We start from the raw sequence: 72,089 nt of genomic DNA, 5'->3' as shown, positions 1-72,089 counted from the left end.
CATTATGCAATGAAGCCTACTCATCCTTGACTTTTTCAATGCTTATCCATAGGTAAAATACAATTTTTCCCCTAAGCCTCTCTATGGATAATTGATTCATACCGTCCAATGAATTGATTATTTTGCCCTTAGTTAGATTTTATGCTTTTAACATAAAATTAACATCTAAAGGACTATTTGAGTTAGGAACATACCTTTGATATCTTGGGTTTTACATAAAAAGGCTCAAGGAAGAAGAAAAAGTTCTTCAAACCGGAAAAGAAAGCATCCTGCCAGAAAGAGGAATATGGCAAAGGTGAAATCTATAATTGTGTAACAAGGGACATTTTGCTCGCGATTGTAGCAAGCCGAAGAAGGTAAATTACTTGTTTGCACAAGCAAGCTATATAAATGTTTCCAGTTCTGTTTTTCTAACTGAGTGCTCATCCTTTGTGGACTGTAGATTCAGCAGCAACAGACCACATAGCGAAAGACAGGAGTGCTTTCGTGGAATTTCGACGAATACCACAGGAAACAAAATGGATATATGTAGGTAACAATTCAAAAGTGGAAGTTAAAGGGATCGGCACATGCAAATTGATCATGGCTGAGGTCAATCATATACCTACATGACGTGTTATATGCACCTGATATTCGTCAAAATTTGATTTCCGTGTTAGAACTTTGTTAACTTGGTTTTAATTTAAATTTTTCCAGTACTGTGTCCATTTATTTTTGGACACAACACACTATGGTTGGGTTATTCTTCCGATGGTTTATAGTACTTGATGTTACTTATATATAGTAATGTTTGTTTTTCCTTTTTACTCTCTAATAATGATGATGTGATGTATGGCGTCAGGCTTGGCCATATTGGCCAACAACGAATGAATATACAGCAAGAGAGGCTTGTTAGGATCCTTAACAAAATAGACTTGACTACTTGTGAACATTGCCTAGCTGGAAAAACAGCAAGAAAAACCATTTGGAAAAGCGATAAGAGCTGAGTTCCATTGCAACATTCATTCTGACATATTGGTCCAATGATGTGAGGGCTAGACATGGGGCTTGTTATTTCATCACATTTATAGATGATTTCACTCGATATGGTTATGTTTTCTTGATTTCTCAAAAATCAGAAGCTTTAGAATGCTTTCAAAAGTTTAAAAACTTAGTTGAGAATCAATTAGATAAAAAATAAAAGTTCTACGAACCGATCGAGGACATGAATATTTATCTGATCAGTTCAGAAATTTTTGTATGAATGGGAATAGAACGTCAATTAACTATTCCCAGAACTCCCCAACAAATGGTGTTGCAGAAGAAGAAACAAACCCTACTTGAGATGGTGAGGTCTATGATGGCACAAGCAAACTTGCCCTCACCTTTTAGGGAGAAATTTTTCTAGTTACTCCACAAGATGACGAAGAGCCAAGGAATGTAAAGAGGCTCTCAATTGCCCTTCTAAGGAAAAATGGTGAAAGCAATGGAAAGAATTGAAGTCTAGAAATCAACCAAGTATGGGAATTGGTTGATTTCCGAAAGGACGCAAGCCATTGGGAACAAGTGGGTTCTCAAATCAAGCGTAAACTGATGGCAGTATTGAAAGATACAAAGCTCGCTTAGTCGCGAAGGTATACACAACAAGAAGGAAAGATTATGAAGAAACTTTTTCACCTGTTGTACGGTTACCTCAATTTGACTTATTCTAGCTATAGTTGCTAGCATGGATCTTGAATTGCATCAAATGGATGTAAAGACTGCTTTTCTCAATGGAGAATTCAGAAGAAATCTATATGGATCAACCAATAGGTTTTATTAGAGAAGGTCAGAACACAAAGGTGTGTAGACTTTTAAAGTCAATTTATGGCCTCAAGCAGTCCTCAGACAGTGGTATATTCGATTTCATATGCGATAATGTCATATGATTTCAAAATGATAAATGAAGATCATTGTATATACAAAGAGATCCAATACAAATTTGTTATATTATCGTTATATGTTATGATTACTAAGCTGGAAATGTAGGGATTTGTCAATGAAATCAAGGATGGTTATCATCTCATTTTGAGATGAAGATATGGGTGAAGCTGCATATATTCTTGGAGTCAAGATTACAAGAGATCGCTCAAGAAAATTAGTATCTCTTTCACAAAAACCATACATTAAGAAAATTCTTAAATATTTCATATGCAAGATTGTAAACCCATAGACAACCCTATCGCGAAAGGCGAGACTTTAAGTCATAAAATGTGTCCGAAGACTCCACAAAAAAGGAACAAATGAAGAATGTTCCTTATACAAGTGTTGTTGGAAGTCTCATGTATGCCATGTGTGCACTAGAGCCAACATCTATTATGCCGTTGGGTTGGTAAGTAGATACCAGTCCGACCCGGACAAGCACATTGGAAAGCAGTGAAGAGAATCTTAAGGTATCTAAAAGGGACAGCTGATTTCTCATTATGTTATCAAGGAAATGATTTGCACTTGAGAGGCTACCCGATGCTGATTGGGGAGGAGATTTAGATGAGAGGAAATCTACTTCCGGATATGTTTTCTTACTAAATGGCGGGCCATATCTTGGGCAGTAAAAACAATCATGCATAGCCTTATCTACAATGGAGGCAGAGTTTGTACATTTTCAGCTGCAGTGCAAGAAGCCGTTTGATTGAGACGGTTCATGAATCATCTGGGAATAATTAAGGTTGCTATTGAACCAGTAAGAAAAACGTGATAGTCAAGCAGCAATAGCATACACTAAGGATCCCAAATATCATGGTAAAACGAAACACATAGATATCAAATTAATTTTGTGCGAGACTTGGTGGCACAAAAGGAGATGAACATGAGTACATATCTACGCATGACATGTTGCGGACCATTCACAAAGCCTATACCGAGAGATACTTTCAATAGACATGTTAGATCCTAGGCTTACGTAGGTGTTGAATGTACTCATACTTTGAGATTTCCCAAAATTGTTCACATTTGTCTTATCATATTAAATAACAATATTGTCAATGCTCAATTTCGATTATTATGGAACTACATGAAGGAGCTATATATACTATTAGTTATGTAAATATTATATATGCTATTTTGAAAAGCATGTCGACAGCTAAAAGATTGGCCTTCTCACACACAATCGCCTCCATTACTTCGTAAGAATGAGATGAGACGATTTTAACTTATTATCTAGGTGATAATAGAGAGCACGCTTAATGTGTTAACGTCACCTAGAAAAAGAATTAAAATAATGTCATAATGAAATGTGACCACAAGTGATAATGACACTTTATCTGTCTAATTGCCAGATTAGAGTTCTGATGAATTAAAGTATGTAAAGTGAACTCAAGTTAGACATTAGGTATGTCTAAACTAAAATCTGTACAGCATTTACAAGAAAGAGACATGCACTCCATGGGAAAGGAGGAAATGTTGTAACATGTGATTCATACCACATGTGCAAAACATTGACCAAGGGGTAATGAAAGTCAAAATCTCAACTTTAACATTATGTGAGACCCTGAGTTTTTTTTAAGAATAAAATCTCAAAGAATACCCTTTTACTCTATTCGTTTCTTGAAAACTTCATTTTGATTGCTATCTTAGAGTGTTACCAAAGGATTAAGATAAATTCAATATGTTGGGACATTTCTAGAAAAGCAAGTTAATAAAAGTTGCAAGAATCGAGAAAAGAGGAAAGTATGATTTTGAATTATCACATTATAACACGTGTATCATTGGTCGACCATTTGTTTTACTTTTATGTAAAGATAGAACTAATTTGAATACAACGGATATTTTTTTGTAAATGAGATTGTTAGAAAAATGTGATAAGTAATCTAGGGTATTGCATACAAAACAACCTAAGTTTCACAATTCGAGAAGTTTATATTCCTAACAGATATATGACTAACGTGCTCTCGAAGTATGCATGGTCACACGGCATATTTACTAAGGTAGAACCTTAAAGAAGCATAGAGAGAGATAGTCTCATCATGTGTGAGTGGAGATATTGGATAAGGGTACACCCATGATGGGTTACCCCAGCACGTGTATGAAATGAAACTGCCAAATGCAGTTTCTCTGTAACCGCTACATATAAAAGAAAAATTTCTTTCTTTTACATGAACATTGCACCTCAAAAACGCAAAAGAAATACGCTCTCTCTCTCTCTCTAGAATTTGGAAAACAGAAATACGATTTGTGGTTTTTCTTCCAGATACTTTGTTGCTTCGAATAAGGAAATGAGATATTATGCTGTGCTAATTCATTGGTTCATTTATGTACAAATGTGATTACAATGGTGACTATGATCTTGATAATGTTAGGATATATGTTTCTATGTTATTGTTTTCCAACAGTTATGTAAGACCAGCTCCATATAACAAAATATTTCAAGTTCTTTTTCGTTTTCTTCTGTAAGATAGAACTCAGATCTGAATCATTCATTTCATGGGAAAAATAAACCAATTGTTATGGAATATAATAAACAAGAGAGTAGGTAGCAAGCAAAATAGTATGCATACACATAGGAACTAAATAATATTTTCAATATGCAATCGCCAGCATCAACTTCTTTTATTTATTTTTTCTGTAACTAGCTCAGTAAAAAGCTAACTAGTCTCAAAACATAAAACAACTAAAACATTTCTCACGATAGCGCAAAATTGATCCAAAGGCTATCCAAGAAATGAAAATGGATAACCCTCCACCTCCTGCTGATAAGTAAAGGACTTATTCCACCCAGAAACCCACCATAACCAAGTGCCATGCCTACATAGAACCAGTCAACTTCATGTTCATTACCATCATCTTTCCTCCTCCACTATCATGGTCCGACGTTGGAATAGTTGCTGCAGTTCTTGATAAGTGGCGGTCCACAAAGTTCATTGCCTGTGAAGAAGATGCCTCAAGGGATTGTAACTGAGTGGACAAAGGAATTTTCCAACTAAGTTATTGTGGATAATCAAGGAGCTCAAGAAGACATACTTGAAATGCCTTGTGGAATTTTACCAACAACTATTTCCAGAAAAATCAACACACTCCAACGATAGCATAACACCGATATTCTCAGGAATTCTACCGGTAAAATGTTATGTACAAATTCAATAATTTCAGTGCTCCAAGATTTGTCAATCTACCGGAATCTCTCCTGAGAAATTATTATTGGAAAGATCTATAGCTCTTACCAAGTTAAGAATTGTGCTATACTCGAATATCCTCCCTTTCATCACAAGTGACGCATCCTCAAGAAAATCCTCGGGAAAAAATACGCATCTGACGAATAGTCAATATGTTTCATCCACCTGTACAGAATGATTCTGAGTAGTCATGGCACTGAAATTCCCGATACACCTTGGTAGATTCCCCAAAAATTGTTATTCGCAAGGTCTACGATTTGTAGAGAGTGAGCAAAGTTCCACCGGTAAAAGTCAATAAACTTATTTGAATGAAGGTTGAGAAATTTCATTCTTGAAAAGCTTTCACCTTCCCCGCTGGAATGTTTCCAGTAAACTCATTTTACTTGCGTCAAAGGCTTGTAACTCTGTACAATTTTTAATTGCACACGATGGTCCAGAGAGCTTGTTGTTGCGAAGGTGTAGTGATTGAAGAAAACTTAAGTTCCAATGGTGGTTGGAAGATTACCAGTAAATTTGTTGTAATTCTAATTTCAGCACAATTAAGTTTTGCCAATTCCCAAACAATCTGGTAATTCTCCGTGGAAGAAGTTTTTGCTAAGGATGAGAATTTGCATCAATCTCTTTGCCTCATTCATCTTGTAACACAAGAAGTGAGAAATTGATCCTGACAAACTGTTGTTGGAAAGGTTGAGTTCATGCATGTTGAAGGGTGTGAGAGGCAATGGACCTGATAAATTATTTGAGCTTAAGTCCAGTGACTCAAGTTTTGATGACTCCATTAGATTTGGAATCTTTCCATATATTTGGTTGTGAGAGAGATTCAGGTAAACAATTTGGAAAGGGGCTTTAAATAAATAAGCAGGAAGAGTATCTAAAATACTTGAGTTGGATATATCTAGAACAAGTAAATGCTTTTGTGAATGAAGCCAGGATGGAAATTGAGACCCCAAATGATACGACCTCAATAGCAAAATTTGAAGTTTAAAAGGCGGGATCCACTCAGCAGTGTTTTTGAACATTAGAGAACTTCCAGATGCACCAAAATATATCAATTTTGTGAGACCGGAAAAGTGCACTTCAGAAAGAGTTCCATTCAATTTGTTTCCTGAAAGCACTAGAACTCGCAATGAGGAAAGCTCTCCCAAAGATGATGGAAAAGGACCAGAAATAGAGTTGTTAAAAAGATTAAGAAATTCTAAATTTTTAAATTGTCCGAGTTGATTTGTCAAATGACCAAAAAGATTACTGCTAGCCAAATCCAGAGACTCTAATCCTGCCGAAACACATTTTGAGAAAATCTCTAAGACTTCAGATATGTCTTGATTCAAATTCATCGATGACATAGAGATTGACCGTACGTTGCAAAATCTTCTAAAAGATGTCGGGATTCCCCCTTCAAGATTACTAGATGAGAGATCAAGTGTTTTGAGAAAACTCAAGTTTCGTACAGCACTAGAAATCGTTCCTTGCCAGTGGTTGCCACCAAGGGAAAGGTCTTCCAGACGGCTAAGTTTGTACAACCAGTTTGGTACTGATGAATTGAAATCATTGAAACCTAAATCAAGATACTTAAGAGATGTCAAGTTTTGAAGTCCATCAGGTATTGTACCTTGAAAATTATTACTACTCAAATCAAGGAAGGTTAAAGATGAAAAATTCACAAAAGACAACGGAGGAAAGCGATGAAGACCACAAAATGACAAACGTAAAAACTGTAAAGAAGGAAGTGCATTTATCACCAGACGCTCTTTTGAGGCTTTACTTATGTTGACGTTGCTCAAATCAAGCTTCTTTAACAAAGAAAGACCGGACAACCAAGAAAAATTCTCAACATATAATGACTGGAAATCATTATTACGACCGAGATCAAGATATTGCAGATTAGATAAATTTCCAAGTTGGTGAGGAATCATACCCTGGAATCTATTTGAAGAGAGATTAAGGTATCTTAGACTACCCATAGAACCAAGAAATTCAGGAATTTGAATTTCTTCAAAATTATTAGCGCTTAAGTCCAAGTAAGTCAAATGCTTTAAATTAAGCAAAGAGGGATTTATCTTACCACCAAACCTTGACCTTTGCCCATCTATTTGAGCAGACAAATCAAATGTTATTAAAAAGAACGCTGCCTGTGAAGGTGTAAGGTGGAGCACAAGGACGTTGCCTGTGAAGTTGTTGCAGACAACGCCATGCCATGTACAACAATCTCCATCACCATTCCAAGATGCAAGTCGGTTGGAAGGATCTTCAAGATCTTGCTTGAACCTTAAAAGTGCTTCTCTCTCACTTTGAATACAACCCATGTAAGAGCTTCCATTGCAGAAGCTAATATTGATGGCTGTTATTGCAAGTAACTCAAGCCAAAGAAATGCAACAACGGTCATGATTGTGGTTTTGAAGGCTTAAGATGTGCACGACATAATTTATCAATAGGTTAGTATTTATAGGCTTGTTCCACCATCAAGACTTTCATTTGATGTGATGTAAATGTCAGTGTGAAATCAATTTATGGTCAATTACCCAAGAATCCAATTTAAAGAATTTGTAAATAATTTAATTCCACGCGATAACTGAAGAATAAAGAAAGTTTATGGTGTCTCACCGGTATTGTTGCTGAAAATTGAAATACCACAAATTCATACATGTGTAAAGGGGTTTTTTCTTGACCTCCTTGAGGTTTAATTAAATAACAAAAGTTCCCCTAGCATTAAATTAATAGATATTTACCTAATTACCCATTTACCATTTATTTTATTATTGAAAAATTAACGGTGAAGAATTTCTATGTCAAGTGATATTTTAAATTTTTTTCTAACAAAGAACATCTAGTTTGGAAAAGTAACAAATGGTCTAATCGACATCTCATTAAGTATTAATTTAGGATACGAAGATTTGGATCTTGAGATGCTCTGATTCTATTCTCTTTTACATTTTAGTTTTATTTTACGTGTATTAATTATTCCACACTCAAGTTTTTCTCTACTAAAAGAATAAAAATTTCCAAAACACTTTAACTAGTTATCAACTCATCATGTCATCCAAAATTTTCAAGAGCAATCAATATGTTTTGAAGTCAAGAAAAGAATTTGCACTAACACATGAAGCATGCAATAGACTACTCCGCACTTTCGCACCCAAATAATGGCTTAATGGCGCTTTCGTACCCACAGACTTTTAAAATACCATTTTCTAACCAAATTTATATTTCATTTTTTATTCTGACATCGTTGTGACCACACACCACTATCATTCTCTTCTCCGATCATCACTTACCAAAACCCCAAACCCTACTCCCACCGACCATGTCAATCGTCGGCAATCGAGTAATTAGGGTCTGCATAACTGCCTTCCCTAGTCAAATTCTAATCAATCCTAACCACTAAAATTCTCATTGGCCTCCCTTCTTCAAAAGTCCTAATAGCCTAGAATGGGTTTGCTCTATATTCGCTGCCGGAATATAAATTTGAATAATAAAGTGATATTTTAAAAGACTGTGAGTAGAAAAGTGTCATTAAGCTATTATTTGTGTGGGAAAAAGTCTTTAACTCTGTTCTATATCAAATAAATTCTAGTGTGTTTCCAAGAAATCATGGTAGACTTTTCTTCTTCCAAGTCATTAGAGGATATTATCAATCAATGTATGATAATGTTTTATAAAATTATAAGAGAAATAATTATAAATTACAAAATAACTTAAAAAGGAACAAAATATTAATGGAGATGATCAGATCTAATATTTTTGAGGATAAAAATGGTATTTGAGAAGGGAACGATTTATATAATTGTAAATATTTTAAGTTAAAAAGAAAATTCATATTTAAATAATAATAACTTGAAAAGTGTTTTAGGGTTTTTATAATAATTTAAAAAAAAAAAAAAGTTGTTCTACTCCTGAAAATGAAACTTGTTTGGATATGCAGATTTTTGTAAAGTCACTTGACAAATGCGCGTTGGAAATTAAGTTTGATAGTGAAATGACCCAATATGTGTACATAGACTTTACATGTCGAATGAATATGGAAATATTATACACGTTATGTCTCTTTCTCTAATGTGGCAAATTAATGCCTCATTTGACATTTATAAATTACATCTTCATTGGAAGAGTAAGGGGTGAAGCGGTAGCGAACCTCAATCCTAGTCCTAAGACTTTACTATACGAACAATGATTGATTAGTTTTAAAAATGAATGAATGTAGGACGTGATATTGCTATAAGAATGCATTAATTATGGTGTTGATTTTTTCCTTCCACCTAAGACTTTCTCAATTTCTTAAAACCATTTTTCTTCATATATGTTCTTAATAAGGCGTTGAAGTCAATTAAAAGAGAGTATGCCGTGTGTATAGCTCTGGTTCCCCTTTCAACATTTCACATCATGATGTTGATGTTCTTCTTTCACCTAAGACTTTCTCAATTTCTTAAAACCATTTTTCTTCATATATGTTCTTAATAAGGCGTTGAAGTCAATTAAAAGAGAGTATGTTGTGTGTGTAGCTTTGCATAGTCTAGAGCTTTCTAATTGGGTCTCAAACTTAATTTCTAACAAATGCGTGCTGGAAATTAAGTTTGATAATGAAATGACCCAATGTGTACAAAGACTTTACGCGTCAAATAAATATTCTTAGATGGTTAATGCCTCGTTTGATCTAATTGTGGAAATTTAATTCCTCATTTGATCAAGTCAAGCCATGCACTAGTGACTTTATTTTTTAGCTTTTTAATTTTTATCTAAGGGTTTTGGTTTTTTATATTTTAAGGCTTTACAATTTTTTTTTTTTTTTTTTTAATTTTACTTGATTTGATTCTTGGTATCTTTTTTGGACAAAGATCTTTTCCATTGTTTTTTCCATCCTTGTTTCTCCTCAGTTTTTAGTGTTGGGCAAGGCCCAATCCCAGTTGGTCTCAAATTGGGACCGGTCCCAATTTGGCTGGGACCTGTCTTAAACCCATGACAAATATCAGGGTTCACACTGGTTCCTAGGCCCACAAGACCGGTCCTGAGACCAATCCTATGGGCCTGAAAAATTTCCAATACCTCTCTAATTTTGTATATAATTGGGGTTAAATTGAAAATTATGTAGAGAGGTTTATGTAATTTTTTTACTTTTTAGGGGGTGATTTGTAAATTTTTTAATTATTTAGTAAATAAATATAAATTAATGGTTAATTGGTTATAAATTTTGGGTAAATTTAATGAAGAGACTTGAAACAAGTAACATTAGGCTTTCCAAAAAGCGATATTTGCCCCCCTCTAAATTTGTATATATGAACGATTATTCATCTATATTTACTTAAACTATCAATATTTGCTCGTCTTATGAAAAAGAAGTAGTAAAGAATTATTACATAACCCTTCATTTTCTTTAGTAGTTCGAAAACAATTGGATTACTTGCTTTATCTCATTAAGTATTAATTTATGCTACGATGATTTGACTCTTGAGATGCCCTGATTCTATGTTCTTTTACCCTTTAGTTTTATTTTACATGTATTAATTAGTCCATATTCAAGATTTGTCCTACAGGAAGAATCAAAATTTCCAAGGCTTTAATTAGTTATCAACTCATCATGTCATCCAAAATTTTCAAGAGCAATCAATATGTTTTGAAGTCAAGAAAAGAATTTGCACTAACACATGAAGCATGCAATAGACTACTATACAAGTGATAATTGAATGATAGGTGAAAATAGTAAAGATTGTTATTATTTAGTTGGTTTAAATTTTAGTCTTTCTACTTCAAAGTTATTAAGTTTAGTATTCCAAATTAAATTTCAATTATTTATTCATTAAAAAAATCGCACACCTCTTCTAATATATTTATCTGTCATCAGGGCGAACCCAGTCCCCTTAAGGGTAGGCCCTCACATTTAAAAAAAAAAAAAAATTGTTTTATATAGGCCCCATAATTTTTTTATTATATATATATATATATATATATATATCTAAAAGCTCCCTTCAAATTTTAAAAAAAATGAAAATATTATACATTACCCAGACTCATAAAAAACTCACTATTAATATATATTTCATCACCTATATCATATTAAAATTTAAAACCCTCTCCATTCTTTTCTACGTCACCTATTTTTTATGATTTTATTCCTAAAATTCTTTATCTCTCATTCTCTCTTTCACTTTCTCTATGTTATTCTTCTTAAACTTTAAGACTAAATTGTTGAAGCTTTCACTAATCAGGTGCCACAATTAGATTTGTTTTTGTTTTATCATTTTTTAGGTATGTGTATTGCTCATTTCATTTTAGTTGATTTTAGGTTGAATCATGCTTATTTTTTGGAGGTTTTTATTCTAATTTGATGAAAAAGGCATATTCTTGTGAGTTTGTTTTGTGTTTGAGAATGTTATGCTTTCCCAATTAAACATTAACTATATTTTACTGAACGTTATTCTTCACCTTCACCCACCACTTTCCTAATTTCAAACTCACCGTTTAGCTCTCAAATTATTAAAGAAGTTAGTTATTATCTATGTTTATACTAAGAAAATTCCCTATTTTTTATTAATTCATATTAAAAGTCAACGTAACTTGACTAATTTAGTTTTTGATTTACTTTAGCTTAGGCTAGGCCTCATCAAAGTCATGAAAATTTATTATAATATTTGAAAGCCAAAAAAAAAAAAAAAAAAAGAGAGAAATAGAAAATTTGTGTAAACATTTTTGGTATTGTGATTTTGTAAACTTTTTAATTATATTGATTTAAATGATCTTGGATTCTCGTGGTTTTTGCTCTCTTTAATTAAGAGTTTTTTCAACGTAAATTTTCTTGTGTTTCCTTGAATTGGATGTTTTTTCAACATAATTTGCTAGGTTTTGCTTCTCATAGATTTATTCAAGTGGTAAATTGTGTTTTATTATTTTTTTCAAATTATTGATTGTTATTATTTTTTTTTAAGGTTTTGATTTTTTTTTAAGTTTTCATTAGTTTTTTGTCAAACATGACGGAGCCACGGAGCCCCCCCTTGGAAAAATCTTGGTCTGCCATTGTCTGTAATATAATAATAATATCATACACTCATATTAAACTTTTGTAAGACCACCATATTAAAAAAAAAAACAATGAAAGAAAAAAAAGATCAACTTAATGAATAAAATTGAATAATATGATAATAATAAAGAAAAAACAATATTTCATCCAATTATATATTAATCTTTTGTTAGCATGATAACTCAATTGATGTAACATTAAAATTTTCGGACCAATGCTTAAAGTAAAAAACCAAGACTAAGACAATCGAAAAAGAGAGGAGTTTATGTATGACTTTTAAGCTTACCTTTGTGGGACGGCTTGGGGGTTTCATATAGCGTTTGCCCTTGCCATGATTAGGGTGGCATGATGGTGTCAAATGACTGATGGCCATGTTTCGGCTGGAAACGTTTCGAAGTAGGGAGAAGTTGAACGCCGAAATATAGGCAGTAGAAAGTTGACTTGGAGTGGAAGACAAGTACATCGTTGTTGGTTGGAGATTTTATCTCCTTGAGTGTCACTTGTCTAACACTTGTTCACATGTTTGGGCCGCAAGTGGCCCAAATCGCTAACTCAGCCCATTTTCAATATAAAAATATTTTGGATCCTTTTTCATATATTTATTATGCGCTCCTTCTATGGGCTTAATCAAATTGGCTAGGCTAAAATTTCCAATCAACATATATCATGAATCAATATTTGGTGACATGTTATATGTTTTTTTATACCTATATTTACCTTAACATTATTAATAAAGATAAGTTGACAAACAAATCTCATAAACCTCGACGTGATAATTGAGTTGGCAGCTCCACCACACCCAAGACACAAAATGATTTTAACTAGACCCAAGAAACGTCATTCATAAAAGCAATGGTTATTCCTCACGCAAAAAATAGTTGTTCATTCCTTATGAAACGGATTGTTCCTTGAAGGAACGGTCATATATGAATGAAGAATGGTCATGGAACGGTTGTTCTTTGTAAAGGAATTATTGTTCCTTCATCAAAAATGGACATCCCGTATGGAATGATCATTCCTTCATAAGGAATGCATTCTATATGAAGGAACATTCATTCATTCACAAGGATCGACCATTCATATTTAGTCAAAATCATCAATTGACGTGTTAATGTCAACTCAGATGTTACACCGGTTTATGAGATACGTTTGTCAACGTAGTATTATCCTAACATTATATAGTGAGGCCTTGTTGTATTTATAAACTTGTAACAACTCCTTTATATTTACGGTCCATTTGGTGACTCTTCTTCAAGTATATAAGAGCTTATAAAAATATAGTTTATCATAATAGAGTTTATGACGGAAATATAGATCCTAATATGTTCGTTTGCATTTTTTTCCTTATTTTTGAATTTTTTATTTTGTAAACCGTGACAAAGTTGTTTACTTACAAACTACATTATCTGATTTCACAAATTGCAAAAAACAATCTGCTTGATCACGAGAAAAAGGCACAAGTTATGATTAGGGATAGGTGCAGGCCGAGTTGGGTTCGAGAACCCCATTCCTCGTCCCCAATATCTGCTCCCATGACTATCCTCGGTGGTAGGGACAATTCTCGTGACCGTCCCTAGCCTGTGGGGATGGAATCACCCCTGCCCCGTCCCGGCCCGGTCCAATGAACGGGGCATCGCAGGAAAATTTTCCCACAGGGATTTATCCCTGGACGGGGAATTTTTCAATTAATTAATTACAAGGATGATTGAATTTGTGTGATTTGTAATTCATTAAGCAATTGTGTATATTCTTATATTGGTTTGGTAAATTGTAATAATCTAATCAAATTTATTTTTGAGGCATGTATTATTATTTTGTGAATTTCACAAAGTAATAATACATATATTTAATTATTATACTCCCTCGTTTAAATTATTTTTTTCTATAAATTTAATACAAACATTAAAAAGTATTATAAAAGTAAATATCATAAATTTAGATACATTACTTAAAAGTTAAAACCATGATTTAAACTCTAACTTTATATGCAATCTCGCAAAGGAAAAAAAAACATAAAATTCTCAATAAAAGAAGGTGGGGGGAGGGGGGGTTGACTGGTCGGGGCGGGAATTTTTTTGAGGACCATCGTCGACCCTATTCCTGATATTTTTGGGAATTCCCGCCCCATTCTAGCTAGCTCAGGCAGGATCCCCGTGGGCCCGGGGTAAACGCCCTAGTTATGATGGATTGAGAAAAGAAATTCCTCATTTTTAATGTCCCCTTATCAAGATTTTCTCTCTCTTAAACAATCTTCAAATCTCGTATACTTTTTTTATACAAGAATTTTAATTTAATTTATACCATATTGAAATCCTGCAACAACTAGAAAAGTTATTACGATTTTCATTTTTGCCTCAATATTTTTTTTTCATTTTTTGAATCCGGGGTGTCCGAACCAGCTTGCGTGCACCTCAACTAGTTTCTTGGGACCTTGAAATTCATGGTCAGGTAAGCCTCTAGTGGTTACCCCTTATTAATAGTCGTAGGGATTCAAACTCAGGACCTCTTGAGTAATATACCCAAGAGTCTCAAGCGAACCACCAAACTATTTAGAGGTATTTTTTTTTTTGCCTCAAATTTGTTTCCACAAAGTTTTTTCCCAAATTTTTAGAATGCCTTAATCCCAGTACTTGTGACATCATTAGTATAAATAAAACAACACGTAAAAATTGTGAAGACAAATTCTCGTATATGAATTGACGTGGTACAATTATACAAAATGAATACATGAAGAGTAATACTACACTCACAAACATTTCTCACTAACTTTCTCTCACAAACATGATGTGTCAGCTCACAATTGGTCAGCTCACATGGGTTCTGCCTGCCCAATAATGGGTCCCATCTGACCAAACTAATTGTGAACTGCCACATGGGGATAGTGAGAGGTGTTAGTGAGAGATGTTTGTAAGGCTAGTATTATTGATATATGAATGTATTTTTGTATTTGAAAAGTCTATTCAATAAATATGGATAAAATGGTATGTCAATTAAAGAAAATATATCTCAATAGTTTGTAAGAGTCAATAATCAAAACATGAATCAATGCAATCCAAGAAACGGTGTATTTCTATCTCTTGCTGATCAGTAAAGGACCTATTATATTACAGAAAAAGGTCAACAACAGATCTAAGTGCCAAGCTCACAAATGTGGCAGATACAAAATTTGAGGGATTGAAGCCAAAAATTAAAAAAAGTAGTGAACGAGGTGAAAACAAGAAGATATGGTGATATTAATGAGAAGCCAAAGATTTATATGAAATCTAATGGTAACATCTTATCTGTTAACCATCATTGGATGACTTGATGGTAAAAGCTTAAAAGGAGGTTCTATGAGCTCTTGAGTTTGAGTCTTCCCCAGCCTTTATGACCACTGAGACTCTTACCTGGCCGACAGTTCCAAGAGAGCTGTTTATATGAACACCAGTAAATTTGTTGTTATCTAATCTTAGGATAATTAAGTTTTGCCAATTATTCACCATACAATCTGGTAATTCTCCGTGGAAGAAGTTTTTGCTAAGGATGAGAATTTGCCTCAATCATCTCATAACACAACAAGTGAGAAATTGATTCTGACAGACTGTTGTTGGAAAGGTCGAGTTCATGGATGTTGAAGGGTTTGAGAGGCAATATTATTTGAACTAAAGTCCAGTGAATCAAACTATTTTTGAAGGGTGTGAAGGGGATTACAATGAAAAAGTCATTATNGCTGGGTCGAGCAGGATCCCCGTGGGCCCGTGGCAAACGCCCTAGTTATGATGGATTGAGAAAAGAAATTCCTCATTTTTAATGTCCCCTTATCAAGATTTTCTCTCTCTTAAACAATCTTCAAATCTCGTATACTTTTTTTATACAAGAATTTTAATTTAATTTATACCATATTGAAATCCTGCAACAACTAGAAAAGTTATTATGATTTTCTTTTTTGTCTTAATTTTTTTTTTTTCATTTTTTGAATCCGGGTTGCTCGGGCTAGCTTGCGTGCACCTCAACTAGTTTCTTGAGACCTTGAAATTAATGTTCAGGTAAACCTTTAGTGGTTAGCTCTTATTAATAGTCGTGGGGATTCAAACTTATGACCTCTTAAGTAATACACCCAAGAGTCTCAAGCGAACAGCCAAACTATTTAGAGGTAGTTTTTTTTGCCTCAAATTTGTTTCCACAAAGTTTTTTCCCAAATTTTTAGAATGCCTTAATCTCAGTACTTGTGACATCATTAGTATAAATAACACAACACGTAAAAATTGTGAAGACAAATTCTCGTATATGAATTGACATGGTACAATTGTACAAAATTAATAAATGAAGGGTAATACTACACTCACAAGTACTTTTTACTAACTTTTTTTCACAAATATGACGTATCAGCTCACAATTGGTCAACTCACATAGGTCCTGCCTGCCCAATAATGGGTCTCACCTTATCAAACCAATTGCGAACTATCACATGGGGATAGTGAGAGATGTTTGTGAGGCTGGTATTATTGATAAATGAATGTGTTTTTGCATTTGAAAAGTCTATTCAATAAATATGGATGAATGGTATGTCAGTTAAAGAAAATATATCTCAACAGTTTGTAAGAGTCAATAATCAAAACATGAATCAATGCAATCCAAGAAACAATGTATTTCTATCTCTTGCTGATCAATAAAGGACCTACTATATTACAGAAACATGTCGACAACAGATCTAAGTGCCAAGCTCACAAATGTGGCGGATACAAAATTTGAGGGATTGAAGCCAAAAATTAAAAAAAGTAGTGAACGAGGTGAAAACCAGAAGATATGGTGATATTAATGAAGCCAAAGATTTATGTGAAATATAATGGTAACATCTTATCTGTTAACCATCATTGGATGACCTGATGGTAAAAGAGTAAAAGGAGATGCTATGAGTTCTTGAGTTTGAGTCTTCCCAAGCCTTGATGACCACTGAGACTCTTATCTGGCCGATAGTTCTAAGAGAGTCGTTTATATGAATACTAGTAAATTTGTTGTTATCTAATTTTAGGACAATTAAGTTTTGCCAATTATTCACCAAACAATCTAGTAATTGTCCGTGGAAGAAGTTTTTGCTAAGGATGAGAATTTGCCTCAATCATCTCATAACACAAGTGAGAAATTGATCTTGACAAACTGTTATTGGAAAGGTCGAGTTTATGGATGTTGAAGGCCAAGGGTGTGAGAGGCAATAGACCTGATAAATTATTTGAGTGTCAAGTCCAGTGAATCACACTATTTTTGAAGGGTGTGAAGGGGATTACAATGAAAAAGTCATTATGATTCCTATCCCATCCCATCCCTAAATTTTTTGTTAAACTAATCCCCTTCGCAAACGGGCAGATGAGGACAAACAAAAAATTGTAGGGATGGGTGCCGGCCGAGTTGGGGTCGAAACCCCATTCCTCGTCCCAATATCTGCGCCATGATTGTCCCAAGTTTAATTATTAGACTCCCTCGTTTAATTTTTTTTTTTTATAAATTTAATACAAATATTAGAAAGTATATAAAAGTAAATATCATAAATTTAGAACATTACTTAAAGTTAAAATCATGATTTAAACTTTAACTTTATATGCATCTTGCAAAGGAAAAAAAAACATAAAATTCTCAATAAAGAAAGGTGGGGGGAGGGGGGTTGACTTGTCAGGACGGGATTTTTTAGGACCATCCTCAACCCTATTCCTGACATTTTTGGGAATTCCTGCCCATTCTTGCTGGGTCGAGCAGGATCCCCGTGGGCCCGTGGCAAACACCCTAGTTTGATGGATTGAGAAAAGAAATTCCTCATTTTTAATGTCCCCTATCAAGATTTTCTCTCTCTAAACAATCTTCAAATCTCGTATACTTTTTTTATACAAGAATTTTAATTAATTATACCATACTGAAATCCTGCAACAACTAGAAAAGTTATTATGATTTTCTTTTTTGCCTTAATTTTTTTTTTTTTTTTGATCAACGGTGCTCGGGCCAGCTGCGTGCACCTCAACTAGTTTTTGAGACTTGAAATTAATGTTCAAGTAAACTTTAGTGGTTAGCTCTTATAATAGTCGTGGGATTCAAACTCATGACTCTTAAGTAATACACCCAAGAGTCTCAAGCAACACCCAAACTATTTAGAGGTAGTTTTTTTTTTGCCTCAAATTTGTTTCCACAAAGTTTTTTCCCAAATTTTTAGAATGCCTTAATCTCAGTACTTGTGACATCATTAGTATAAATAACACAACACGTAAAAATTGTGAAGACAAATTCTCGTATATGAATTGACATGGTACAATTGTACAAAATTAATAAATGAAGGGTAATACTACACTCACAAATACTTTTTACTAACTTTCTTTCACAAATATGACGTGTCAGCTCATAATTGGTCAACTCACATAGGTCCCGCTTACCCAATAATGGGTCTCACCTTATCAAACCAATTGCGAACTACCACATAGGGATAGTGAGAGATGTTTGTGAGGCTGGTATTATTGATAAATGAATGTGTTTTTGTATTTGAAAAGTCTATTCAATAAATATGGATGAATGGTATGTCAGTTAAAGAAAATATATCTCAACAGTTTATAAGAGTCAATAATCAAAACATGAATCAATGCAATCCAAGAAACGATGTATTTCTAACTCTTCCTGATAAGTAAAGGACCTACTATATTACAGAAACCGATCGACAACAGATCTAAGTGCCAAGCTCACAAATGTGGCAGATACAAAATTTGAGGGATTGAAGCCAAAAATTAAAAAAAGTAGTGAACGAGGTGAAAACCAGAAGACATGGTGATATTAATGAAGCTAAAGATTTATATGAAATATAATAGTAACATATCATCTATTAAGTATTAACTACCATTAGGTGACTTGATAGCAAAAGAGTAAAATGAGATTTTATGTGTTCTTGAGTTCTAGTCTTCCCAAGCAAGGATGACCATTGAGACTCTTACCTTGGCCGACAGGTCCAAGAGAGCTGTTTATATGAACACCAGTAACTTTGTTGTTATCTAATTTTAGGACAATTAAGTTTTGCCAACTATTCGCCAAACAATCTGGCAATTGTCTGTGGAAGAAGTTTTTCCTAAGGATGAGCATTTGCCTCAATCATCTCATAACACAACAAGTGAGAAATTGATCTGACAAACTGTTGTTGGAAAGGTCGAGTTTATGGATGTTAAAGGCCAAGGGTGTGAGAGGCAATGGACCTGACAAATTATTTGAGATTCAAGTCCAGTGAATCAAACTATTTTTGAAGGGTGTGAAGCGGATTACAATGAAAAAAGTCATTATAATTCCTTTCCCACCCCATCCCTAAATTTTTTGTTAAACTAATCCCCTTCGTTATATAAGTGGTGAAAGTTGTTATCCTTGTACATCATTATGGTATTTTTTATATTCAGTTTCTACAGATAGAAGAGCTTTTATAATCTTATCTAGTAATTAGGATTATGGTTGTATTCCTTTGCTAATTATATCACTATAAATAAAGGTTATCGAAGTAGTAGAGTGCACATCGTGTTTCAGTACAAGCTCCTTTTATACAACTTAATTTACATAGAAGAAAATGGAGAAGATTTCACCTAAATTGGCATTCTTGATTGTCCTCTTTGTCACAACCTCATGTAATTGGTCCATTCATTTTTCCTCTTCTTTTTTCACATGCTATTAATTAATGTCTATGATTTTAATTTCATGTGTTTAATTAGTTTTAATTAATTTAATTACAGGTATATTATTGGTTGACTTACCAATAATTGAAGCTGGGTTTGTTCGACCAGATTATTGCTATCATGATGATGATTGCCATCGAGATTGCCCAGGAGGAAAAGGCTTTTGTTGTCAAGATCCAAACGATACAAAATGTCCAAAAGGCTCCTGCTATTGTTCATAAATTCACCAAGAAGTTCAGACAAAATTATGTTTTTCATCCTAACTTTATATATACATATGTTTATATAAAGTTAGGATGAAAAATATAATTTTGTCTAATATGATGTATTATAGAATAAAGTTCTCTAATTAAAGAACTTAATTATATTTAAATAAATAAATATAATAAATACTAATGTTGTCTTTTGATTGATACCATTCCAATAAAACTCTAATCTACTTTATTTTTCTTTTCTCTAACCAATTTGATGTCAATTTGTAATCAATAAAACTCAATATAATCCCTTGCACATTACCTACCAACTACTGGGGTTGGTGTCTTTTCATTAATGTTTTAAATATAATTGTTACACGTATTTTGAATGAAGAAGACTTTCATGAAGTCCGAGTCAAGAACTTCATGAGAAATAAAAATTACAAGTGTAAAACTTACGTTACATTACGTGACTCAAGTAACGTAAATAATCTTTTGATTTTCATCAGTTTTAAACCTTGATGGTCTACATTAGTTGTTCAGTTTTCAAATGCTTCAGTTTTCAAACGTTTGGGATTTATGACAACCATTAAGCATGTCATTAAGAGCTTGATGGAAGCTTGGCTATGTATATTATTTTGGTCCCTAAACTCAAGAACTCGATTATACTAAATTATACACCATCAATATTATAGTGTCTTGAGAGCTTAGAAGAGCCAACATACACCTGCATGAGTTTGTTTCAATGACTGGAGGTAATTCTTGATTCCTGGTTTATAGTTTAAGAATATTATATTCTTTGTATTTCTGTTTAGATTACAGATAAATGTTTTACAACGAGATCATATGAACCTGTCATCCTAGTCAATTGGAATATGTAAGCATAAAAACTCAATTCACATAGCATTAAAACTCTGGATCATAAGTCACTAGACATANTTTTTTTATATTTTAAGAGCGAAATGAAATTCTGTTGCGGGGTTCATGTAATTTTCAGGGGTAGATTAGTAATTTTCAAGGCCCATAGCCAACGGTTATTAAATGATTTTTTTTTTTAATTTTGTACAATTTTTTTTAATCCCTACAATTTCTGTCTATTTCAAAATTTACAAGGGTTTTATGCAATTGTCCAGAGGGCTAAAAAAATAAACCAAAAGGGTTTGGGCCCAAGTCTAGGCCTTGGAGGAGGGCCCAATGGAGGGACTGAGCCCTCCTCCTTAGGCCTGTTCCGGTTTTGGGACCACATTTACTAGGATTAGTCATCTCAAGGACCGGTCCTAAGATTGAGTTTTTGGGCTGGGTTTTTGGACCAAGTCCCAAATGCCCAGCTCTAGTCACTAGACATATATCATGAATCAATATACAGTAAAATGTTATATGCTTCTTTGCACCTATATGTAAAGGCCTTGTTATATGTAAACTTATAACGGCCTCTTATACTTTTTATTAATCAAACAACTAACAAATTCTTTATAAATTTAAAGGTTGTTATGGGCTACCAATTTTCAAACTAGGGGCCAAACTAAAATTTATGGAAGGGGAAAAATGTAAACTATTTTATAAAAAGGGTTCCAAAAAATATAACAAATTCTAGGATAAAATATAAATATAAGATTTTCTAAGGGTCGGCTTGGTAGTTTTTTTTCCATTGGTTTTGAAGGGTTTTTAATTACACTGGTTTTGACGTATTCTACAACCATTACTTTCCAGATTTTTTATGCACTGGTTTTGACTGGCTCAAAAATCCTAAGAAACCAATGTAGTGTATTTTTTAGGGGTTTATAAAACACCCCAAATCAAGATGTTTTGGTTGGTTTTAAAATTTTATTCCACAAATACTCTAAATACTACAAAATTATCCCAATTATGTCCAAAAAAATTACTATATTATCCGCATCTCTAACCATATTAAATATAAAATAATTTTAAGCAATCATAAAAAAAGAAAAATATTAAAATCTCATTTCTAGCTGCTTTCTTGGAGAAGTGGAGTTACAATTTTTCAATCATTCCAGATTCTGCAAAGAATGGGGAAAAATGATAACAAGACTTTGCACATTTAAAGTTATAAAATATTAATAAGTACAAAATTAATAAAGAACTCTTACTTTGTAATTAAAAAATATTAAACTCCCAAATACTGGTTGAAGTTGAGGTATTTTTATGAATATATATGTAAATTTATCATTTTAAAAAGCTATCAGAACCGTTGGAATATAAACTCCTAAGCATAGATTGAGTGTTTTAAAAACCGCTACTAAAAACCCTCAAAACTGTTACAATGGTTTATCCTTATAACCGTTACCATGAAACTCTCAAGCGGACTCTAAGGTTCGTAAGAGTTCTGAGAGGAGTTTCTTCTTTCTTCTCAATATTGTTAGGGTTTCGATTGCTTGTAATTTCTAGCAGCCACTCGCCATGATAGCAAAACTTTTGCACAAAATCGACCCATTTAACAAATGGGATTATGATTACTCTTCAAGGAATGATACTAGTGAGTCGCTCTCAGCTTTTCCAAGTTTGGATGTTCTGAAATCTTTTTTCTCCTCTCCTATATTATCTCCTGGTAAGTTGTTTCGTTTCTATTTCTTTTAAGTTCTTGTTTTAGCGCTTGCTATGTCTCATAACATAACATTTATTTATATAAGCAGGTTCGGAGTCGAAACATACGAGAGAATGTGTATCTTGAGTGCTTGAGGGTAAGCCTCGGAAAATTGAACCAGTATTTCCGTTGTTTGTGTGTATTTACAAGTGGTGGTATGGTATGGGGCTATGATAGATTTTTGTCTTTATTTTACTGTGGATATAGTTTACGACAATAAAATATTCGGCTCTCCTATGCACAGCATACTCATCTATCAGTTCTTTCGTATTTACAGCAGGACCGATCAGTTTCTCTGTTCACAAGAATCCTCCGGGTCCACCGCTACCGCATCATGATGAAGCTAAATTATTTTGATATATTTGGTTTCGTGCATGCAATAAGGTTGCTATCGACTATAATAGCGCTAGGTGTTTTTGAATCTCTTTATGCACGGTCGCGTGCAGGAAAGAAGTTCTTCATGTCATTGCATGATGACGGGGTTGTTGATGTGAATATTTCCATGGTTTGCATGATGATGGCATATTCCTCAATCTCTTACCTGTCTCATTATAGAGATGTAGAGATGTGAACAGAGTCGCTTTGGTCATTAGTAGGTTTGCTTTCGTAACCTACCTTTTCTTTATTGCGTTGCAATTTACTATTTTGAGAGACCTATTCAAGCTATCATTTTTTCCTGTAGAACATCAAAGTGATACTCTTCGAAGTGGTTTAAGAAATTACATTAGGTTAAAGAAAAACTATGGTTATGTAAGACCAGCTCCATATAACAAAATATAATATGCAATATAATTTCAAGTTTTTTTTCGTTTTCTTCTGTAAGATAGAAACTCAGATCTTGAATCATTCATTTCATGGAAAAAATAAAAGCAGGTGTTATGGGGATATAATAAACAAGAGAGTATGTATCAAGCAAAATAGTATGCATACACGCAGGAACTAAATAATATTTTCAATAATGCAATCGCCAACATCAACTTCTTTTATTTATTTTTCTGTAACACTTGATTAGTAAAAAGCTAGCTATAGCTCTAAAACTAAAACAACTGGAAACATTTTCTGGCAACAGTGCAAAATTTGATCCAAAGGCTCTCTAAGAAATGAAAATGCATAACCCTCACCTCCTGTTGATAAGTAAAGGACTTATTACACCCCAGAAACCCACCATAAATCCAAGTGCCATGCCTACGTAGAACCAGTCAACTTCATGTTCACTACCATCATCATTTCCTCCTCCACTATCATGGTCTGATATCAGAATAGTTACAGTACTGTTCTCGGTAAGTGGCGGTCCACAAAGCTCATTGTCTGTGAAACAAGATGCCTCAAGGGACTGTAACTGAGTGGACAGAGGAACTTTTCCAATGAAGTTGTTGGAGAAGTTCAAGGAACATAAAAAAGACAGATTTGAAATGCTTTGTGGAATTTTACCAGACAACTTATTTCCAGAAAAATCAATGGACTTCAGCGATTCTATAACATCAGTACTCTCTGGAATTCTACCAGTAAAATGATTGTGTGATAAATTCAATGATGTCAATGCTCCAAGATTTTTCAATTCTTCTGGAATCTCTCCTTAGAAATTATTGTTGGAAAAATCAATAACTCTTACTAAGTTAAGAATTGTGTTATACCCAAATGTCCTCCCTTTCATCACTAGCAACCACTACAAGAAAAACTTCCTTTCTTGACAAAATGAGTTGACAGATTTTCTTGATTTTTGACAGTTTATAAATGGTTAAGAATTTAAAATAATCATTAACCGTTTTAGCTGATTCTTGACAATTATTAACTGTCAACAATTAGTCCAAGAAAAAAAAAATTTGCCTTAAACTTTTCCCGCCTATTTTTCATTAACTATTCCCACTATTTTTTCTCAAAAACTTATGCATATCCGCTATTTCACTCATTTGTGCAAACTCTCGTAGTTGACCAATTTTCGGCACTGGAAAAAAGTTCTCATTTCTGCCACTCTCGTTCAGTAGATGACAACTCACTCACCGACTATGGCGCTTACACCGTGCCTCTTCCGAAAAAATTGTTAACTTCGGTAAGTTCTGAAGAGGCGTATCCTCAACACTCAAATGTAGAGGTGTTAAGAAAAATGTCGAAATCGAACCGAATTGGTTTTCTGGATATCCGGTAAATTGGTTCAATTTTGGTTCATAGAAATACAAAGAACCAAATTTCTGATTTTATTAAAAAAAAAAAAAAAAAAAAACTAAACAATTTTTCCTTAAAATTTTAAAGTCAAACAATTTAAATTTAAAAGTCCCTAAGTCAAAAATTAAAGACACAAAACTCCAAACCCGGTTTTATTAAAAATAAAAATTAAACAATTTTGCTCAAAAAATTAAACTTAAATTGAACCCTTAAAAATTAGAAAAAGTAAAATTTAAAAAAATTAACTTCTCCACTTCTTGTCGCCACTATCCATACAAAATCCCCAAACCACTAAAACCCCCCGGCCGACGACGCACTCTACTTCTCCATTCCGTCCTCCTCCTCTTCTCCAATTTTCTCTGAAATCATTGACTTCTCCACTCCATTCGCCTCGTCTTCATCATTTGACGGCTGAAATCTGGACTTCTCCATCCGTTCGCCTCTTCTTCTCCATATATTACTTCTTGCTTTCACAGTGAACTCAAGGGAGAAAAATACTCAATTGGTAGGCATTCACCATCACTTTCTTTCAATTTCCTTAATAGCATTGTTGTGAAACCCTAAAAATGTGTGTAAATTTATTATTCACAACTGATTTTCATCGTTTCTTTGCTTGAAATCCTTGATTTATTTGTTTATGTGTTTATTGATTGAGTTGCTGAACTCCCCTTTTTTTTTTTTTTTGCTTTGTGGAAGTGCTTTCATTTCTCTGGTTTGTGAATCTTCTTTGGCTATTTCGTACCGTATTGTAAAAGTACCCCTTTTCCAAAGTAAAAGTCCTGTTAGAATGATGAATCTTCTTCGCATCCTTTGTGTTCCTACTTCTGCTGACTTTTTGTGAATTTTCTTTGTTATGTCATGTAAGTACTTAGGACTACTTTAACGAGACGGTGCCTCTTACACTTCAACAAAAGGACTACTTAATGTTGAAATGTTTATACACAGTCATATATTTACCAATCACATTTCAACTTCAAACTTAAAACGCCTATTGTATTATGCTGTGGACCTATCTATCTAACACTCCACACCCACTTGCTTTTATTCGTACATTCTCACATTTATTATCTAGGAATTTCTCTTATTACCTGTTGTGACCTTTCTTACCTTAAATATTTAAACTAGAATTTTCGCATTACCCCATTTTTAAGGACAAATAGAAAGAATTTCAGATTGTAATTTTCGAAAAAAAGAAACAATATAGTAGGAGATAGTGTGTGGGTGAAGGCTGCGTTTTGGGCTGAGGCTGTGGCTGAGCAAGGCTGAGAGACAGAGCAGTCGTGGGGCCTTGAAGGGGTTTTGACAGGGAAGGACCAGGCTAATATTATTGAGGTATAGATTCATAAATCTGGAGAAATTTAGGTGATTGAGGTATATGTACATAGGCCATTCAATTGTGTAAATAAATGGGCTGGACTGGACTGTCCAATATTTGACCCGATAGGATCTGAAAATCTTTAAACAAATGAGTTGTATGGTGGTAGGCATGTGAAGTTAATAATGGTAGCATGTATAGAATAGGACAAAGGAGAATGTGGAGAATTAAAACAAATGTGAAATATGTACATAAATCATTGAAAATGAATGTGAAACACATTTGAAGATTAGGATTTAATCTTAATTGGGTGTTATATTGCGTATGATTATTATTTTGGTATTTTTTGAATTGGGGCAGGGCCTTATATGAGAAGCTGAAGGGTAATGGTGGCGATGGAAATGGATTTGGTTTCATGAGCTCTAGCGCATTGTCTATAGCAGGCAGCAGTAATGCCATGGGAACAAGAACTCAAAGGGCACAATTGCTTGCCAATCGGTTGACAATTGTTAAAAACGAGAATTTAATTATAGTTCCATACAACCTAGGGTTAGTAATTCATTGATTTCCTTACACTGGGTTCTTGCTTGGTGATTATTTTATTGCTTCTTTGTGGTTGTTCTGTTGGGTACTTATTAGATTTCTTAATAGGTTTCATTTTCTTGTTGGTATTAACATGAAGACTTTAACTGTGTACTATCTTGATCCCTTGAAGGGAGATATGGGACATGATTTACAAGAAGTGGTGCAAAAGTTGGTAGCCCTACTTATGTCATTTTTTATGCTTTATATAATATAAATTTCTACTCATAAATTTAGAAGTTGTTTTAACTTTCACAATGGTATCTTCATTCATTCTACCCGTAAGATGTCCAAAAAAAGGGCTACTATCACTTGACAAAAAGGATTGGTGCATAGAATTGTTATTATCAATAGCAATTAATTTTCCATTATAATAGTTTTTAACCTTTTGAATAATGCTTACTTTCAAATTAATATTGTGTAAGGACCAATCTAATCGGGAAGCGTTGAATGTGGGTTTTATGTAATGAGATACATGAGAGATATAGTTGACAATGGGTTGGCAGTACTAAAAAACCATGTAAGTTTACTTTCCATTTGGATTTGAATAAGTAACGTTGATTAGGATGTATAGTTAATGCAGATGTTATTCTATGATGTTGGTATAGTACACTATTGAGTATGGTCACAACTCACAAGTATACTGCAGACTTTTCGTTCTATGATTATTAGTTGAAGTGATTGTTAGTTGAATTTTTATGATTATTAGTTGTAGAAAATGTTTCTTGTTTATTGTTTCATAAGGAAATTAGCCTAAATTAAAATAATCATAAGTTGAGGTGCTTGAGATTTCTGACTAGCAATAAGGTTTCCGCTTAGATTATTGTTCGAATTCTCTCTTGTTTATTATTCTAGAGACAATTCAATCTTAGCTCTAATGAATCTGAAATATTATCATATCATGAATTCGCGAATTTTAAATGTAAGATAATCTCTTATAAAGTAAATTTGAATTGGATTTTGAATACATGATAAAGGATTAGAAGTCTGAACATTTTATAAAAGAAAGACAACAGTGTTGGTTTATTGTATAATGATTAAGGGGTTTTGAGAATATTAAACATGAATGTTGAATGGTGTTGATAATCTTAGGTTGTGTTAAACTGGTGTATTGGTTGAATTACTACCAATATTGATATACATATTGAAGAGTATTTGTTTGATTGTTCTATGTTGCTTATTGTGTTTATCTTAAATTGTTATCTGTGTTGGTTGTGGAATTCTGGAATTTGTGTTTTCCTAGGATCTGAGTGAGTTGTGATTGAAGGTGAGAATTGGGTTTTCATCAATGTTTTGTAGTTGTATATATATTGAATTTATCTACATTTAATCTTTTGCCATTTCTAGGGAAAGAAATATACACAGCTGCGGAGATCGATGAAGTTAAAGGAGAATGTACATCTTGCAGTTTCTAGGGAACGAAATATACACAGCTGCAGAGATCGATGAAATTAAAGGAGAATGGGCGATGTACGTATTGAACCTTTTTTAGTTATTGATATTTCATTGATGTCAAGGCAATAACAAGGGAAAAAAATATGAATTAAACTTTTGTTGAATGATATACTGCTATTGTTGAGTTGAGTTTACTTAATTAGTATGCTTAAAAGATTGTTGAATGTTTACATTTATTTTGTTGGTTGAGGAATATTATGAAGAATTTCATTGCATTATTCTATTATTTAATAGGTAATAAATTACAAAAAAATTAATTAATTACAAAATAAAAATATTTAAAAAAATATATTTACAAAAAAAATCCTTGACAGTTTTAAGACTATCAAGGATGGAATATCATTATTAATAAAATTTGATTATTATTATTACTAAATTTTTTTTTGGTTAAAATCTCTTTGACAATTTGAAAACTGTAAGGATTTGTTAAAATTCGGTCAAATCCTTGATAGGTTATAATTGTCAAGAGATTTGTCAAGAAATTTTTAACTGTTCAAAATCAATTATCACCCTTTGTTGACATGGTTTCATTGACAGGTAAAGAACTGTCAAGAACAGTTATTATCCATCAAGAATGGGGTTTTTTCTAGTAATCCATGCATTTTCTTGAATTATTGATTGAGAAATCTGAATTGCTCCATTTGACACCCACTAATGAGGGTTCTATTGGCAGTCTAATATAAAAACTTAATAAAACGCCTTGTGAAATCAATTTCCAAGTTATCAGTTACCCAAGTGCGATGAATTTGAAAAAGTAGCGAATAATTTAATTCCAAGTGATGAATACCTAAGAATCCAATATGTAAAGGGAGTAAAAAGTGCTTTAATTTGATTTATGAGTCAATTAAAGAGGACAATATAATTGTTATGCCAAAAATATACACTGACATCAATACCACCAATCAGAATAAGCTGCCAATCCCATCAATCAAAGTTTGGCAAGCACTTAAAAGGACAAAATAACATTAGCTATTAAAACCAAATTGACCTAACTTGTTATTAGGAGCATTTATATCAATCATATCCCATTTTAAGATCAGGATTAAAGAAGGGTCTCCATATGTCAAGATAACTTACAAAAACATTCATTGTATTGCACTCAGCTATATAAATTGATAACAATCTTCATCAAGGGGGGTTGGATATATGAGAGCTAGGCATACATTTGAGTTTCAACCATTATTTTTTCTTTAAACAAAGCATTACTCCATCTTTGTACGCTTTACTGGCAATATTAAAAAAATAATCAGAATAATAAAATAATAATGGACGTAGGATTCGTTTTAAACATTTGAATTACTATAAAACTTATCTTCTCAACTTTACATTTACGTCTTTGTATGCTACTGTGCATACATCACCTCACCCACTTATTGTAATCAGCTCACATGTGACTTCATAGCACTTTACATGTACGACGTCATTAGTGTAAAAATCAAGTATCAATAGTTTGATGTTACTATAAAAATGAATCATCAACAGTTTGATACTAGAAAGAGGACATGATTCACATCAACTCTCCATGTTTTTCTGGCAAGTCTCAACTTCTTCAACAACTTTTAGCTTTTTTTCAAGAATCACATTATCATATGTGAAAATCTGAGCAGGATAAAGTCTGAATTTGCTAAAGTAGTGAACACAAGAATTGTAGCCCTTCAAGTTAGCTTTCCGATGGTCTAAGAATCATCCAAATTCAAGGTCTACAGCTTAAGTTATCGTCAAAATGCTTAAGCTTGTTCTAAATCAGATCTCTCAAATCGAGTGCTCAAATCACTCTGATCTTCAGCTTCAAATCATGCACCCAGATTGTGCTTCCAAGCGCTCAGATCACGTGGTCAACTTGAGCTCTCAGATCGCACTTCTGAGCACCTAGATTATGCTTTTGAGCACTCGGATCACACGCTTCTGAGCGCCTAGATCTTACTTCTAAGCACCCAGATTGTGTTTTTTAGTACCTAGATTGCGCGTTTCCGAGCACCCAGATCATGCGCTTCTAAGCACCCAGATCGCGCAATTTCAAGTGCCTAGGTCACGCTTCCGAGTGCTTAGATCGCGCGTCTCAAATCGTTCAGATTGTGCACTCATCTCGAGCTCTCAAATCACGAAGAGCTTTAAAGCTTTTAGATTGTAAAGAACTCTCAAGCTCTCAAATCACAAAGAGCTCTGAAGCTCTCAAATCGTAAAGAGCTCTCAAGCTTTCAGATTGTGTCTCCGATCGTTCATATCAGACACTCATCTCGAGCTCCTTAAACTCTCAGATCGCGTGCTTTAGATCAAGCTCCTCATCTTAAGATTGCGCGCTTTGAATCGTTCAGATCGCTTGCCTCAAGCTCTCATATCAAGCCCCTATCAGATCATAATCAGCTCCTAGCTCTCAAATCGCGACCAACTCTTAGCTCTGAGATTGTGAGCAATCTCAGATAGTGTTCTTAGCTCTTAGATCGCGATTAGTTCTCAAATCGCGATCAGCTATCAACGTCGGAAAAAATTTCTTGATAACTTAAAACAACCCCAAAACATGCTGAAACTGTGGATTTTGGCCCTAAAAACGACCTCAATCAGGTTCCCTATTGGCACGACGTAGAGCTCGAGACAATTTTCCGTTGATATCTTACGAGCTCCAAAACTCCTCCCAAATCAAAAGTTATGATTGTTTTAATTTGATATGTTCGTTTAAGACTTTTGGACCGCGCATTTGGGCTTTTGACACTCAGCTCTCTCCAAGAAATTATGTTTTGGACGTGTTATGGTAGCTCTTAGATTGCGATCAGCTCCCAATTCTCAAATCGCAATCAACTCTCAACTATTAGATCGCAGTCCTCACTCTCAGCACCCAATCACGTCAAGCATAATTTTAACTCTTTAGTTCGAGACTGTAGCCTATACTGCGACAGCCATTTAGATCAAAGATATGAGTTTTTGAAGCCTGATTACGCACTTCGAAAACTGGGGGCTTTTATTATGCTAAAAATACACACTGATATCAACACCATCAATCAAAATAAGCTGCCAGTCCCATTAATCAAAGTTTGGCAAGCACTTAAGGACAAAATAACATTAGCTGTCAAAACCCAATTGACCTAAGCTGTTATTAGGGGCATTTATATCAATCATATCTCATTTTAAGATCAGGATTAAACAGGGATCTCCACGTGTCAAGACAACTTGCAAAAACACACATTGCATTGGACTTAGCTATATAAATGGGCAACAATCTTCATCAAGGGGAGGGGGGATATATGAGAGTTGGGCATACATTTGAACTTCAACCATTACTTTTCTCTATAAACACAGTATTACTCCACTTGATATCTTACAAGCGATATCAGAAATAGCAAGATAATAAATACAGTGGACATAAGATTTGTTTCAAGCATCCAAACCACTATGAATCACTCTTGTCAATTTTTTACTCATGTTTCTTCACACTATAATCATCTCAAACCATAATCATCTCTCTGCAATGCTTCACTTGTAACTCGTAACACTTACACGTGCAAAATCATTGGGGTCAAATTCAAGCATGAAGAATAATATAAAAGCTTCCATTATTTCTGCAACTTGAGTGCTCCTTTCTTATTAGCGTATCATTTAAGTGGCAATGAATCTGAGGACTAGTAGACGTTTATAATTGAAAGTTAAACGGTCAATACTTCACGGCCGACATACAGTTCGTAAAGTTAAGGTGAAATAGTGAAAGATTTGCCTTCTACTTTCGTAGTTCTTAGCTGAAATTACTTCTTTTTCTTAGTATCTGTAAACAAGTTCTCATTAATAACATAAACGTATAGGCGATTATCATCTATTAAATATAACATTAGTCATCTAAATTACTTAGACATGGACGACTTGTCATTCTCTTAGATTGAAACGTTAAGGACTGATTATTTACATGTAACCCAGTATTTTCTAGAGCTCATAAGTTTTTATTATTAATTAAGTTTATTCTGAATATTGTGGTTTTGCAAATCAGGATTTTGAACTAGAAGTAGGCAGTCTTCCAAGCAAGAACCAAGGTTTTATTCTTGTGATGGGATCCCTGCCTTAAGCTCTTTTTCAACACAGTAATGATTAAAAAAAAAAGTGGACCATGTTTGTGTTCATTCAAGGAGAGAGAGAATTGGTTTTAGATTCATATATAGTTCTCAATAAACATAAACTAATACTATACATAAATAAATAAAAATATTGAACAGTGATTGTATATGAATTCACGTGGTCCAACTGCACAAAATGATAAATAAATGTATTTAAAAGTCGACTCAATAAATATTGCTCAATATTCACGGATAAATGATGTATTAATCAAAAGATTATTCACATTAGTTTGTATGGTAAGATCTGTAATCAAACATGTATCCATGCTCTGTTCAAAACAGAGGTTAAAGAAAAACTATGGTTATGTAAGGCCAGCTCCATATGACAAATATAATATGAAATATAATTTCAAGTTCTTTTCGTTTTCTCTGTAAGATAGAAACTAGATCTTTCATCATCATTTCATGGGAAAAAATAAACAGGTGTTAGGGGAATACAACAAGAGTATGTATCAAGCAAAATAGTATGCATACACACAAACTATAATATTTCAATAATGCAATCGCCAAAAACACTTCTTTTATTATTTTTTCTGTAACACACTTGATCAGTAAAAAGCTAGCTAAGCTCTAAAACATAAAACAACTAAACACTTTTCTCACACGGTGCAAAATTTGATCCAAAGGCTATCTAAGAACTGAAAATGCATAACCCTCCACCTCCTCTGAAAGTAAAGGACTTATTACACCCCAGAAACCCACCTAAAATCCAGTGCCATGCCTACATAGAACCAGTTTAACTTCATGTTCATTACCATCATCATTTCCTCCTCCATTATCATGGTCCGAGTCGAGTAGTTGCAGTGCAGTTCTCGGAAGTGGCGGTCCACAAAGTTCTTGCCTGTGAAAAGATCCCCAAGGGATTTAACTGAGTGGACAAAGGAATTTTTCCAACTAAGTTATTTTGGATAAATTCAAGATCAAGAACGACATATTGAAATGCTCTGTGGATTTTACAGACAACTTATTTCCAGAAAAACAATACACTCAGCGATAGCATAAACACCGATATTCTCAGGAATTCTACCAGTAAAATGATTATGTGACAAATTCAATATCTCAGTGCTCCAAGATTTGTCAATTCTACTGGAATCTCTCCTGAGAAATTATTATTGGAAAGATCTATAGCTCTTACAAGTTAAGAATTGTGCTATATCGAATGTCCTCCCTTTCATCACAATGACGCATCCTCAAGAAATCACGGAGAAAAATCCACCTACAATAGTCTATTATTTTCATCCATCGTACGGAATATTCTGGGTAGTCATGGCACTAAATCCCGATACACCTTGGTACTTCCCCAAAAATTGTTATTCGCAAGGTCACGATTTGTAGAGAAGTGAGATGGCAAGTTCCACCGGTAAAAGTCCATAAAACTTATTTGAATGAGGTTGAGAAATTTCATTCTTGAAAAGCTTTCACCTATCCACGCTGATGTTTCCGGTAAACTCATTTTCACTTGCGTCAAAGCTTGTACTTTGTACAATTTTTAATTGAACAGGAATGTTCCAGGAGCTTGTTTGTTGGAAGGTGTAGTGATTGAAGAAAACTTAAAGTTCCAATGGTGGTTGAAGATTCCCATAATTTGTTGTATTTAATTTCAGACAATAAGTTTGCCAATTCACCAAACTCTGGTAATCCTTCGTGGAGAAGTTTTTGCTAAGGATGGGAATTTGCAGCACATCTCTTTCCTCATTCATTTGTAACACAAGAAGTGAGAAATTGATCCTGACAAACTGTTGTTGGAAGGTGAGTTCATGCATTTTGAAGGGTGTGGAGGCAATGGACCTAGAATTATTTGAGCTTAAGTCCAGTGATCAGTTTTGATGACTCCATTAGATTTGGAATCTTTCCATATATTTGGTTGTGGAAGAGATTCAGGTAAACAATTTGGAAAGGGGCTTTAAATAATAGCAGGAAGAGTATCTAAAATCTTGAGTTGGATTATCTAGAAAAGTAAATGCTTTGTGAATGAGCCAGGATGGAATTGAGGACCCCAAATGAACGACCTCAATAGCAAAATTTGAAGTTTAAAGGGGATCCACTCAGCAGTGTTTTGAACATTAGAGAACTTCCAGATGCACCAAAATATATCAATTTTGTGAGACCGGAAAAGTGCACTCAGAACGAGTTCCATTCAATTTGTTCTGAAAGCTCTAGAATCGCAAGAAAGCTCTCCCAAAGATGTGGAAAGGACCAGAATAGATTTGTTAAAAAGATAAGAAATTCTAAATTTTTAAATTGTCCGAGTTGATTTGTCAAATGACCAAAAAGATTACTGCTACCAAATCCGAGACTCTAATCCTGCCGAAACACATTTTGAGAAATCTCTAAGACTTCAGATATGTCTTGATTCAAATTCATCGATGACATGAGATGGACCGTAGTTGCAAAATCTTCTAAAAGATGTCGGATTCCCCTTCAAGATTACTAGTGAGAGATCAAGTGTTTTGAGAAAACTCAAGTTTCTACAGCACTGAAATCGTTCTTGCCAGTGGTTGCCACCAAGAAAAGGTCTTCCACGCAAGTTTGTACAACCAGTTTGGTACTGATGAATTGAAATCATTGAAACCTAATCAAGATACTTAAGAGATGTCAAGTTTTGAAGTCCATCAGTATTGTACCTTGAAAATTATTACACTCAATCAAGGAAGGTTAAAGATGAAAAATTCACAAAAGACAAGGAGGAAAGCGATGAAGACCACAAAATGACAAACGTAAAAACTGTAAAGAGGAAGTGCATTTATCACCAGACGCTCTTTTGAGGCTTTACTTATGTTGACGTTGCTCAATCAAGCTTTTTAACAAAGAAAGAAACCGGACAACCAAGAAAAATTCTCAACATATAATGACTGGAAATCTATTACGACCGGTCAAAATATTGCAGATTGATAATTTCCAAGTGGTGAGAATCATACCCTGGAATCTATGAAGAGAGATTAAGGTATCTTAACTACCCATGAACCAAGAAATTTCAGGAATTTGAATTCTTCAAAATTATTAGCGCTTAAGTCCAAGTAAGTCAAATGCTTTAAATTAAGCAAAGAGGGATTATTCTTACCACCAAACCTTGACCTTTGCCATCTATTTAGCAGACAATCAAATGTAATAGCTCTGTGTGAAGGGTGTAGGTGAGACAAGGACGTTCCTGTGAAGTTGTTGCAGACAACCCATCCATGTCAACAATCTCCCACCCATTCCAAGATGCAAGTCGTTGGAAGGATCTTCAAGATCTTGCTTGAACCTTAAAAGTGTCTCTCTCTTCACTTTGAATACAACCCATGTAAGAGCTTCCATTGCAGAAGCTAATATTGATGGCTGTTATAGGCAAGTAACTCAAGCAAAGAACAACAACGCTCATGATGTGGTTTTGAAGGCTTAAGTTGCACGAATAATTATCAATAGGTTAGTATTTATGGCTTTGTTCACCATCAGTTTCCATTGATGTGATGAAAGCAGTGTGATAATTTAGGCAATTACCAAGAATCCATTAAAGAATTTGTAAATAATTTAATTCCACGCGATACTGAAGAATAAATAAGTTTATGGTGTCTCACCGTATTGTTGCTGAAATTGAATACCCACAAATTCATAACAGTGTAAAGGGGTTTTTCTTGACCCTCCTTGAGGTTTAATTAATAACAAAAGTCCCCTAGCATTAATTAATAGATATTTACATATTACCCATTACCATTTATTTTTTATTATTGAAAAATTAACGGTGAAGAATTTCTATTGTCAAGTGATATTTTAAATTTTTTTTCTAACAAAGAACATCTAGTTTGGAAAAGTACAAATGGTCTAATCGACATCTCATTAAGTATTAATTTAGGATACGAAGATTTGGATCTTGAGATGCTCTGATTCTATTGCTCTTTTACACTTTGTTTTATTTTACGTGTATTAATTATCCACACTCAAGTTTTTCTCTACTAAAGAATAAAAATTCCAAAACTTTTAAACTAGTTATCAACTCATCACATCCAAAATTTTCAAGAGCATCAATATGTTTTGAAGTCAGAAAAATTTGCACAACACATGAAGCAAGCAAGACTATCCGCACTTTCGCACCCAAATAATGGCTTAATGGCGCTTTCGTACCCACAGACTTTTAAATACATTTTCTAACCAAATTTTATTTCATTTTTTATTCTGACATCGTTGTGACCACACACCACTATCATTCTCTTCTCCGATCATCATTACCAAAACCCCAAACCTACTTCCCACCGACCATGCCATGTCGGCAATCGAGTATTAGGGTCTGCATAACTGCTTCCCTAGTCAATTCTAATCAATCCTAACCACTAAAATTCTCATTGGCCTCCCTTCTTTCAAAAGTCCTAATAGCTAGAATGGAGTTTGCTCTATATTGCTGCGGAATATAAATTTGAATAATAAAGTATATTTTAAAAGACTGTGAGTAGAAAGTGTCATTAAGCTATTATTTTGTGTGGGAAAAAGTCTTTAACTCTGTTCTATCAATAAATTCTAGTGTTTTCCAGAAATCATGGGTAGACTTTTCTTCTTCAGTCTTGGGACTTATCAATCATGTATGATAATGTTTTATAAAATTATATAGAATAATTATAAATTCAAAATACTTAAAAAAGAAACCAAATTATTAATGGAGATGATCAGATCTAATATTTTGAGATAAAAATGGTATTTGAGAAGGAACGATTTATATATTGTAAATATTTAGTAAGTAAAAGAAAATTCATATTTAATAATAAACGTGAAAAGTGGTTTTAGGTTTTTATAATAATTTAAAAAAAAAAAAAAAAACGTTTGTTCTACTCCTGAAAATGAAACTTGTTTGGATATGCAGATTTTTGTAAGTCACTTGACAAATGCGCGTTGGAAATTAGTTTGATAGTGAATGACCCAATATGTGTACATAGACTTACATGTCGAATGAATATGGAAATATTATACACGTTATGTCTCTTTCTCTATGGGCAAATTAATGCCTCATTTGACATTTATTACATCTTCATTGAAGAGTAAGGGTGAAGCGGTAGCGAACCTCAATCCTAGTCCTAAGACTTTACTATACGAACAATGATTGAATTAGTTTTAAAAAGAATTGAATGTAGGGTGGGGGTGGGGGTACGTGATATTGCTATAGAAGATGCATGTAATTATGGTGTTAATGTTTTCCTTCCACCTAAGACTTTCTCAATTTCTTAAAACCTTTTTCTTCATTATGATTCTAAGAGCGTTTGAAGTAATTAAACGCGAGTATGTTGGGTGTAGCTTTGCAAGTCTAGAGCTTTCTAATTGGTCTCAAACTTAATTTCTAACAAATGCTGCTGGAAATTAGTTTGATAATGAATGACCCAATGTGTACAAAGACCTTTACGCGTCAAATAAATATTCTAGTGGTTATGCATCGTTTGATCTAATTGTGGAAATTTAATTCCATTTTGATCAAGTCAGCCATCACCTAGTGACTTTATTTTTTTACTTTTTAATTTTTATCTAAGGTTTTGGTTTTTTATATTTTAAGGCTTTATATTTTTTTTTTTTTTTTACTTTTTATCTTGATTTGATTCTTGTATCTTTTTTTGGACAAGATTCTTTTCCTGTTTTTTTTCCATCCTTGTTCTCCTCAGTTTTTAGTGTTGGGCCAAGGCCCAATCCGTTGGTCTCAATTGGGACCGTCCCAGTTGGCTGGGACCTGTCTTAAACCCATGACAAATATCAGGGTTCACACTGGTTCCTAGGCCCACAAGACCGGTTCCTGAGACCACTCTATGGGCCTGAAAATTTCCAATACCTCTACTAATTTTGGATATAATAGGGTGAATTGAAAATTATGTAGAGAGTTTGTAATTTTTTATACTTTTTAGGTGGGTTTTGGTAAATTTTTTATTTTTAGTAATAAATAAAATCAGGGTTAATTGGTTATAATTTTGGGTAAATTTAATGAGAGACTTGAAACAAGTACATTAGGCTTTCCAAAAGCGATTTTGCCCCCCTCAAATTTGTATTCTGAAACGTTATTTCATCTATCTATTACTTAACTATCAATATTTGCTCGTCTTATGAAAAGAAGTAGTAAAGATTACTTACATAACCCTTCATTTCTTGAGTATTCGAAACAATTGGATTACTTTCTCTATCTCATTAAGTATTATTTATGCTACGATGATGTGACTCTTGGATGCCCCTGATGCTATGTTCTTTTACCCTTTAGTTTTATTGTACATGTATTAATTAGTCCATATTCAGATTTGTCCTCAGGAAGAATCAAAATTTCCAAGGCTTTATTAGTTATCACTCATCAGTCATCCAAAATTTTCAAGAGCAATCAATTTTTTGAAGTCAAGAAAAGAATTTCACTAACACATGAAGCATGCAATAGACTACTATAAAGTGATATTGAATGATAGGCGAAAATAGTAAGATTGTTATTATTTATGGTTTAATTTTAATCTTTCTATTTAAAAGTTTTAAGTTTAGTATTTCCAAATTAAATTTCAATTATTATTCGATTAAAAAAATCGAACCTCTTCTAATAGTATTTAATCTATCAGGGCGGAACCCAGTCCTTAAGGGTAGGCCCCTCACATTTAAAAAAAAAAAAAATTGATGTTATATAGGCCCCATAAATTTTTTTATTAATATTATAATATATTATATATTATATATATATATATTATATATAATTATACGCTCCCTTCAAATTTTAAAAATGAAAAATATTATACATATATCCAGACTCATAAAAAACTCAACTATAATATATATATTTCATGCTCTATATCATATTAAAAGTTTAAAACTCCTCCACATTTCTCTACGTTCACCATTTTTTATGATTTTATTCCTAAAATTCTTATCTCGTCATTCTCTCTTCACTTTCTCTATGTTATTCGTTCTTAAACTTTGAAGACTGAAATTGTTGAAGCTTTCATCTAATCAAGGTGCCACAATTAGATTTGTTTTCTGTTTTATCAGTTTTTAGGTATGTGTATTGCTCTTTCATTTTAGTTGATTTTAGAGTTGAATCATGCTTATTTTTTGGAGGTTTTTATTCTAATTTGATAGAAAAAGGCATACTTGTGAGTTTGTTTGTGTTGAGAATGTTCATGCTTCCCAATTAAACATTAACTATATTTTACTGAACGTTATTCTTCACCTTCACCCACCACTTTCCTACATTTCAAACATCACCGTTTAACTGCTCAAATTATTAAAGAAGTTAAGTTATTATCTATGTTTATACTAGAAAATTCCCCCATTTTTTATTATTCATATTAAAGTCAACGTAACGTTGACTCAATTTGTTTTTGATTTACTTAGCTTAGGCTAGGCCTCCTCAAAGTCATGAAAATTATATTATAATATTTGAAAGCCAAAAAAAAAAAAAAAGAAAAAAAAAGAAGAGAAATACGAATTTGTGTATAACATTTTTGGTATTGTGATTGTTGTAACTTTTTAATTATATTAGATTTAAATAGATCATTGGATTCTCGTGGTTTTGCTCTCTTTAATTAAGAGTTTTTTCAACGTAAATTTCTGTGTTTTCCTTGAATTGGATGTTTTTTCAAATAATTTGCTTAAGGTTTTGCTTCTCATAGATTTATTCAAGTGTAAAATATGTGTGTTACGTATTATTTTTTCAAATTATTGATTGTATATTTTGTTGTTTAAGGTTGTGATTTTTTTTTAAGTTTTCATTAGTTTGTTTGTCAAACCATGACGGAGCCACGGAGCCCCCCCTCCCCTGGCAAAAATCTTGAGTCTGCCATTGTCTGTAATTATAATAATAATATCATACACTCATATTAAACTTTTGTAATACACATGAATTAAAAAAAAAAACAATGAAAGAAAAAAAGATCAACTTATTAATAAAATGAATAACATGATAATAATACGAAAAAACAATATTTCATCCAATTATATATTAATCTTTGTTAGCATAACTCAATTGATGTAACTTAATTTCGGACCAAGACAATCGAAAAAGAGAGGAGTTTATGTATGACTTTAAGCTTACCTTTGTGGGACCGCTTGGGGAATCATATGGCCTTCAATAATACTAACTTCCGACTTTTTCCACCGATTTTATCCGATGAGTGGCATGAATATTGAGGCAGATTTATGTGGATTGATGGGCAGATGAGAGGCCATGCCACGTCATCTAGATAGAAAATCGGTAGGAAAAGTCGGTTAAGTTTAGTATTACCTATGGCCTTTGCCTGCCATGATTAGGGTGGCATAATGGTGCAAAATGACTGATGGCCACGTTTCAAGTAGGAGAAGTTCACCAGCCAAAATATAGGCAGTAGAAAGTTGACTTGGAGTGGGAGACAAGTATATCGTTGTTGGTTGGGATTTTATCTGCTTGAGTGTCACTTGTCTAACACTTGTTCACATGTTTGGGCCACAAGTGGCCCAAATCGCTAACTCGGCCATTTTCGGTATAAAAATATTTTGGATCCTTTTCATATATTATTATGCGCTCCTTCTATGGGCTTATCAAATTGGCTAGGCTACTTCCAATCAACATATATCATGAATCAATATTTGGTGACATGTTATATGTTTTTTTATACCTATATTTACCTTAACATTATGAATAAAGATATTGACGAACGAATCCATAAACCTCGACGTGACAATTGAGTTGGCAGCTCCACCACACCCACGCACAAATGATTTTAACTAGACCCGAGAACATCGTTCATAAAGCAATGGTTGTTCCTCATACAAAAATAGGTGTCCTTCCTTATGACACGTTTTTGTTCCTTCGTAACGGTCATATATGAATGAAGATGGTCATGGAACGGTTGTTCTTTGTAAAGGAATATTGTTCTTCATAAAAGATTGGATCTCGTATGGAATGATCATTCCTTCATAAGGAATGCTTTCTATATGAAGGAACACTTCATTCATCACAAGGATCGACCATTCATATTTAGTCAAATCGTCATGACGTGTTAAGTCAACTTAGATGATACACCGTTTGTGAGATTCGTTTCTAACATATTATTACTCAAACATTATATAGTGAGGCCTTGTTGTATTTATAACTTGTAAAAACTCCTTTATATTGAAGGTCCATTTGGTGACTCTTCTTCAAGTTAAAGAGCTATAAAAAATATAGTTTATATAATAGAGTTTATGACGAAATATGATCCATATGTTCGTTTGCGTTTTTTTTCCTTGATTTTGAATTTATTTTATTTCTTTGTAAACCGTGTGACAAAGTTGTTTACTTACAAACTACATTATTTGATTTCAAAATTGCAAACAAAATTCTTGATCACGAGAAAAGGCCCAAGTTATGATTAGGGATGTGCAGGCCGAGTTGGGGTCGAAACCACCCTTCCTCGTCCCTAATATCTGCTCCCCATGATGTCCCCAGTGGCGGGGACGTTCTCGTGACCGTCCCTACTCGTGGGATGGAATCACCCCCATCCGGCCCGATCCGATGAACGGGCTTCGCCAGGAATTTCCCCGCAGGTATTTATCCCTGGACGGGAATTTTTCAGTTACTTAATTACAACGACGATTAATTTGTGTGATTTGTAATTCGTAAGCAATGTGTATATTCTTATATTGGTTGGTAAATTATAACAACTATAATGAAAATTATTTTTGGGCATGTATTATTATTTTATGAATTTCACAAAGTAATAATACATATATTTTTATTAGACCCCTTTTATTTTAAATTTATTATATAATTTATACAAATTAGAAGTATTATAAAGTAATATCATAATTTAGATACATTTAAAAGTTAAAATCATGATTTAAACTCTAACTTTATATGCAATCTTGCAAGAAAAAAAAACATAAATTCTCAATAAAAAATGTGGGGGCGGGGGTTGACTTGTCAGGACGGGGATTTTTTTTGGACCATCCTCAACCCTATTCCTGACATTTTTGGAATTCCTCCCATCCTGCTGGGTCGAGCAGGATCCCCGTGGGCCCGTGGCAAACGCCCTATTATGATGGATTGAGAAAGAAATTCCTCATTTTTAATGTCCCCTTATCAAGATTTCTCTCTCTCTTAACAATCTTCAAATCTCGTATACTTTTTTTATACAAGAATTTTAATTTATTTATACCAATTGAAATCCTGCAACAACTAGAAAAGTTATTATGATTTCTTTTTTGTCTAATTTTTTTTTTTTCATTTTTTGAATCCGGGTCTCGGCTAGCTTGCGTGCACCCAACTAGTTTCTTGAGACCTTGAAAAATGTTCAGGTAACCTTTAGTGTTAGCTCTTATTAATAGTCGTGGGGATTCAAACTTATGACTCTTAAGTAATACACCCAAGAGTCTCAAGCGAACAGCCAAACTTTTAGAGGTAGTTTTTTTTTTTTTTGCCTCAATTTGTTTCCAAAAGTTTTTTCCCAAATTTTTAGAATGCCTTAACTCAGTACTGGTGACTCATTAGTATAAATAACACAACACGTAAAAATTGTGAAGACAAATTCTCGTATATGAATTGACATGGTACAATTGTACAAAATTAATAAATGAAGGGTAATACTACACTCACAAGTACTTTTTACTAACTTTTTTTTCACAAATATGACGTATCAGCTCACAATTGGTCACTCACATAGGTCCGCCTGCCCAATAATGGGTCTCACCTTATCAACCATTTGCGAACTATCCACATGGGAGGTAGAGATGTTTGTAGGGCTGGTATTAGTTGATAAATGATGTGTTTTTGTTTGAAAAGTCTATCAATAAATGGGATGAATGGTTGCCAGTTAAGAAAATATACTCAACAGTTTGTAAGAGTCAATAATCAAAACATGAATCAATGCAATCCAGAAACAATGTATTCTATCTCTTGCTGATATAAAGGACCATCTATATTACAGAAACATGTCGACAAACAGATCTAAGTGCCAAGCTCACAAATGTGGCGGATACAAAATTTGAGGGATTGAAGCCAAAATTAAAAAGTAGTGAACGAGATGAACAATAGGGTGATATTAATATGAAGCCAAGATTTATGTGAAATATTGGTACCACTTATCTGTTAACCATCTTGGTGACCTGATGGTAAAAGAGTAAAAGGATATTGAGTTCTTGAGTTTGAGTCTTTCCAGCCTTGATGACCACTGAGACTCTTATCTGGCCGATAGTCTAAGGAGTCGTTTATATGAATACTAGTAAATTTTTTGTTATCTATTTTAGGACAATTAAGTTTTGCCAATTTTCACCCAAACAATCTAGTAATTGTCCGGGAAGAATTTTTTGCTAGGATGAGAATTTGCCTCAATCATCTCATAACCCAAGTGAGAAATTGATCTTGACAACTGTTATTGGAAAGGTCGAGTTTATGGATGTTGAAGGCCAAGGTGTGAGAGGCAATAGACCTGTAATTATTTGAGTGTCAGTCCAGTGAATCACACTATTTTTGAAGGGTTGAAGGGGATTACAATGAAAAAGTCATTATGATCCTATCCCATCCCATCCCTAAATTTTTTGTTAAACTAATCCCCTTCGCAAACGGGCAAATGAGGACAAACAAAAAATTTAGGGATGGGTGCGGCCGAGTTGGGGTCGAAACCCCATTCCTCGTCCCCAATATCTGCGCCCATGATTGTCCCAGTTTAATTATTAGACTCCCTCGTTTATTTTTTTTTTTATAAATTTAATACAAACTATTAGAAAGTATTATAAAAGTAAATATCATAAATTAGATACATTACTTAAAAGTTAAAATCTGATTTAAATTCTAACTTTATAGCAATCTTGCAAGGTAAAAAAAAACATAAATTCTCAATAAAGAAGGTGGGGGGAGGGGGGTTGACTGTCAGACGGGATTTTCTTTAGGACCATCCTCAACCCTATTCCTGACATTTTTGGGAATTCCTGCCCCATTCTAGTCTGGCCGAGCAGGATCCCGTGGGCCCGTGGCAAACACCTAGTTAGGATGGATTGAGAAAAGAATTCCTCTTTTTTAATGTCCCCTTATCAAGATTTTCTCTCTCTTAAACAATCTTCAAATCTCGTATACTTTTTTTATACAAGAATTTTAATTTAATTTATACCATACTGAAATCCTGCAACAACTAGAAAAGTTTTATGATTTTCTTTTTTGCCTTAATTTTTTTTCATTTTTGAATCCGGGGTGCTCGGTCAGTCTTCGTGCACCTCAACTAGTTTTTGAGACCTGAAATAATGTTCAGGTAAACCTTTAGTGGTTAGCTCTTATTATAGTCGTGGGGATTCAAAACTCTGATCTCTTAAGTAATACACCCAAGAGTCTCAAGCGAACACCAAACTATTTAGAGGTAGTTTTTTTTTGCCTCAAATTTGTTTCCACAAAGTTTTTCCCAAATTTTTAGAATGCCTTAATCTCAGTACTTGTGACATCATTAGTATAATAACACAACACGTAAAAATTGTGAAGACAAATTCTCGTATATGAATTGACATGGTACAATTGTACAAATTAATAAATGAAGGGTATACTACACTCACAAATACTTTTTTACTAACTTTCTTTCACAAATATGACGTGTCAGCTCATAATTGGTCAACTCACATAGGTCCCCTTACCCAATAATGGGTCTCACCTTATCAACCATTGCGAACTACCACATAGGGATAGTGAGAGATGTTTGTGAGGCTGGTATTATTGATAAAATGAATGTTTTTGTATTTGAAAAGTCTATTCATAAATATGGATGAATGGTATGTCAGTTAAAGAAAATATATCTCAACATTTATAAGAGTCAATAATCAAACCATGAATCATGCAATCCAAGAAACGATGTATTTCTAACTCTTCCTGATAAGTAAAGGACCTACTATATTACAGAAACCGATCGACAACAGATCTAAGTGCCAAGCTCACAAATGTGCAGATACAAAATTTGAGGGGATTGAAGCCAAATTAAAAAAAGTAGTGAACGAGGTGAAAACCAGAAGCCATGGTGATATTATGAAGCTAAAGATTTATATGAATATATGTAACATATCATCTATTAAGTATTAACTACCATTAGTGACTTGATAGCAAAGAGTAAAATGAGATTTATGTGTTCTTGAGTTCTAGTCTTCCCAAGCAAGGATGACCATTGAGACTCTTACCTTGGCCGACAGGTCCAAGAGAGCTGTTTATATGAACACCAGTAACTTGTTGTTATCTAATTTGGACAATTAAGTTTGCCAACTATTCGCAAACAATCTGGCAATTGTCTGTGGAAGAAGTTTTTCCTAAGGATGAGCATTTGCCTCAATCATCTCATAACACAACAAGTGAGAAATTGATCTGACAAACTGTTGTTGGAAAGGTCGAGTTTATGGATGTTAAAGGCCAAGGGTGTAGAGGCAATGGACCTGACAAATTATTTGAGATTCAAGTCCAGTGAATCAAACTATTTTTGAAGGGTGTGAAGCGGATTACAATGAAAAAGTCATTATAATTCCTTTCCCACCCCATCCCTAAATTTTTTGTTAAACTAATCCCCTTCGTTATATAGTGGTGAAAGTTGTTATCCTTGTACATCATTATGGTATTTTTTTATATTCAGTTTCTACAGATAGAAGAGCTTTTATAATCTTATCTAGTAATTAGATTATGGTTGTATCCTTTGCTAATTATATCACTATAAATAAAGGTTATCGAAGTAGTAGAGTGCACATCGTGTTTCAGTACAAGCTCCTTTTATACAACTTAATTTACTTAGAAAGAAAGGATAAGATTTCACCTAAAATTGGCATTCTTGATTGTCCTCTTGTCACAACCTCATGTAATTGGTCCATTCATTTTTCCTCTTCTTTTTTCACATGCTATTAATTAATGTCTATGATTTTAATTTCATGTGTTTAATTAGTTTTAATTAATTTAATTACAGGTATATTATGGTTGTACTTACCAATAATTGAAGCTGGGTTTGTTCGACCAGATTATTGCTACCATGATGATGGGCCATCGAGATTGCCCAGAGGAAAGGCTTTTTGTTGTCAAGATCCAAACGATACAATGTCCAAAGGGCTCCTGCTTGTTCATAAATTCACCAAGAAGTTCAGACAAAATTATGTTTTTCATCCTAACTTTATATATACATAGTTTATATAAAGTTAGATGAAATATAATTTTGTCTAATATGATGTATTATAGAATAAGTTTCTCTAATTAAAGAACTTAATTATATTAATAAATAAATATAATAAATACTAATGTGTTCTTTGATTGATACCATTCCAATAAAACTCTAAATCTACTTATTTTTCTTTTCTCTAACCAATTTGATGTCAATTTGTAATCAATAAAACTCAATATAATCCCTTGCACATTACCTACCAACTACTGGGGTTGGTGTCTTTTCATTAATGTTTTAATATAATTGTTACAACTATTTTGAATGAGAAGACTTCATGAAGTCCGAGTCGAACTTCATGAGAAATAAAAATTAAGTGTAAAACTTACGTTACATTACGTGACTCAAGTAACGTAAATATCTTTTGATTTTCATCAGTTTTAAACCTTGATGGTCACATATTTGTCAGTTTTCAAATGCTCAGTTTTCAAACGTTTGGGATTTATGACAACCATTAAGCATGTCATTAAGAGCTTGATGGAAGCTTGGCTATGTATATTATTTGGTCCCTAAACTCAAGAACTCGATTATACTAAATTATACACCATCATATTATAGTGTCTTGAGAGCTTAGAAGAGCCACATCACCTGCATGAGTTTGTTTCATATGACTGGAGGTAATTCTTGATTCCTGGTTTATAGTTAAAATATTATATTCTTTGTATTTCTGTTTAGATTACAGATAAATGTTTTACAACGAGATCATATGAACCTGTCATCCTAGTCAATTGGAATATGTAAGCATAAAAACTCAATTCACATAGCATAAACTCTGGATCATAAGTCACTAGACATACCGTGAATTTTTTTTTTTTTTTTTTTTTTTTTTTTTTTTTTTTTTTTTTAATGATCGAGGATGTTCGAGCCCGTTTGCGTGCATCTCAACTAATCTCCATGATCCTAGAACTACCGGTCAGGTAAGAGCTCCATGGCCACCCCTATTAGCAATCGTGAGACTCAAACTCAAGAGATCGTGTTAGATCCTCTCTCTTGTTTTTTACCATTAAATATACTCGAACTTGGGAGAGTATATTAGATCCTCCTTGCTTTTTTACCATTAGACAATCTAGTGATGGTTTATTGGATAAAATGTTATATGCTTCTCTGCACCTATATATAAAGGCCTTGTTATATATAAACTTATACCAATGCCTTTGTATTCATGTCCTTTTTAGTAAGTCTTGTTCAAGTAGATTAGAGATTTATATAAAAGGCTTATGAAAATATATTTTTATAACAAAATTTGTCAATTATTTAGTTAGAAAAAATGTAGAAAAAGCTTTTCTTCTTAAATATATTTAAAAAGAATATATATATATAAGAAAAGATGAAATATAAATAATAAATAACATAGAGATAATTTTGAAATTTCAACTCTTAAAGTGTCCATTTGACTAGGTTCCTACGAGCTTAAATTATATATTCTTCTAGATTGTTTGAGAAGTGTTTGATGGATTTTAAATAAGTTTTTATTTACTAAAGAATCTCAAACTTTAAACTTCTTCTATACGCTTTATTTTGCTTATTTAAATTATTAAAATTTCAAAAATATCTCCATACTATTTATAACCTTGATTTATTTTTTCTTGTGTATTAAACCTTTGTTTTGGTGAATCGAATTTATAACCCTTTTATAAATTTTTTTTTTTAATTAAACAACTAACAAAAATTTTATAAAAACCTCTTTTAATAAACTTATTTCCATAGCTTCATATAAAAGAAGTTAAAAAAAAAAAAAAAAAAAATTGGCCATTAAAAATGGATTAAATTCAAACTATAGACTTGTCATATAACAAGTGTAAGGTTCTCCTTAGATTCGGTGCAATTTTCTATATCCATTTTCTAAAACAAAAACATAATAGTTTCAAAATATTTTTACATTGTAAAATATTAAATAAAAATATTGGATAATATTTTAAAAACTATGCGTTATAATTCCTAAAATAATATTCAAAATAATGAAATGAAACGCTCTAATATTTTCCCATGATATTGATTGGATCAGCATCACTCTCCTACTACATAGTACATACAAAAGCTAGTTCCTTTAGCTCCTTTCCTTTCCTTTTTAAAACTCCTTTAGGGTTAGGGTTTCTCTTTCCACTTACTAAACAGCAATGTCAACGTCAGCACCGGCACCGACACCACCACCACCACAACAAGAACAACAGAGCGATGTAAAGCCAGGACTCAGAAAGCCGTCTTCGTCAAAGTGGACCAGCTCAAACCCGGCACAATGGCCACACATTGATCGTCAAGGTCCTTGAATCCACCCCGTCTCGCAAAAGGGCCGATCGGCTTCCAACCCCTTCGCCAGACCCGAATCGCAGAGTGCCTCATCGGTGACGACACTGGAACCATAATCTTCACAGCTGTAACGATCAAGGTAATTTTATGATGATAATCGTACAATGTATTTGAATTTTTTTTTTTTGGTTTGAATTTATTCATTTTTGGTATTGGGTTTCTGTTTCTAGTAAAAAGTTTGGATTTTGAAATGTGAATAAATTTAATGGTACATTTTATTGAGTTCCCCTTTCATGAAATTTACTAGAGACCTCCCCTCCTATATTTAAAAAGGGGATTAGCTTGTAATTAGGCCAAACCTGTCGGGAGAAGAATGAAATTTAGGATAAGTTCTTCTATTAGGCAATTTTGTATAGGTTTAGCATGGGATCTTAAGGTCTTGTTGTTTGGATTGAGAAATGGAAACATTTTTTGTTAATTAGGCTGTGTGGTGACGAGGTTTCCTGCCAGTGACAAATGTGTAGCGATTGCTGATTAGGCTTGGCTCTCGTATTTTTTAGATTTTAATAATATCATAGATATAATGGGACCTACATATTCATGACACTCCCTGTACTAAGTCGTATTGTTAACAACTATTTATGTAGATTCAGTGTTTGATTCGTATTTCGTGCTCTTTTATTTGATCGGAGATTGGGAGAACAGTCAAAGAAGCAAGAAAAATTACAGTTTAATGTGAATGATTCCTTTGTCTTTGTGGTTTTTTAAAGTTCCATGTGTCTTTGTTGCTGGTGAAATTGGGTTTGTCCTTTTTTAATAGTCTCTTGATATTCATATCTGGTGCTTGGGAGTGCATTTTACCCTTCTAAAATTTGAAGCTGTTGATTACTTCCCCTAGCTCACCCAACACCCTCCTGATTATCTCTACGCTTTATGTCTTAGTTAAGTCAAGCTGATTATTCGGTTTGCTCCTATATGTTTTTTTTTTGTTTGGTCAATTACTATTTATCTTGGACATTCCACTGTTGAGTTCTTGATCTGTACTTTTACTAATCACTTGATCGTAGAAGACCACGAATTTGAAACTGTTTATGGGTCAATATGTTTTCAAAATTATGATGTGATGTGATTGGTGGCAAGAGGTAACTTTTGGAAGCCTTGATAGGAGGGTTGTAATTTCAATTGCTTCCTAGGTCTTGGCTAAGGTATTTCTTTCTTGCCTAACTCAGCACAAACTATTTGCCTTGAATTCTTGCTGATTGTAGTATGCTAATGGCTCACTGACTGAAGATTCATTCATGAAAGGTGCCAGAGTGTTAATGGTATAGATTTGTATACCACTTGTGTTATAACTTTCCTACCAGTACAGTATGTGTGCATTGCACATGTTTACTCAGACACCAATCTAAAATGTTATACTTCCTCTAAGTATAAATTAATTTATAATCGTGCGTCTCATAGATTAGCATTGACTAGAAGAGCATTGCCAACATTGCACTGATGAATGCTGTAAATAATACACAGGAACTAAATAATATTTTCAATAATGCAATCGCCAACAACAACTTTTATTTATTTTTCTGTAACACACTTGATCAGTAAAAAGCTAGCTATAGCTCTAAAACATAAAACAACTAAAAACATTTTCTCACAACAGTGCAAAATTTGATCCAAAGGCTATCTAAGAACTGAAAATGCATAACCCTCCACCTCCTGCTGATAAGTAAAGGACTTATTACACCCCAGAAACCCACCATAAATCCAAGTGCCATGCCTAAGTAGAACCAGTTAACTTCATGTTCATTACCATCATCATTTCCTCCTCCACTATCATGGTCCGATGTCAGAATAGTTGCAGTGCAGTTCTCAGTAAGTGGCGGTCCACAAAGTTCATTGCCTGTGAAAGAAGATGCCTCAAGGGATTGTAACTGAGTGGACAAAGGAATTTTTCCAACTAAGTTATTGTTGGATAAATTCAAGGAGCTCAAGAACGACATATTTGAAATGCTGTGGAATTTTATCAGACAACTTATTTCCAGAAAAATCAAGACACTCCAGCGATAGCATAATACCGATATTCTCAGGAATTCTACCAGTAAAATGATTATGTGACAAATTCAATAATCTCAGTGCTCCAAGATTTGTCAATTCTACTGGAATCTCTCCTGAGAAATTATTGTTGGAAAGATCTATAGCTCTTACCAAGTTAAGAATTGTGCTATAGTCGAATGTCCTCCCTTTCATCACAACTGACGCATCCTCATGAAAAATACAGAGAGAAACATCTAACAAATAGTCTATATATTCTTCATCCATCTGTACAGAATAATTCTGGGTAGTCATGGCACTAAAATCCCCGATACACCTTGGTACGGTTCCCCAAAAATTGTTATTCGCAAGGTACACGATTTGTAGAGAAGTGAGATGGCAAAGTTCCACCGGTAAAAGTCCTTAAAACTTATTTGAATGAAGGATGAGAAATTTCATTCTTGAAAAGCTTTCACCTATCCACGCTGGAATGTTTCCAGTAAACTCATTTTCACTTGCGTCAAAAGCTTGTAACTTTGTACAATTTTTAATTGAAACAGGTAATGTTCCAGGGAGCTTGTTGTTGTGAAGGTGTAGTGATTCGAGAAAACTTAAAGTTCCAATGGTGGTTGGAAGATTACCATTAAAATTGTTGTCATCTAAGTTCAGGACAATTAAGTTTTGCCAATTCACCAGACAATCTGGTAATTCTCCGTGGAAGAAGTTTTTGCTAAGGATGAGAATTTGAAGAAGTTTTTGCTAAGGATGAGAATTTGCATCAATCTCTTTACCTCATTCATCTTGTAACACAAGAAGTGAGAAATTGATCCTGACAAACTGTTGTTGGAAAGGTTGAGTTCATGCATTTTGAAGGGTGTGAGAGGTAATGGACCTGATAAATTATTTGAGCTTAAGTCCAGTGAATCAAGTTTTGATGACTCCATTAGATTTGGAATCTTTCCATATATTTGGTTGTGAGAGAGATTCAGGTTAACAATTTGGAAAGGGGCTTTAAATAAATAAGCAGGCAGAGTATCTAAAATACTTGAGTTGGATATATCTAGAAAAAGTAAATGCTTTTGTGAATGAAGCCAGGATGGAAATTGAGACCCCAAATGACACAACCTCAATCGCAAAATTTGAAGTTTAAACGTTGGGATCAACTCAGCAATGTGTTTGAACATTAGAGAACTTCCAGATGCACCAAAATATATCAATTTTGTGAGACCGGAAAAGTGCACTTCAGAACGAGTTCCATTCAATTTGTTATCTGAAAGCTCTAGAATTCGCAATGAGGAAAGCTCTCCCAAAGATGATGGAAAAGGACCAGAAATAGAGTTGTTACTAAGATCAAGATATTCTAAATTTTTAAATTGTCCGAGTTGATTTGTCAAATGACCAAAAAGGTTGCTGCCACCCAAATGCAGAGACTCTAATACTTCATGTATGTCTTGATTCAAATTCATCAATGACATAGAGATTGACCGTAAGTTGCAAAATCTTCTAAAAGATGTCGGGATTCCCCCTTCAAGATTACTAGATGAGAGATCAAGTGTTTTGAGAAAACTCAAGTTTCCTACAGCACTTGAAATCGTTCCTTGCCAGTGGTTGCCAGCAAGGGAAAGGTCTTCCAGACGGCCAAGTTTGTACAACCAGTTTGGTACTGATGAATTGAAATCATTGAAACCTAAATCAAGATACTTAAGAGATGTCAAGTTTTGAAGTCCATCATGTATTGTACCTTGAAAATTATTACCACTCAAATCAAGGACGGTTAAAGATGAAAAATTCACAAAAGACAACAGAGGAAAGCGATGAAGACCACAATATGACAAACGTAAAACCTGTAAAGAAGGAAGTGCATTTATCACCAGAAGCTCTTTTGAGGCTTTACTTATGTTAAGATCGCTCAAATCAAGCTTCTTTAACAAAGAAAGACCGGACAACCAAGAAAAATTCTCAACATATAATGACTGGAAATCAATATAACCGAGATCAAGATATTGCAGATTAGATAAATTTCCAAGTTGGTGAGGAATCATACCCTGGAATCCATTTAAAGAGAGATTAAGGTATCTTAGACTACCCATAGAACCAAGAAATTCAGGAATTTGAATTCCCTCAAAACTATTAGCACTTAAGTCCAAGTAAGTCAAATGCTTTAAATCAAGCAAAGAGGGATTTATCTTACCACCAAAACTTGCTTTATACTCTGCATTTAGGTGGAGCTCCAGCACATTACCTGTGAAGTTGTTGCAGACAACACCTTCCCATGTGCAACAATCTCCGTCACCATTCCAAGATGCAAGTCGGTTGGAAGGATCTTCAAGATCTTGCTTGAACCTTAAAAGTGCTTCTCTCTCACTTTGAATACAACCCATGTAAGAGCTTCCATTGCAGAAGCTAAAATTGATGGCTGTTATGGCAAGTAACTCAAGCAAAAGAAATGCGACAACGCTCATGATTGTGGTTTTGAAGGCTTAAAATGTATACGGTATAATTTATCAATAGGTTAGTATTTATAGTCTTGTTCCACCCATCAATAAAACTTAATATAATCCGTGCACATTACGTGCCGTGCCGACCAGTGGGTTGGTGACTTTGCATCAGCGTTTCAATTATACACACCAAAGAAGAAAGTTATCACGCATTATGAACAAAGAAGACTTCTATAAATTCCTAAGTCAACAATAAGAATCCAATTTAAAGAATTTGTAAATAATTTAATTCCACGCGATTACTGAAGAATAAAGAAAGTTTATGGTGTCACACTGGTATTGTTGCTGAAATACCACAAATTGATACATGTATACATTGTAATTTTTGTACTTAAAAGGGGTTTTTTCTTGACCTCCTTTAGGTTTAATTAAATAACAAAAGTCCCCCTAGCATTAATTAACCATTACAATTTATAACGTGATAGATTAATAGATATTTACCTAATTACCCATTTACCAGTTATTTTATTATTGAAAAATTAACGGTGAAGAATTTCTATTATTTCTCTAACCACATGGGAAATTTTTGTTATTTGAATTATTTTTATTAACCCTATTTAATAAGTACTCATAAATGGTAACATAAATTCTCACTTAGCTATATAGATGATATATCTAGTAATATTTTAAAAATTTTCTAACAATGAACATCTAGTTTGGACAAGTAACAAATGGTCTAATTGATATCTCATTAAGTATTAATTTGTGCTATGATGATTTGACTCTTGAGATGCCCTGATTCTTTGCTCTTTTACACTTTGGTTTTATTTTACGTGTATTAATTATTCCATATTCAAGATTTTCCCTATTAAAAGAATCAAAATTTCCAAAACGTTTTAATTAGTTATCAAGTCATCATATCATCCAAAATTTTCAAGAGCAATCAATATGTTTTGAAGTCGGGAAAAGAATTGCACTAACACATGAAGCACACGAAAGACTATTCCGCACTTTTGCACCCAAATAATGGCTTAATACCACTTTCTAACCAAATAATGGTTTAATGACACTTTCGCACTCACAGACTTTTAAAATACTAATTTCTAACCAAATTTATATTCTGTTTTCGATTCCGGCATCGTTGTGACCCCACACCACCATCATTTTATTCTCTGATCATCATTCACCAAAACCCCCAAACGCTACTCTTGCCGACTATGCCAATTGTCGCAATCCAGTAATTAGGGTCTGCACAACTGCCCTCCCAAGTCAAATTATGATCAATCCTAACCACCAAAATTCTCATTGGCCTCCCTTCTTCAAAAGCTCCAATAGCATAGATTGAGTTTGCCCTATGTTTGCTATCGGAATATAAATTTAGATAATAAAGTAATATTTTAAAAGTCTATGAGTGAAAAAGTGTCGTTAAGCTATTATTTGTGTGGGAAAAAGTCATTAACTCTATTCTATATCAAATAAATTCTAGTGTGTTTCCAAGAAAAGTGTTAATTGTATTATTAATTTGGGTTTAAGCCCGCTGCATAGTCTAAAGCTTTCTAATTGGGTCTCAAACTTAATTTCTAACAAATGCGTGCTGGAAATTAAGTTTGATAATAAAATGACCCAATATGTGTACAAAGACTTTACATGTCAAATGAATATCGTGGATAGTTAATGTCTCATTTGATCTAACTGTGGAAAATTAATTCCTCATTTGATCAAGTCAAGCCATGCACTGGTGACTTTATTTTTTAGCTTTTTAATTTTTATCTAAGGGTTTTGGTTTTTTATATTTTGAGGCTTTATAATTTATTTATTTTTTAATTTTACTTGATTTGATTCTTGGTATTTTTATTGGACAAAGATCTTTTCCATTGTTTTTCTATCCTTGTTTCTCCTCAGTTTTTAGTGCTGGGCAAGGCCCAATCCCAGGCTCCCAGCCGGGCCCGAGCTTGGTGTCAAATTGGGACCGGTCCCAATTTGGCTGGGCCTGTCTTAAACTCATGACAAATATCAGGGTTCACACTGGTTCCTTGGGGCTAAACTAAAAATTATGTTGAGTGGTTTATGTAATTTTTTGAGGGGGTGATCTGTAATTTTTTTAATTATTTAGTAAATAAATATAAATGAATGGTTAATTGGTTATAAATTTTGGATAAATTTCATGAAGAGACTTGAAACACGTAACGTGAGGCTTTCCAAAAAGGGATATTTGCCCCCTCTAAATTCGTATATATGATCGATTATTCATCTATATTTACTTAAACGATTAATATTCGCTCGTCTTATGAAAAAGTAGTAAAGAGTTATTATATAACCCTTTATTTTCTTTAGTAGTTCAAAAACAATTGGACTACTTGCTTTTTCTCATTAAGTATTAATTTATGTTATGATGATTTGACTCTTGAGATGCCTGATTCTATGCTCTTTTATACTTTGGTTATATTTTACGTGTATTAATTAATCCATATTCAAGATTTTCCCTACTCAAAAAATCAAAATTTCCAAAACGCTTTAATTAGTTATCAACTCATCATGTCATCCAAAATTTTCAAGAGCAATCAATATGTTTTGAAGTCAAGAAAANAAAAAAAATAATGTATATAAAAAAAAAAAAAAAAAAAAAAAAGGATTTTGAAAATTTTCAAGTAACTTCGACTAATAATATTTTCATAACATATATAGTTATATATAAGCGAAAAATCATTTTAAAATTTATATCAAATAAATTCTTTGGGTGTTTCCAGGAAGTTACTTTTAATTTTGCACCGGGAAAACTTAAAGTAGTTGACGAGTGGAAGTCAAGGTCCTTAAGGAAGACTGGTAAAACTATTATCATGGCAGACCCTCCTTCTTTAAGTATTGCATTTTAGTCAAAGTCATCTGACAAATACACGTTGGAAATTAAGTTTGATAGTGAAATGACGTACAAGACTTGAAATGCCAAATTTATGTGGAAATATTATACGCGTTATGTGGGAAATTAATGCCTCGTTTGACTTTTATAAATTAAAACTTTCAAGGGTCAAGATTTTACATTTAATTTTCTCTCACATAAAATAGAATTTAATCTAAAGAATTGACAAAATAAACAACCAAAATTTTTTAGACAAAAAATACTCAAAACAAACTATAATTTTTATTATTTTTTTAATGACATACCGAAATTTTTTTAGAAATTTTATAATAAAATAAGCTGTAATATTGCCTTTTCAGTATCATAGAGTTTTTATAATAAAAATTCAAATAAAACATATGGGGAAAAAAATGTTACGTGTTGGATTATATCTATAGCCTTAGACAAAATCTTGTTTTATGAAAAAGAGAATTGATTGGTTTGTTCATTAGTTTTCATAGGAAACCCGATAATTCATAAGTAAAATTGATTAGAAAGAAAGAAGAAAATAAAGAACGAGGAACCACCATTGGTTGGCCCAGCGATCAACTAGGATTCTTGGGTACATTACTCAAGATGTCATAAGTTCGATCCACCTGGGTTACTAATAGAGGTGAACATTGAGGAGATTTACCTAGCTATCAATTTCAAGGCCACAGGAGATTAGTTGAGGTGTACGTAAACTGGTCCGGACATACCCTATTACAAAAAAATAATAATAATAATAATAATAAATAAAGAACAAGGAAACTTAAAATGAGAAAAAATAAATTAGCAATAGATGTTAAGCCTGTGGGTAAATTAATTGAAAATGCTTTCCAACCATAATAAGCTTGCTAACTAACTAACAGAAATTTAATTTATTGACAAGATTTTAAACAAACGATTATTTGGAGCAGAAAATGCTTCTGTACCAGCAATTGTTAGCACTCTCTATCTTTTTTTCTATTTCTTTCTAGTTGGATATCTTTAAGAATTCCTTGTTTTGTGTATCAGCCGCTTCCAAAAACTGTATGACACTATGACCCTTGTGGAAGACATTGTTATAGAGTATGTCACAGATTTGGTAAGCTTTCTTTCCAGATGGTTTTTATCTCTTTCTTTAATAAGATGGCATAGCAGATGTAATATCTAAATTTCACTTTTTGACAGCCGCATAAAGTACAAGATATTGGTTTAAAGAGGGGATGTTATCAGTTGAGGATTTTCTTCTATATCGAATCAGAAAGCTTTTTGATGTAGAGGAAGAAAAGCTTGCATCAATTGTTGGTATGTGAGACCTGAAATTTTATACGGATGCCATTCGAAGTCATGACGGTTTTCTGATGGAGATTCTTTGTGTTCAAGGAAGGATTACTTTTAATAAATGTGGAGTGAAAAGAGGCTCCTTCCAAGTTTTAATTACCACTGAAATTTGGACAAAAGATTATCTTCACAAGCTTTCAGTTTTTTGCTTTTTTTATTCCCCTTTTTTATTACCCTTATAAAACTACCTTGACCATAAGTGAACAGTCCATGATGATGTCAATTAAAGTGAATTTGTATGTTTAAATGGTTGCATTGTTACTTGTTGTGAGGTGGCAATTGATTTATGCCCACGTGGAAGTCAAAATTTAACCTGGGCAGTCAAAGTCATTATGCTAAAAGCTAAGGGGTAGTTTTGTCTAAACCAGCCTTTAATAAACCTAATCCAAATTAGGTTTTGCTCATTTTAGTTTCTCTCAAGCTTTCTCTCTTGGTTAATAGAGAGAGAAAAGTTTGTTACGAAATGCTGGATGCGCTGGAGATTTGAAGAGCGTTGATGGAATCAACAGTGGTGGTAGGTCTTAGCTGGATTGTTTTTCTATTTCTTCTTCTGTATAAATCTGTAACTAATACTTGGTTATTTGCATGGTGTATGAGAGGCGAGGAGATCTGGGTTTACAGAAGGGTTTTGTGCACTGTGTAAAGGGTGAGCGTAATCTCTATAAGGTTATCTTTTCTCATAGTGAAAATCTGCTTATTGCCCTGGAGAATGGATGTAGGTAATCTATAAGATTACCGAACCACTATAAATCTTTGTCCCCTTTACATTTCAGTTCTTATCTGTTTATTACTTGTGGTTTTTATCTGCTGTTTGAATGTTGGATTTTATCTGCTGTTTGAATGTTGCTTTTTTGCTTTTGGTTTTGCGGTTTGGTCTCTTTGAGCTCAACATTACTAAATAATGAAATAAATAGATTTCAAATGAGATAATCATTAAGGAAAAATACCCCTTTGTTTTTTGTATCTTAACTTCATTTAGGGTACAGATTCGGTTGATGGAGTTGAGTTATTGTGCTCCCAACTGCCATTGATGGAGTATTGAAATTCAGCTTCTTCAGAGTCTTCTCACAGGTCAGATAATTTTCTGCTCGCTCATGTGGGCTGAAGGCAACAGGCACCAGAAAAATTACGCTGTTTTGGGGTCCCATGCTTCAAGCTCTTTCTGAAAAAGAGTGCTGATTCAGGATTTGATAAAGGATTTAATTTAATATAGAACAAGATTACAGTACTTTAATTTCATTTCTTAGAGTAGTAGATGAATAATTGAGTCAGAGTTCAAACCGTTCTGGAAGCGGGGAAAAATAAAAAAGAAACAAATTAAGGGTGTTGAGTCTTGATATAAAGATAAACTAGCACTCTTGTTAAAGAAACTCTATCGATTACATTGCCTCAACTCATTAACACACGATAATTTGCTGAGTGCTACTACTTTATTCACCCCCTAATCTCCAGCGAAAAAGCCAGATCAGTGAACTTTATTTCTTTTACTACTAAACACTTCATGCACATCTTCATCTACTAGTACCACTCATCGCCGTGAGTATAATAGGGTGAACGGAACTGACAGCCCTGGCTGGGTGAAATGTTGCACATACGAGGCAATTCACTGGCTGTCTCATAATGTTCCTGAACCTCCTCACCTCTGAACCGTGCCAGTCGCCGCTGGTGCCTCCTTTGCACGTACCTTTGAATTGCTGCTGTTCGAACTGCTGTTGGCAACTCTGCCCACGGCTTGAGTCTTCTTCAACCCACCTATTTGACTGCACCCCGAAGATGAACAAAAAGAAATTGCACAACCAAACAATTAAAGACCTAATTGTTAGCATATTTTTAAATTTGGACTTTATCAGTTAGCAAATAACAAACATTAAAAAATTATTGTTATGCCTGAAGGATCCAGGGCTGACGTAAGGCCCAATCAGCGTGCAAAAGTCAGAGCATGGATATACCCGCAACTGATCACGTGAGGAAGGGACCAACATGCTCCTGTCAGTGCAGTGGGTGTACGCCAGACCAGCCATAAGCTGGAGAGCTTCCACGTGTCCAATTCCTGCACCAAATCGCATAAATCACTCTGGAAGGTGGACAATGGGACGTAAAGAAAGATTTGTACGGATAATCCCACCAACTCACAGATTCAGTAATCATAACCTTAATCCATCCCACTATAAATTGAGAGTTCCTCTCTTAATTTGGGGGCTAGCTAATCTTTTTCTAGAAAAATAGCATTTACTCTCTTGTAATCATCTACAAGTCAGTCCACTGAATGCGACCTGACCACTACTATCAATACAAAAATCAGTGGACATAGGACTTGCTTTCTTAGCATCCAAACCACTTTAAACAATGTTCTTCTTTACTTTTTCTCTCTTTTTCCCTTTCAAGTGTGTCTCCTGGGCCATCTCAGCGTTTCACTCGTGCGTTTGGTTGGTGTTAGAATCACGCATCAACAAATATTTTCACAATTTTTGATGAAAATTCTCAGTTTGTTTTGTGCTTAATGGTAATGATAAACCAATTATTATTTTTGAAGTCCGTATTTTAATGCAAATGCCATCCATTTGAACCCCCAATCAAATGGCCTGGAATCCAAATTAAAAACATGCTAGTGCCACATTTTTCTTCATATATGTCCTACTTTTAACTACTTTAAGGCAATATATATAAGCTCTGCTTTTCTAACTTTGACCCAGTAAGTATAAAAAATAAGGCTAAGTTTTAAACAGAGAGCTAATAGCCCAAGAGTTCAATGGCCAAGGAAAAACATATTCAAAAAGTCAATAATTTATGCGTTAATTTTCACATTAGCTAGCATCCTTTTCAAGCACAAAGAAAGTACTGTGTCCCTTTGTTTATTGCAGAAAGAAAGTACTGTCCCTTTGTTTATTACAGTACTTCATTTGATGATTAAAGTACAGAAAATCATACAGCTCCGAAAAATAAATCTATATCTAACAACATTTATTTACAACACTGCAAAGCTTATTCCCAAGGTGATCCAAGAAACTACAATACATATACCTCCATCTTCTGTTCACAAGCAGAGGACCAATGAAACTCCAGAAGCCCATCTGAAATCCAAGTGTCATGCTTACATAGAACCAGTTCACTTCATTACCATCTTTTTCTCCTCCGTTTTCAAAATCATGTGTTGGAACAATCTCAGTACAATTATAAAGAAGTGGGGATCCACAAAGTTCATTACCATCAAAACGAGATGCATCAAAACCCTGAATTTGAGTGCTTAAAGGAATTTTTCCCTTCAAGTTGTTATTGGACAAGTTCAAATGACTCAAGAAAGTCAATTCTGAAAGACTTTGTGGGATTTCACCCGACAGCTGGTTTGTTGAGAAATCAATAGATTCTAATGATCTCATAACATCAATCTTCTCTGGAATTCTTCCAACAAAAAAGTTGTGCGACAAATTCAAAGACTGCAATGCTTTGAGATTTGTCACTTCCGTTGGAATCTCTCTAGAGAAATTGTTGCTAGAAAGATCTATAATCCTTACCAAATTGAGGGTGTCATTATATTCAGCAACTTGCCCTTTCAAATTAAGTACTTCCTCATCCGAAGCCGTGTCATGAACACGTTCCTCTTGACCATTTGGAAATAGAGGTGATCGTTATCTAATGCCGTTATCGTTTCTGTTATTAATTGAAACCATTATCTGACCTTTGCTAAATTGTCCGTCCCTTAACGTTCTTACATTTTTCGATAGATTAACATCCATTACATTTTTCGTCAACCGATGCCCGTTACATCTTTCCATTTAGGCATTTACTGAAGCTCATTATACTTCCCATCATCTTACGGCTGTTCTCTTTTTATCAATTATCGTTTATTACCCTTTCGTCTAAATGGTTGTTACATTCTCTGTCAAGAACCTCCGTTATATTTTCTGTCAGTAAATGTAACTTATATTTACTATAAAAAACCCTGTTACCTTTTTCCGTCTAGTAACTTCCATTACAGAGTCGATAAATAAAGTCCGTCTATATATTCCGTCAACAAACATCCATCATCGTTTCTGTCAATTAATGTCCGACATCTTTTATTCTTTTCATTTATAGAGTGTAGAAAAGATTGATAGTGTCCAGTTATTGTGTGTAAATTATGCACTCAATACTATGCTCCCAACTGCCATTGATGGAGGGTAGAATTCAGCGTCTTATGAGTCCTCTCATGGATCAGACAATTTTCCGCTAATCCATGGATGTGAATATGATCATCTTAGGAAATTAATCTGTTTTGGGGTCCCCTGCTTCAAGCTGTTTCCGAAACAGAATACTGATTCGGGGCTTGATAAAGATTCAACTCGGGTTATCAAAGGCCTTATAAATTCAAATTTGCTTGAACTGAAATGAGGATTCTTAATATCTGTCATTTACTAGACTTAAAATTGGTCTCAAAATTTGATATCTATTGACAATGGACGCTTCGATTTGGATCATGACATGTGAAGAAGACCCTTTTGAACAAAATGCCAATTCTACAGTAAGGTAATACTCACGTCAGCCTTTTCGATCTATTTTCAACAATGAAAGTTGTCCTAAAGATGATGGAAGTAGACCATTCAGTTTGTTATTCAAAAGACCTAAATTTTCCAAGAACGAAAGCACTCCTAAAGAGGATGGAACTAGATCATTCAGTTTGTTATTCAAAAGATTTAAAGTTTTCAAGAACGAAAGTGCTCCTAAAGAGGATGGAATTGAACCATCCAGTTCATTATGAGAAAGATCTAAAACTATAATAGAAGATAATTTTTTTAAAGATGATGGAATGGGACCATTCAAGTTGTTCCCAGAAAGAACGATGAAAGTTCTCCTAAAGATGAAGGAACTGTACCATTGATCATTAAGTTATTAGAAAGAAATAGAACTTTCAAGGATGAAAGTGCTCCTGAAGAGGATGGAATCGTACCTTGCAAGCTATTGTGGCAAAGAGAAATGTACTCAAGATGGCTAAATTTATACAACCAGTTGGGTTTTGAAGAGTTGAAAAAGTTATAAAATAAATCAAGATGTTAAGAGAACTCAAATTTTGAAGTCCATGAAGGATTGGACCTTTAAGAAAATTCTGACTCAGGTCAAGATACTGCAAATTCGAGAGATTTCCAAATTCGTGAGGAACCCTCCCGTCAAATCCCATTTGAGAGAGATTAAGATATGTCAAGTTCCTCAAAGAGCCAAAAAATTTAGGAACCTGAACTTCTTGATTAAAGTGATTACCGCTTAAGTCTAAGTAAATCAAATGCTTTAAATCAAGCAAAGAAGAACTTATCTTACAGACAGGCTATTCGGAAGTGTACAAAATCGCGCAAGGAATAAAACTAGAGTAAACGAATGTCAAATCCCAAGAGAACTATCTACCAAATACGAAACTAGTCTATTTTATTGCTATTTGATGAAACAGAATTTTAAGAATAAATTTAATGAAAAGAAAACAAACTAAAAACTAAACAAAAGTAGAATTTTATTAATACTTTGGTAAACAGATCAATATGACTAAACCTAAGGCATAGATTTCACATCAATTTAATCATATGCATTGACAATTATTGCTAACCTAATTAAGCTTATTTTAAAGGCCAAACTCCCTGATATTCCGCTAACTTTCTCTCGAACAATTAGTGAATTAACCCTTAAGCAACAACCCAAAATATCTTTAAGTTGGATTTAGGAGCTAAGAGATTATTAAGTTCTACGGAATTTATCAAAGCCTCATAGATCGCGGTAACCTATCTCTAGCGTTCACTCAATCTATGGTTTTATTACCTTAGACTGATCAGGTTTCATCTTTCGATCTCATCCTAACCCATGATATCATTCAACTCTCAGATTCTTAAGAATTGAAAGCATTACACACAATAATAAAACTTAGAATTAACGCTCAATATGAATTAACAACAATAAAATCAACACATATTCATAAATTGGGTTTCATCTTTAGCCCTAGATAAGGGATTTAGTTCATAATTGCAGTAATAAAAACAACCATTGTATTCAATAACATGAGTTAAAGAAAGAAAACTAGAAAACTTTTCTAATTGGCGAACGAGAACTACAAGAATTCCGATTTCCAAAATAGTAGCCATCCTCTTTCCTTCTCTAATCTCCCTAAAACTACTTAAAGACCCTTATTTATAGTGCTAGGGTTTTGGAGGTTACTAGGAAATAATTAAATGCTTAACCCATTCAGATTCGGACTAGGAGAATGCAATAACCCAAACAGGCCAATGACCCATCGCTGCGGTGATCAGAAATGGTCGCTGCAATGATAGTTCTTGCTATCCCATGAGTCTATCATCTTCAGAATTTGGTAAAGTCATCAACACAAACTTTGTATCTCTCTGAATAAGCTTTCCAACGCCACAAGAATCATCGAATTCCGATTTCTAGAGCTCAAGTTATGATCAAAACATTGAAGCTTGCTCATCTTGAAGGATTTCCGGATTTTACGTTGTATCTTCGACGAGTCACAACTTTCTCGTTTCAACTCGCATCCTTGCACCGTTTGTTCCTACTTGTCACGAATTCCATCGGCATCACTCTTTTTCCTTCGAATATCGGTTTGAACCTGAAAATACTCAAAATACACCTGTAACCCTGTAAAATGTATTTATGAAATAATTTATTCAAATTCCACAATTTAAACACATTTTTTCACAAATAATCCAATTAAATCACTAACCAAATATATACTTTCAAGTTTTTATCACTCACCAGTCAACATCAAGTTCAGATCAATGTCGGGATCAGCGAAATCTCCATAATACAAATAATTTGGTGCGTTGAACCTGAGGTGAAGTTCTAGGATATGGCCTGTAAAGTTGTCACAGACAACGCCAGCCCACTGACGACATCTCTATCACTGCTAATCCAAGACGCAAGACGGTTGGAACCATCTTCGAGACCTCGCTTGAACGTTAAAAGTGCTTGTCTCTCAGTTTCAATGCAACCCACATCAGAACTTCCACTGCAAAAGCTAGTTTCAGTGGCTACTACGGCAAGCAAAAGGACAATGAATTAAAGTTGTTGCTCTCATGGTTGGATTCACGATAATGGATGGATGGATGGATGACTTCTAAATGGAAATTATAAATAAGGAAATGAGGGTGGAATGTTAGATATATAGTAGAACTTTGTTATTGCCCATGGTCCATTTGGTGAGAATTCAAAAAGAAATTTAAACATTTTTGGAGATTAAAAATATAAAAAAGAATTGAAAATTTATTTTATTTCACAATGATTATTAAGATTATAACATTTTTGAAAATATTTCTAGTTATTTTAATAAGAAGTATTTTTATCACAGGCGGATGCATAATTTGCATGGCTCAAACTCAAATTTTTTTTAAAAAATATTAATGTATAAATAGTAGTTATTTTGGCCCATCCTAACAGAAATTTCTAGATCCGTCCCTATTTTTATAATATATTTTTTTTCTCTCTTATGATTGAAGCTTGATTTTCCTAATCACTCAAAATTAAATTATTGACCAAGAACATTTTTTTTTTAATTATTTGGAATCGAAAATACTTCTGTACAAGCATGTTTATTGATGTTAAAAAAAAAAAAATTTTAGTCAAGTCGGCTCAGAAATGCGTGTTGGAATTGGAAATAAAGTTTTTTCTTCTTTTCCTTGTGACAGTAAAATGACCTATTAAGCCTTTACACGAGTTGATACGGCAATGCGGTGAGTCAACCCGGTGCAACCTAGTTGCATGCATAAACAGTGAAGGTTCAAGCAAGTGTTATAAACCCAGTGAAGTAATCAAAGCAATGAGTAGTTCCGAGTTTTGCCTGCAAGCACCAGGCGACTCGTTCACGCGACGGTCGACGTTCGATTCGGTGCTCGCCGGTTGCATTCCGGTGTTCTTTTCGCCTCACACGGCGTATACGCAGTACGGGTGGTTTCTTCCGGCGGATGGGGAGTAGTACTCGGTTTATATAGACGGAGAGAATGGGAATGTGAGAGTGAAAATTGAAGAAGAGTTGCTGAAGATACCGAGAGAGAGAGTTGAGAGAATGAGAAATAAAGTTATTGACTTAATTCCAAGAGTTACGTACAAGCATCCTAATGCAAGTGACGACGATGCCGAGTTTAAAGATGCTGTTGATGTTACAATAGCGGCTTTGGCAAAGCATGTTCAGACCACAATATTGGGTGGAAAAAATAAGTCGAATAATAATCAAATACTGTAAATTATTAATTACTTACTTGTATGTTATTCGTTTTATAGATATTTTTGTCTGGCCGATGATATCGAAGAATGTATTATGTGTTTACAAGAATTGAGCGTTAAGTCTTGAAGTTTTATAAAGTTGTTTCTTCCTTGTGACACTTTATACCCGCCAGCTACGAGATGAATCTTAATTTTGCAAGCTAAAACACATTGCGTTATCTCATTGATAATTTGGTACACCAACTTTAATATATTTCATTAACCCAAGTTACTCAACCATCTGCTTATTCAATATTTGATTTTAAGTGCTGTTGTGCAAGAATGTGCAGGCAACTCGGAGTAAGCAATAGCTTAGAGCGAGTGTAGCTTAGAGTGACTTATGAGACGACGATCAGATGGAAGCTAGTTACGATCAAAAGTAATGCAAGCTACTCAGCTGATGTCTTCCAAACCGTGGATGAGGAGAAGATCATGGGATTAACTCTCTTTGCAATCTTGGCATGATCGTCACACCAAAAATCATGGGATCAATTCCCAAAATGCAAGTCATTATCCTGAAAATCACTCTTATAACAAGTATCATCCTAGCAATATTTAAACCTCCTCAAAATCATTGTAAAAGGGTTGGCAATTTTAGAGTTAACAATTACTCTTGTAATCGCTGAACGAAATAGAGAAGCAACAGGAACAAAATAATAATAGTAAAACAAAACAAACAGTAAACAAAAAATTGTACGCGCGATTTACCCTGGTTCACCCAATTGGGCTACGTCCAGCTGAGTCAATATTTTGAAATATGCTCACCTCTCTCGTTTACAATGAATGAATTGCTCTCACCTCATAACAGAGAAAAGTAGTTTTAATACTGGTTTAGAGATTAAACCTAGTTTTACATGGATTCCTATTCCTAAGCCCAACCCAAAAAGAATTAATAACTTAAAAGAATCCTACAGCGGTTTACATGGAAAAGCCCAAAACCGCCTACGGGCTCGGGGCAGCGGGACCCCCGAGTGCGTCTCTGTTACCCATTAATGCTGAAGTATCGACAACTCCACAGTCTCCCACTTGGCGAATACTTCACACAATGAAGGCCTACCTCATCAACACACCATGTAAACTTTGCTAAGCTCACAGCCTTGGTAAGAAAATCTGCAGCATTAACAAGTGTACCAACCTTCTCTAACAACAACAATTTTTCCTCCACCTTTTGCTTGATGAAATGGTATTGTATATCAATGTGTTTTGATCGCGAATGAAATGTAGGATTCTTGGCTAAGTAAATAGCCCTTTGATTGTCACACCCAATCTTCATAGCATCAAGCTTGAAACCAAGCTCTAAACTCAATCTTCGAAGCCACATAGCTTCCTTGCCAGCATGTGTCAATGCCATGTATTCTGCCTCAGTCGATGACAAAGCCACAGTACTTTGCCTTTTACTCATCCAACAAACAACAGCACCAAATAAAGAAAATACATACCCACTTGTGGAATGCCTACTATCGAGATCACCTCCCCAATCAGCATCCACAAAACCTATCACATCTAGCTCATCCCCAGTCGCCATGCCTCTATAACGTAATGATAAATCCGAGGTCCCACACAAATATCTAAGAACCCTCTTTACAGCACTCCAATGCCCCTTACCAGGATTTGACATAAAGCGACTCAATACTCCTACTGCTTGTGCAATATCAGGTCGCGTGCACACCATGGCATACATCAAACTACCTATAGCACTCGCATACGGCACATGTGTCATTTCTTCAGCATCTTCCTCAGACTTAGGACACTGATCAGTAGACAATTTCACTACCAAAGTCATAGGAGTCTTCACAGGTTTGCAGTCTACCATGTTAAATTTCTTCAACACCTCCTCGATGTATTTTATCTACCCTAACCACAATTTACAACTCTGACGATCTCTAGTAATTTGCATACCCAAAATAAAATTTGCAACCCCAAGATCCTTCATGTCAAATTGTGCAGCCAACAAACCCTTCACAGAATTTATTAACTCCTTGCTATTCCCTATCAGCAACATATCATCTATATATAAGGTTAAAATAACAAAGACATTTTCTAACCTTTTTACATACACACAGTGATCCACGTTGCTGCGACTAAAACCATGCTAAAGAACATAGGAGTCGAACTTTTGGTACCACATCCTTGGTGATTGTTTAAACCCATAGAGAGACTTCCTCAATCGACACACCAAGTCTTCCTTCCCTTTTCATACAAACCCCTCAGGTTGCCTCATGTAAATTTCCTCCTCTAAATCTCCATGTAAGAATGCCGTCTTTACATCAAGTTGCTCAATTTCAAGATCATACGCAGCAGCAATAGATAGAACATACCTGATTGATGTTAACTTGGCCACAGGAGAGAAAATCTCACCATAATCAACATCCTCAATCTGCGAGAATCCCTTTGCAACGAGCCTCGCCTTATACTTTGCAATTGTCCCATCTGCCTGTAACTTTCTTTTGAACACCCACTTGGAACCAATTGCCTTTTTATCCTTAGGCAATTTACATAGGATCCATGTACTATTCTTGCCAGTGACTGCATCTCATCATTCATCGCAACCTCCCACAGATTTGCATCTTCCATGGCTCTTACTTCATTTACATTCCTGGGTTCATCACCAATCACATTCAAAGCATGTAATCCACTCAAGGCACTTAGAAAGAAACGAACTGGTGTCTTTCTAACTCTTGTAGATCTCTTCAAAGTTGATGGCACCACAACTTCATCATCAGAATCATCCTCAGAATCATCCATAGAACCCTCATCAGCCACACTATCAAGTTTATCTTCATGGTTAGATTCTGTAGACTCTAAATTTTCAGTCTCTGCAACAACATTAGGAGTCATCTCCTCCTCTTGCTCTACTGCAGTTACATCAAACTGAATTTTCTTTGACTGCTCAAGATCTTCAAGAGTTCCCACACCTTGTTTTACCTCTCTAAAGATTACATCTTTGTTGTAGATAATGCTTCTACTCACAGGATTCCACAACTTGTATCCCTTGATGTTGAACCCCACAAACTTGCACTTCTCAGATTTACTGTCAAGCTTTCTTCTCTTCTCCTTTGGCACATGCACATACGCATCACAACCCAAAACTCAAATAAAAGATAGATTAGGTTTCTTACCATACAAAGCTTCATACGGCATCATGTCTTTAACAAAAGAAGTGGGAGACCGATTCTTCAAATAACAAGCCATTACGGTAGCTTCAGCCCAAAATTCAAACCCCAAATCTATCATATTCAGCATACATCTAGCCTCCTCTAACAGTGACAGATTGAGACGTTCAGCCACTCCATTTTGCTGAGGCGTGTAAGGTGTAGTTTTCTGCCTTGCAATTCCATGTGTCGCACAAAATTGATCAAATTTACTAGAGCAAAACTCACCGCCATTATCAGTTCGCAAAGCCTTAATCTTCCTATCAAACCGATTCTCAACTAAGGCTTTAAATTCCCAAAATTTCTCAAAAGCCTCAGACTTGTTGCGCATGAAATAAACCCAACAGTATCTAGAAAAATCATCAATGAAAGATACATAATACCTGGATTTACCAATAGATTCCACTACAGTGGGCCCAAAAACGTCACTATGAATTAACTACAGTATTTTTGTTGCTCTCGTGCCTGTCGATTGAAAACTAACCCAATTCTGCTTGCCTTGTAAATCTTCCTCACAAAACCCAAAACTCATGGAATAGTTAGGAATACCTTCAGCCATATTCTGAGTCACCAAAGTAGCCAAAGCCATCTCTCCAATGTGCCCCATTCGCTGATGCCACAATGTTGTAGAATCAATTTCTTTTTCAGCCTCCTTTTCCGAAATATAAACACCCAAAGAGGAATTTCTCACAACTGACGCCTACAGCCTGTATAGTGTACCATGTCGAACTCCTCGTGCAATAACCATAGATCCCCGAGTCATCTTACAGGATGTTCTGTCACAATTGAATACTATACCTGCGTCGGCCATTATTCCAACAGAGAGCAGATTTCTACTCATACCAAGGATGTGCATCGCTTCGGGGAGTGTCCTTACTGAACCATAATGCAACCTCAGCCCGATTTTTCCGTGGCCAAAATCTTCACAGCAGCATCATCTCCTAACAGAACTTTTCCTCCATTGTATGTCTCATACTCACAAAACCATTCTTTGTGAGGTGTCATATGGAATGACGCACCAGTATCAACATACCAGACTGATTGGTCTGATCCAGCCATACATGCAGCAGCCACATACATATCACCATTTGATTCCCATTTGTACGAAGTTTCAGCTTCCTTCCCCTTCACCGGTTTGTTTCTGCAGTCTTTCTTAAAATGCCCAAATTCCTAACATCTCCAGCATTTAATCTTACTTTTATCCTTGAATCTACCTCGCAACTTTCCCCTGTCGCCAGACTTATTAGAATTCCTATCAAGGTTTCATCCCCTAGCAGTTAAAGCATCCCTAGTCGAACCCTCTGAACCTCTTCGCCGCATATCCTCTACCAACAATGTAGAACATACAGATTCTCATGACATTTGTGTCAATCCTCCACCACCAATCGCAACAATCAGGTTGTCCCACGTATCAGGCAGTGAGCATAACAATGTTACCACTTTCTCAGATTCGGTGAGTTGTACATCCACAGCCAACAGTTGATTCACTAGAGTATTAAACTCATCCAGATGTGCAGCAAGAGAATCCCCATCATGCATATGGAGATTGTAGAGTTTCTTGTGACGGAACAGCACATTCACCAAAGACTTACTCAGATACATAATTTCCAGCTTCTGCCATAAACCCTTAGCCGTATCTTGATCCATCACATTCATTAGAACAGAGTCCTCAAGACAAATGCGAATCAAACCTTTGGCTTTCCAATCCATCTTGTCCATTTAGCAAGTGCGACACGATCAGTTGCTGATAATTCTCCTTCAGGTGGCGTTGTAGGTTTAGATCTAAGCGTACTTGACAATGCAGTTCCAGACGTTTCACTCGTCATAACAACAGAAGTCCCGACTGTAGGCCTATCATTCACAATTGCATCCCATAGATCCCTATCAACGAGTAGATCCTCCATCCGCAATTTCCAAAGCTCGAAGCATTTGCCGTCGAACTTCTGAATCTCAACCTTTGATCCCGCCATCTCTAAATCACAATCTAACAAAACCTGGCTCTGATACTAATTGAACGAAATAGAGGCAACAACAGGAACAAAATATAACAATAAACAAAGAAAATAACACGCGCGATTCACCCTGGTTCACCCAATGTGGGCTACCCAGCTAAGTCAATATTATTGCTATATGCCTCACCTCTCTCGTTTACAATGAATGAATTGCCCTATGATTTGCTATCACTCCATAACAAAAGAAAAGTATGTCTATATACTAGGTTTAAGAGACTAAACCTAGTTTTACAAGGATTCCTATTCCTAAGCCCAACCCAATAAGGAATTAGTAACTTAAAAAATATGCCACAGCTGTTATACATGGAAAAGCCCAAAACCGCCTATGGGCTCGGGGGCGCTGCCCTCGCGACCCCCGCCTGCTCACCGAGGAGCGGTTTCACCTACCTGTTGACCGGGCAACGGGACCCCTGAATGCGTCTACGTTACCCAATAATGCTAAAGTAGTCGACAACTCCAACATTCTCCCACTTAGCGAATACTTCACACAATGAAGGCCTACCTTATCAACACATCATGTAAACTTTGCTAAGCTCACAGCTTTGGTAAGAAAATCTGCAGCATTAACAAGTGTATCAACCTTCTCTAACAACACCAATTTTTCCTCCACCTTTTGCCTAATGAAATGGTATTGTATATCAATGTGTTTTGATCACGAATGAAAGGCAGGATTCTTGGCTAAGTAAATAGCGCCTTGATTGTCACACCCAATCTTCACAGCATCAAGCTTGAAACCAAGCTCTAAACTCAATCTTCGAAGCCACATAGCTTCCTTGCCAGCATGTGTCAATGCCATGTATTCTGCCTCAGTCGATGACAAAGCCACAGTACTTTGCCTTTTACTTATCCAACAAACAGCAGCATCAAATAAAGAGAATACATACCCACTTGTGGAACACCTACTATCGAGATCACCTCCCCAATCAGCATCCACAAAACCTATCACATCTAGCTCATCCCCAATCGTCATGCCTCCATAACATAATGATAAATCCAAGGACCCTCGCCCGCTCACCGGGGAGCGTGGTACCCACCCGCTGACCGGGCAATGGGACCCCCGAATGTGTCTACGTTACCCAATAATGCTGAAGTAGTTGACAACTCCAATAGGAAATTGATATCAAATAGTCACTGCAAAATTGAGTGATCATATTCAACAACTTCACTACACTAATCAAATGAATATTAATGTCTTCCTCAATCATCTAAATGAGCAACAAATCGTGTATGTTTTAACTGAAGAAAAAATCATTACTGGAATTTGACAAGAAGATGAATGAGGTAATTTTGAGGATGATAATACGGAAATACCAAGAATTTCATGCCAAAAAGCTCCAAATATGCTTGAGATCAATAAATATTTTGGCTTCAATAAGAAGTTGTCCATGTTAGTAGCTTATTATGTAACCGCAAGATAAAAGATGTGGTAACAACTTTAAAGTATAAATCATTGTCCCAAACAATTTTAGATAAATATTTTA

General features: G+C 34.3%; 3 protein-coding genes across 3 annotated transcripts; all 3 read right to left on the bottom strand.

The window, feature by feature from the left end:
• Positions 1-5,665: 5,665 nt before the first annotated feature.
• LOC116142338 (receptor-like protein EIX1) lies at positions 5,666-7,510 on the bottom strand. The gene has a single exon (XM_031427767.1). The coding sequence runs from the start codon at positions 7,508-7,510 to the stop codon at positions 5,666-5,668; it is 1,845 nt and encodes a 614-aa protein (XP_031283627.1).
• A 16,200-nt stretch (positions 7,511-23,710) lies between these two features.
• Positions 23,711-50,891, bottom strand: LOC116142337 (probable LRR receptor-like serine/threonine-protein kinase At4g36180). Its single transcript, XM_031427766.1, has 3 exons — positions 50,621-50,891; positions 50,356-50,502; positions 23,711-24,168 (listed from the first exon to the last, which is right to left on the bottom strand). The coding sequence occupies exons 1-3, from the start codon at positions 50,889-50,891 to the stop codon at positions 23,711-23,713; spliced, it is 876 nt and encodes a 291-aa protein (XP_031283626.1).
• A 374-nt stretch (positions 50,892-51,265) lies between these two features.
• LOC116142336 (receptor-like protein EIX2) lies at positions 51,266-53,038 on the bottom strand. The gene has a single exon (XM_031427764.1). The coding sequence runs from the start codon at positions 53,036-53,038 to the stop codon at positions 51,266-51,268; it is 1,773 nt and encodes a 590-aa protein (XP_031283624.1).
• Between the last annotated feature and the right edge of the window lie 19,051 nt (positions 53,039-72,089).

The sequence above is a fragment of the Pistacia vera genome, unplaced genomic scaffold (genome assembly GCF_008641045.1).
Source record: "Pistacia vera cultivar Batoury unplaced genomic scaffold, PisVer_v2 Contig407, whole genome shotgun sequence".
NCBI classification, from domain to species: domain Eukaryota; kingdom Viridiplantae; phylum Streptophyta; class Magnoliopsida; order Sapindales; family Anacardiaceae; genus Pistacia; species Pistacia vera.
The sequence above is the reverse complement of the archived record's forward strand: the minus strand, read 5'-3'. Positions and strand labels throughout refer to the sequence as shown.

Coding starts and splice junctions, on each gene's coding strand:
- LOC116142337 (XM_031427766.1), bottom strand. CDS start 50,891: ATGACTACCCAGAATTATTCTGTACAGATGGATGAAGAATATATAGAC. Junction 50,503..50,620: donor TAGAATTCCTGAGAATATCG/GTATTATGCTAT, acceptor ACAATAACTTAG/TTGGAAAAATTCCTTTGTCC. Junction 24,169..50,355: donor TGGAGGAGGAAATGATGATG/GTAATGAACATG, acceptor ATAATTTCTAAG/GAGAGATTCCAGAAGAATTG.
- LOC116142336 (XM_031427764.1), bottom strand. CDS start 53,038: ATGAGCGTTGTCGCATTTCTTTTGCTTGAGTTACTTGCCATAACAGCC.
- LOC116142338 (XM_031427767.1), bottom strand. CDS start 7,510: ATGACCGTTGTTGCATTTCTTTGGCTTGAGTTACTTGCAATAACAGCC.